Here is a 72,089-nt window from a genome sequence, read left to right on the forward strand (position 1 = left end):
GCACCCCCCCCCCCCCCCACCCAACGCCCACCTCTCACCCCTCCCCCCCGACCATGCTTGTACCTGAGGACAAGGAAATATGGCGGGAAGGGCACCCACTGCCTTGGCAACATGGGAGGAGCCACTCTCTACATCGTCTCCCACACACAATTCCTCCCCCAAACCAATCATGTGAATTGAAACACATTCCTCCACACGTGACACGCACATACATGGACGCAAGCAATAAGTTGGCTCACTCAGAATGGTTGGGGTACAGTGAATCCCTACAGTGCAGATGGAGGCCATTTGGCCCATCGGGCCTGCACCGACCACAATCCCATCAAGGCCCTATCTCCCTAACCCCACGCATTTACCCCAGGTCAATTTAGCAATGGCCAACCCACCCACCTCTTGTGGGAGAGGAAACCGGAGCACCCAGCGGAAACCCACGCAGACACAAGGAGAATGTGCAGACACCCGCACTTGCAGTGACCCGAGCCGGGAACCGAACCCCCTCCCCCACCACCAACCCCCACCCTGGTCCCTGGCGCTGCGAGGCAACAGCGCCAACTGCTATGCCACCCCCAGCTGGTGCCCGAGCACCTGGGACAAAGATTGAAGGGGTCAGAGACATCCCCGTCACCAAGGCTTTGGAACCATTTAGATCGGTTCGCAAACCCCAAGGTAGGGATCCAAAACAGGTGGGGGAGAGGGGGTGCCTGCCCCAAACTGATTGTCCTTCTCTCATTTGGCACTTCCACTGGGTATTGTTTCACGGCACGAGGCAGGAAACGCCAACACTAGGGGGGTGGGGTGGGGGGCATCTCCCGTAGCTGCCGTCCCTTTCCAAGAACCCCCCACCCCCGTCTCCCACCCCCGCTCCCCCTCACTGAAAAGCTGAGGCTTGACGGACAAAAGAAAACCCAATTTTTATGAACTGCTGTGTACTAGAATTAAAGAGAAAAAAAGAACGGTTGGATCGATCTTTTTTAATTCAGCCGGTGTTATATTTGAAAAGAAGGAACAGGGAAGAGAAAAATCCACAACCAGTGATTCTTTGCGCAATCTTTATAGTCACATTTTTAGTATATTTTTTTGTCACTTAAAAGTATATTTATTGGTGCTACTGTCTCTCTGTTCATAATTGTTAAAAAATATTAACGATATTATTTTGTGTAGTTAATTATTCTGTAGCATCACGTATTTATTTTTAAACTAAAATATGTTAAGTGTTTTTTTTATTAAAAAAATGTTAATTGCAATCCTCTGTCCCGCTTTCTTCAAATCAGATAAACTGGAAGGCGGTTGGGTGGGAGGGGGGGTTGCGGAGAGATGGCGGCTGCGGGGGAGGGGGGCTATGGGGGACAGGAGCTGCAGAGGGAGGGGGCTGCGGAGCGACGGGGGCTATGGGGGAGGGGGCTATGGGGGACGGGAGCTGTGGGGGGAGGGGGGCTGAGGAGGGAGGGGGCTGCGGGGGAGGGCGCTGTGGGGGGGGCTGCGGGGGGGGGTTTGCGGGGGAGGGGGGGCTGCGGGGGAGGGGGGGGCTGCGGGGGAGGGGGGTTGTCGGGGAGGGAGGGCTGCGGGGGAGGGAGGGCTGCGGGGGGGGGTTGTGGGAGGGGGGGGTTTGCGGGGGAGGGGGGGGCTGCGGGGGAGGGGGGTTGTGGGGGAGGGGGAGCTGCGGGGGAGGGGCCTGCGGGAGAGGGGGTGTCGAGAGGGGCTGCAGGGGAGGCGGGCTGCGGGGGAGGGTGTGCTGCAGGGGAGGGGGGCTGCAGGAGGGGGGACTGCAGGGAAGAGGTCTGCGGGGGCGGGGGTTGGGGAGGGGTGGGGTAAATGGGATAGGGTGGGGTGGGGAGGGGTGTGGTGGATAGGGGAGAGGGTGATGGTAAAATTAAAGAAGGGTGTGGATTAATATGGAACTGCATCTACCATTGTGATATTTGAGCTGGCCTTGATCATTTCCAAAAATTCAAATGACATATTGCAGTGGGCTATTGTTGTCTTGACGGATCAGTGGGTTCATGACAAGATCACTTACATAAAATATGTGACTGACGTTGGCACCATGCGGCTTCATGTCTCATGATACAATCATTGGAACGAGGATGAGGAGCTTCCAGAGCTGTGCACACCACTGGGCCTAGATAGAAATGTGAGGTAGAGGCCTGAAAGTGGTGCTGCATCACTTGACATTCACGATGCTGCCATCTTGGATGGGGTCCTGAGCATGGTGACCAGAGGGCTTGCTGCTACTGTCGTTGACCAGAGTGTTTGCCTTTTTTTTGGATCCTGCGACAGATGTAGTGATCTTATTGCTACAGTTGCTGACGTATTGCTCACGTTGTAGCAGGCAGCGAGTGGCCTAACCAATTATCCTCCAGACAACCTGCTCTCAAAATGTCTATTTTATTCATTTGTGGGACATGGGCATTACCGGCTGTTCGGTATTTATTGCCCATCCCCAGTTGCCTGAGGGCAGTTGAGGGTCAATCACGTTGCTATGGCTCTTTTGATTTGATTTTTTATTGTCACATGTATTAACATACAGTGAAAGGTGTTATTTCTTGTGCGCTATAGGGACAGAGCATACCGTTCATAGAGAAGGAAAGGAGTGGGTGCAGAATGTAATGTTACAGTGATGTGGAGAAAGATCAACTTAGTGCAAGATAGGACCCATTCACAAGTCTGATGGTAGCAGGGGAGAAAATATTCTTGATTTGGATGATATGTGACTTTTGTATCTTTTTCCCAATGGAAGAAGGTGGAAGAGGGAATGTCCGGGGTGCGTGGGGTCCTTAATTATGCTGGCTGCTTTGCCGAGGCAGCGGGAAGTGTAGACAGAGTCAATGGATGGGAGGTTGGTTTGCGTGATGGATTAGGCTACATTTCACCACATTTTGTAGTTTCTTGTGATCTTGGGCAGAGTAGGAGCCATACCAAGCTGTGATACAACCAGAAAGAAGGTCGACCAGATCGGGTAAGGACAGCAGATTTCCTTCCCTGAAGGAAATTAGTGAACCAGATGAGTTTTTCCATTAATAGTCATCATTAGATTCTTAATTCCGGACTTTTATTTTTAATTGAATTCAAATTCTACCATCTGCTATGGCGGATTTTGAACCCAGGTCCCTAGCATATTAGCTGACTTTCTGGATTAATAGACTAACGATAGGTTTCCTCCGGGTGCTCCAGTTTCCTCCTACAGTCCAAAGAAGTGCTGTTTAGGTTGATTTGCTATGCTAAAATTGTCCCTTAGTGTCCTAAGATGCTTAGGTTAGAGGGACTAGTGGGTAAAATATGGAGGGATATGGGGATAGGGCCTGGGTGGGATTGTGGTTGGTGTAGACTCGATGGGCCGAAGGGCCTCTTTCTGCACTGTAGGGTTCTACGACGACTCTATGATAATACCTCTGGTCCATTGCCCCCCCTGTCTTGGAAACCCTCCATTTTGATTTTGGCTGGGTCCATGGAGGATTTCATTCCCCCCATCCCACTTTCCTCCAGTTCAGGATTGTCACCTTCTATGGGAACCGATCCATCTCACATGGTGCCCGCGACAGGTTTGTAACTGGTTTGAGTTATAAGAGGAGGCTGGATAGACTGGAACTTCTTTCCCTGAAGCACAGGAAGCTGAGGAAAGACCTTATAGAGGCCTATAAAATGATGAGGGACACAGATCAGCTAGACAGTCAATATTTTTTCCCAACAGTAGTGGAGTCTAAAACTAGAGGGCATAGGTTTAAGGTGAGAGGGGAGAGATACAAAAGGGTCCAGAGGGGCAGTATTTTCACACAGAGGGTGGTGAGTGTCTGGAACAAGCTGCCAGAGGTGGTAGTAGAGGCGGGTACAATATTGTCTTTTAAAACGCATTTAGACAATTACATGGGTACAATGGATGTAGAACATAGAACATAGAAAACTACAGCACTAACAGACCCTTTGGCCCACAAGTTGCACCAATCATATCCCTACCTACCAGGCCTATCTATAACCCTCAATCCCATTAAATCCCATGTACTCATCCAGAAGTTTTTTAAAAGACCCCAGCGAGTTCGCCTCTACCACCACCAACGGCAGCCGATTCCACTCACTCGCCACCCTCTGAGTGAAAAACTTACCCCTGACATCTCCAAGGAGATGGAGGGATATGGGCCAAACATGGGCAATTGGAACTAGCTTAGCGCTTAAAAAACTGGGCAGCATGGACAAATTGGGCCGAAGGGCCTGTTTCCATGCTGTAAACCTCTACGAACCTACGACTGACTAAAGCTGAAGTTGAGACCCTAGCCTCAAAGTAACTCAGATCCCACACTGCCATGGATTGCAGCAATTCAAGAAGGCAGCTCACTGCCACTTCCTCAAGGATGATGAGGGATGGGCAATAAATGCTGGCCTAGCCAGCGAAGCCCATGTCCCATGAATGAATAGAAAAAGAGGAACAGACAGGCAGCAGGCACACACATGTGGCAACCTAGCCCAGCCATTCCCCACCCTTTTCTTTTAATCCACAGGAGGTTCAGTCCACCTTGTTGTCCAACAAGGGGTATACACGCGGTGGGTCGTGTGAGGGCTGCTCTTGGATGTTGCTTCGAGAGTTGCCTAGTGCTTCACGTTGTTAGTGTACCAACTGACAGGCAACACGACAGCTCAGCGACTATCACTGTTTGCTGTGCAGAGACATGGATTTGGGCGAGTGTCTGTGGGAGTTTGCACATTCTCCCCGTGCCTGCGTGGGTTTTCTCTGGGTGCTCCAGTTTCCTCCCACAGCCCAGAGGTGTGCTCTTAGGCTGATTGGTGTAACAAATTGTCCCTAAATTAGTCTCCCCTCAACGTGGAATGCCATAAGCATAGACAAGGGTCATGGGTAGAGGGGGGACTCACAATGTTAAAATGGCGGCGCGGGCTCATTGGGCCGAAGGGCCTGTTTCCCGTGCTGTGTTGTTCTTTGTTCACCCAGTTATCCAAGTCATCCCTAATGAACGGTACATGGGTCTCAAATGGTTAAATACTGAAGAGTGCAGCGCGGGCAGAGACTGTTTTAGATTCAGACAGCATGTCAGAATCAACGTGTTTCAGACAACAATGAAAACATTCCAGTGGTTTTTTTTTTTCGCCTGCGCTGCTGCTGTTAACAGCTCTGTTCACTTCAGCTTGGCAGGAGTCGTTGCCAAGTCTGGCTTCTGCATCATGCAGAAAGTTTGACTAAAAACTGACGACACTGCGGAAAAGACAGGAGAAGACTGAAGTTTCAGATTCCTAGCGGCTAGCTGTCATACTGGAAGTACGGTCGCTTTGGACCAAGACAGTCCACTCACCTCGAACGCTGTGGTAAGTTCATTACTAATGTATGGGGAATGAAGTGCACTGGTGTGTTTAGTTCACTCAGGGAGTCCGATTTGCTATGGCAACGTACACTTTTACATGCATGTTGTAGCCTGGAGCGGTGGATAGAGTTGGTAAAGCTTCCAACTTTCTTTCCATGACATGGCTAACCTGGAAAGCCTTTTATCCCCTGCCATAGGCATGTGTTGGAAGGATTTGTAGGTTAATAATCAACTTGGTTGGCCGCATTCTGAGCCCATCTTCGATAACCGTCATGTCCTGGAGCGGGACTCAAACCCGGAGTCTCCGACTCTGAGGCACGGCAGTTACCCACTGCAATGAAATGGGACAGAATGGATGAGGTATCTTCAAAGGCCTGGCTCCCCAGACCTGGGCACGACTGCCTCATTAGTGCCAGGAACCTGGGTTCGATTCCTAGCCTGGGCCTCTGTCTGTGTGGGATCTGCATGTTCTCCCCGTGTCTGCATTGTTTTCCTCCGTGTACCCTGCTTTCGTCTCTCAGTTCATAAAATATAGGAGCAGAATAAGGCCATTCGGCCCATCGGGTCTGCTCCACCATTTGATCATGGCTGATATGCTCCTCATTCCCATTTTCCTGCCTTCTCCCCATAACCCTTCAACCCATTCCCAATTAAAAATCTAACTCTTCCTTAAATGTACTCACTGTCTCAGCATCCACCGCATTTTGGGATAGCGAATTCCACCCCTTTGGGAGAAGTAGTTTCTCCTCAACTCTGTTTTAAATTTCTCCCCCTTATCCAAAGACTGTGAAGCCCTTGTCCTAGAATGTCCCACAAGAGCAGTCTGAAAAATGTGCTGGTTAGGGGCATTGGACATGCTAAGTTCTCCCTCAGTGTATCCTAAAAGGCTCCAGAGTGTGACGACTGGGGGGATTTTCACAGTAACTTCATTGCAGTGTTAAGGTAAGCCTACTTGTGACACTAATAAATAAAGGTGAATACAATTCGCATTTGGTCCGATGTCACCAAGTGAAATTTTCCTCCGTCTGCTGTGTACTAATTGAAAGGATTAACAAACAGCTCTGTCATTTCATATGCGACTGGCAGGGAGGTTAAGAGGCCAACTAAATGGCACTTCCTCATCCAACAATTCCCATGTTCGGAAGTATTTTCCCAGTCCAACTTTGGAAAGGTGAGACCGTGTCATGCTTGGGCATGCAAGAAAGACATATATATCTCAACTCTCAAGATTTGATTTTGATTTGATTTGATTTATTATTGTCACATCAATTAGCAGACAGTGAAATGGATTATTCCTGCGTGCTATACAGACAAAGCATATTTCATAGAGAAGGAAAGGAGAGAGTCCAGAATGTAGTGTTACAAAGAACAACCCAGCACCGGAAACAGGCCCTTCGGCCCAACAAGCCCGCGCCGCCATCTTAACAAAGCATTTTCCTACCACCTACCTTTACCCGTGTGTATGCGTATTGTACCCCCATTGGAAACCAGATTCAGGGGAGAATAGCTTAGGGACAATTTGTCCTACAATCATAGTTAGGATGTAGAGAAAGATCAACTTAATGCAAGGTATGTCCATTCAAAAATCTGATGGTAGCAGAGAAGAAGCTGTTCTTGAGTCAGTTGGTGCATGACCTCAGACTTTTGTATCTTTTTCCCAGTGGAAGAATGAGGAAGAGAGAATGTCCAGGTTGTGTGGGGTCCTTGATTATGCTGGCTGCTTTTCCGAGGCAGTAGGAAGTGTAGACAGAGTTAATGGATGGGAGGCTGGTTTGAGTGGTGGATTGGGCTACATTCCCAACCCTTTGTAGTTTCTTGCAGTCTTGGGCAGAGCAGGAGCCATACCAAGCTGTGATACAACCAGAAAGAATGCTTTCTATGGTGCATCTGTAAAAGTTGGTGAGAGCCATAGCTGACATGCCAAATTTCCTTAGTCTTCTGAGAAAGTAGAGGGTGGTGGACTTTCTTAACTATAGTGTTGGCATGGGGGGAAGAGAGCAGGTTGTTGGTGATTTGGACACCTAAAAACTTGAAGCTTTCGACCATTTCTACTTCATCCCTGTTGATGTAGACAGGGACATGGTCTCCACTACGCTTCCTGAAGTCAATGACTATCTCCTTCATTTTGTTGACATTGAGGGAGAGATTATTATGGTCACACCAAAGAGTCCTCCTGTTACACGACTGGTGCTGTTAAGACCCAGGACAGAAACTCCATGGTGTTTTGTGAAGTTAGCCTGGACCCTAAGTTTTACATTTGATTTTTGCATTGGTGAGCATGAGGGTGTTTCACTCTGGGTATGATTCAAGTGACCCACTGGGGAACTTTTATCAAGCAAAGTTTATTTAAGAACACAGTTAGAATATAACAGAAAGAATTAGCATAATTTTTTACCAATTATAAAAATTAAACACAGCACAGTATAGCTCCTAACAGCTAGCTATCTATGTTGTTCCAAGTTAAACACCATCCTATAGATACCCACCCTTCTTCAATCTTGGTACAAAAACAAGTATACTCACGTGATGCCGGATTTTGCAGCTTTTAAATGTAAATTTGTTCTTCGGACATTTCTTTAATCTCTGAGCCTCCCCACTCTTGGAACTTTCCGGAAGCCTCTTGAAAGACTGAAACAGAGAGAGACACTGCCTTCTTCTACCAGCTTCTAACAGCAACAAAAATACAAAATTAAAAACTTGGAATGCTGTGTAAAAAAATAGTTGTCACCTGACAAAAAGACATGGAGGCTTTGGAGAGGGTACAGAAAAGGTTTACCATGACATTGCCTTCTATGGAGGACATTAGCTATGAGGAGAGGTTGGAGACACTGGGACTGTTCTCCCTCGAAAGATGAATGCTGAGGGGCGATCCGATAGAAGTTTATAAAATTATGAGATGCATAGATAAGATGAACAGTTGGAAGCTTTTTCCCAGGGCAGAAATGACAATTACAAGGGGGCACAAGTTCAACATAAGGGGGGGGGAAGCTTCAGTGGAGATGTGCGGGGGAAGGTTTTCACACAGAGGGTGGTGGGAGCCTGGAATGCACTGCCAAGTGAGGTGGTTGAGGCAAATAGGTTAGCCACATTTAAGACTTATGTGGATAGACAGATGAACAGACGGGGAATAGAGGGATACAGGCAGTTGGTCTAGGTAGGACAATGTGATCGGCGCAGGTTTAGTGAGCCAAAGAGCCTGTTTCTGTGCTGTACTGTTCTTTGTTGTTCATATCATCTGACCTGTTAATTATCCCCAAACCAACCTCCTCTCAGCAGACCCTAAAAGACCACAGGACCCTGCATTAGTTCAGATTAAAATCAGCATGATGTTCACTAAATTGCTTCACTAACAATTGGAGGACACCAGCTGCAGACCACACAGCGCCGACAAAATCCTGCAAAGAAACATGATTAAGAGGCATTTCTTAAAGGCATGGTGCCATCACAGTGCACACTATTGTGGCAATGGATATTGGGTATCACCGGTTAGCTCTGGGCATGGGTTTCACTCACTTTAACCAGCCAGCGATTTCCATGATTTCCGAATGCGTACATTGGTTAACAATTCATCCTGTTACCTGTGTCAAGTCAGATAACTTTCTCTCATTTGGCTTCTCTAAATGAATTTGCAGAATTAGAGTAACTTCCCTTTTTTGAACATTCACCCACTCGGGGTGACAGGCTAGAGATTTTACTGTGCGATAGGCGCTAAACCGAAACAAAATGTGGAGGCTTTGGAGAGGGAACAGAAAAGATTTACCAGGATGTTGCCTGGTATGGAGGGCATTAGCTACGAGGAGAGGTTGGAGAAACTTGGTTTGTTCTCACTGGACCGACGGAGGTTGAGGAATGACCTGATAGAAGTCTACAAGATTATGAGAGATGTGGACAGTCAGAAGCTTTTTTCCAGGGTGGAAGAATCAATTATTAGAGGGCACGGGTTTAAGGTGTGAGGGACAAGGTTTAAAGGAGATGTACAAAGCAGATTTTTTACACAGAGGGTGGTGGGTGCCTGGAACTCGTTGCCAGGGGAGGTAGTGGAAGCGGATACGATAGTGAATGCTAAGGGGCATCTTGGCAAATATATGAATAGGACGGGAATGGAGGGTATGGTCCCCGGAAGGGTAGGGGGTTTTAGTTTAGTTGGGCAGCATGAACAGTACAGGCTTGGAGGGCCGAAGGGCCTGTTCCTGTGCTGTAATTTTCTTTGTCCTTCAAAACAGTGGGCAATGAATTTCAAAGGAAGTGATGACCCATTTGAAATAGATATTCAACATCTCCATGCAAGCAGGAGGACAAATCATGCTCGATATCAGCATCTCAAACCTATGTTCACATCACTACTTTTTTCAATCGTTCATGGGTAGGGCTGGCAACTCTCCAGGATCAGCCTGGAGTCCCCAGGGATTGATGACCAGTCTCCAGCACACTGTTGCATGCAGAGGAGAAATATCATCAGGACGTGAAAATCAGGTTCACAGAATCCCACGGTGCAGAAGAGGCCCTTCAGCCCATCGACTCTGCACCGATGTTTGAAAGGCCCTGACCTGCCCACCTAATCCCACTTGCCAGCACTTGGCCCGTGGCCCTGAATGTTATGACGTGCCAAGTGCTCATCCAGGATGGGAGGCAAACCCCCCCTCCCAAGCAGCGCATTCCAGACTGTCAGCAGCCTCTGAGGTTGCCTTTTTTTGGTCATTTTCCACAAACATTTCTCTTTATTAGATATAAAAATATTGAAAATGGGGGGGAAGTTCGTAAATTGATAGGTTGATTGATTTATTAGTGTCACATGTATTGGGATACAGTGAAAAATATTGTTTATTGCACGCGCTACAGATAAAGCGTACCATTCATAGAGAAGGAAAGGATAGAGTGCAGAATGTAGTATTGCAGTCATTGCTAGGGTGTAGAGAAAGATCAGCTTAATGCGAGGTAGGTCCATTCAAATGTCTGATGGCAGCAGGGCAGAGACTGTTGGTACGTGACCTCAGACTTTTGTATCTTTTTCCCGACAGAAGAAGGTGGAAGAGGTGTGGGGGGCCCTTAATTATGCTGGCTGCTTTTCCGAGCCAGCGAGAAGTGTAGACAGAGTCAATGGATGGGAGGCTGGTTTGAGCGATGGACTGCTACCATCCAACTGAATCATGAGTCTTTTTGATTTTCAATTATTGTCGGAAGGCAGTGCGTCGCAGGAATGGATGTGATGGCCAACTAATGGCCACTCAAGGCAGTGAACAGAGTTAGGCCTTCCAGCCTAACTGGCAGCAGCCTCCACACTCAACCCTGGGATAGCAGGCCTGACTTCCAATCCAGCTCAACCCCCCCATCCTCCCCAGAATAAAAATCCCAGTTTCCTTGCCTCATTCTCCCACACGTTGTCCATGGGAATATCCCTCTCTGTGCTCTCAGACCGATAACCTGGCCCTAAATCCACATTGCCTACTGTTTAGAAGAATGAGAAGTGATCTCACTGAAGTTATATATCAAGTAGTTAAAGGGTTTGACAGGGTAGTGTTACAACACAGAGAGGTTAATCCTCTTTACCTCGCTTTATAATCTGTTTAAAGGTTTGGGAAGGTGTTAACTATTCCACAACAACGTTTAAACGTTCATTAATATAAAGACCTGACACTCGCTTTAAGTGAATAATTAACAAATTGTTTATTTAACCAACCAGGAACTTTAACTAAACAAGTAATATATCAATTAAAGTAAGGTTTGACTGGAACGCTGTTCAAATAAAAACAAGGACCATTTATTACCAAAAAATTAATAATATTAACTTAGTTACTCTGAAAAAAATAAACAAGTTTTGTGGCTTTGGAATGAACTTTTAAAATTCTTTTGTTGATGCCACTATCTATAAACACTTCCCGATTTGGTAACCTTCTGCTCAATAGATGGAGAACTCTCTTAAGAGATATTTTAAGCTGTTAGAGAGCCTCTCTTGCCCTCTCCTCATGTTGAGAAGTGACAGCTTTTCAGTTCCACTTCACTAAACTAAATTAAACTGAACTGAAGGCAGGCAGTTGGATTCCTATTTTTATATCTCCAGTGATCTATCCATTTTCCTACACCAGGATTGGTCTGTCAACAAAGGCAAATTCAAATTTGATAGGTTCTTGATAGCTGAGTGTCTTCTTTAAACCGATAGGTTATCAAAATGCAAAAGCCTGCAAAGCCTGTTACCAAGGCAACCCTGATGCTTGGTCCTTGTTGCAATCTGTGTACCCTGTATGTATTTTAAACATTCAAGCACTGAACACAAAACCATTTTTTTTAAAGGGAGCAAGCAATGTTTTCCTTCCCTCTAGCAGTTTTTACAATTCCTTTACATCTTTTATCAACATTCTTTACATCTTTACAAACTCAACTTCACCACAGTAGATACTGGGAAATGTTCCCTGGTTCGGGAATCTGAAGTCAATATCAAAATAAGGGGTCAGCTGTTTGGGACTGAGGTGAGATAAGAGCAAATCTCTTCCCTTGAAATGTTGTGAACCTTTCCCACAGAGGCAACTGGCATTCAATCACTGAGTGCATCCAGGGCAAAGATTGATAGATTGTGGATGTGACAGGAATTAAGGGATAACCCAATAGAGTAAGATAATCTGTCTTCGTTTTACTGAATAGGCAGAGCCCAGGCACAAAGAGTCAAGTGGTCTACTGGTACTCCTGTGTGGACAAGTTAACATCGAAAAAAAGAGCAGAAGGCCATTTGGCCCTTCGAGCCTGCCCCAACATTCAATCACAACCATCCAACTCAATAACTTGTTCCAGCTTTCCCTCCCATGTCCTCTTCCTCTCCGTCCTAAATGGTTCAGCCCATATCCTGCAATCCCTAGTTCTGGGCTCCCTTATTTTGTATATCTACAAAAGAAAACTGTACCTTTTCTTACTGTAACTCTTATTGTCAAGGAGTCCCCTCCCTACCAGCACTGTAGGTGTACCTACACCACACGAGCTGCAGCGGTTCAAGGAGGCAGCTCACCACCACCTTCTCAAGAGCAATTAGGGATGGGCAATAAATGCTGGCCTGATCAACGCAGCCCGAATCCCTTGAATTAACAGGATAAAAAGTTTTTGTGGAAAAAATTGCCAAAGATTCTGACAGTTTATTATGTAATAGTTTATTCCTCCTAGTATCATCAGAAAGTTTACCTGCCGTGGGTTGGGTGTTGCACTAATTTATCTTCCAGTGCTGTCTGTTTAATCCCAATTTCAGCATGGTGACACAGTGGTTAACACCGCTGCCTCACAGTGCCAGGAACCCCAGTTCAATTCCCGGCCTTGATCACCGTCAGTGCAGAGTCTGCACATTCTCCACATGTCTGCGTGGGTTTCCTCCAGGCACTCCGGTTTCCTCCCACAGTCCAAAAGACGTGCTGGTTAGGTGCCATGCTAAATTCTCCCTCAGTGTACCCAAACAGGCACTGGAGTGTGGCGACTAGGGGATTTTCACAGTAACCTCATGTAAGCTTACTTGTGACTGATAAATAAACTTTGCGCTGTCTCAATAATTTTACTTCCCAAAGGGGTAGCACAGTGATCAGCACTGTTGCCTCACAGTGCCAGGGACCCGGGTTCGATTCCTGACTTGGGTGTGGAGTTTGCACATTCTCCCCATGTCTGCGTGGGTTTCCCTCCGTGTACTCCAGTTTCCTCCCACCATCCAAAGATTGGGTTAGGTGCATTGCCCATGATAAGTAGGTTAGAGGGATTAGTGAGGTAAACATGTGGGTTGCGAGGATAGGGCCTGGGATTATTGTCGGTGCAGACTCGATGAGCTGAATGACTTCCTCCTGCACTGTAAGATTCTAAGATGTGTTATCCCACTTCTTTAAGTGGGTGCTAAACAGCTCAAACTGACTTCAGCTCTGACTGGGAACTTCCTGTATTTTTAGCTCGCATCTGCTGGCAATTTGCACCCAATTTGCCTCCATCAACATCCACCATATTATAAGCTGCGATTACAAAACCTCTTCCTTCCATTCCCAGAGAGAACAAGCTTCAGCCTGACTCCCTTCCTTCAGCTCAAATTCCCCACACCTGGAGTCATTTTCGTTAATCACCTCTGCACAGTCCCAAGGACAGCACAAGGCCGCTCGTGACTCCGAGTTGCACACACGCTTTACGCCTGATAAATAATTACGATCGCAAACTGCAGGGTTCAGAAGATAAGCTCAACGAGACACTGTTCAAAGCCACGTGCGGCTCACTTAACTTGCTCACGCGAGCCCTTGTCTCTTCCCCCGGTCCCTTCCGTGCCACTTCCCCCCACCCCCTCCACGAGCCATCGGTTTCCCATCTGTGTAAACAAACCTCAAGAGTTCAGCCCCCCCAGGTTCTGGCTCCATCCATGTTTACACCAGGGCTGTCCGGGGGGTGGGGTGGAGGGTGGAGGGTTAAAGGTCACATGATGGATGCATCCATCAAATGTTAAGCCCCCCCAGCAACCCCCGATCGTGGCAGCTACAGTATAAACAGCAAGCACAAACCTGACAAGTGCTAACTTTGGCCGATTAGTCCTCAGCTACTGGTCATATCCAGGCGTGATGAGTGAAGCCGTGGGGGTGGGGTGGGAGCGCAGGGTGGGAGGTGGGGGATGGGGCAAGTTATCCACAGAAATCAGGAGTCCATTGAATGAAAGAGTGTCAATGATAAGATCAATTTTGGAGCCAACTAAAAGGTCAACGCAAAATAGGATCGCATCTCAAGAAAGAACAGATATTCAAGCCTCCTTTTAAAGAGGGTCTCTTGCCATTAAAACCCACATTCTGTTGTTGCATACAAATTCTGAATCATTGACTAAGGTGCCTTTCACATCCAGAGGACAACTGGAAGTGTTTGGCAGACACCGGAGGGGTTTCAAAGCACACTAATGTAGACAAACCTAGCAGGCAATTTACACACAAGAGTCCACCAAAATATAATTTGATTTATTACTTTCGCATGTATTAACATACAGTGAAAAGTGTTGTTTCTTGCGCGCTATGCAGACAAAGCATACCATTCATAGAGTACATAGGGGAGAAGGAGAGCGCACACAATGTAACGTTACAGTCATAAGTAGGGTGTAGAGAAAAATCAACTTAATATAAGTTAGGTACATTCAAAAGTCTGGTGGCAATAGGGAAGAAGCTGTTCTTGAGTCGACTGGTACGCAATCTCAGACTTTTATATCTTTTTCCCTCTGGAAGAAGGTGGGAGAGATGATGTCCGGGGTGCATGGGGTCCTTGATTATGCTGGAGGCAGCAGAAAGTGTAGACAGAGTTAAGGGGTGAGAGGCTGGTTTGCGTGATGGACTGGGCTTCATTTATGACCCTTTATAGGGCAGCACAGTGGTTCACACCGCACCAGAGACCCGCATTCGATTCCCAGCTTGGATCACTGCCTGTGTGGAGTTTGTACATTCTCCCCATGTTTGTGTGAGTTTCCTCCAGGCACTCCAGTTTCCTCCCTGGTTAGGTGCATTGGCCTAAACAAATGCTGGAGTGTGGTGTCTAGGGAAATTTCACAGTAACTTCATTGCCGTGTTAACGTAAGCCTTACCTGGGATTAATAAATAAACTTTTTATTTTAGTTTCTTGTGGCCTTGGTCAGAGCAGGAGCTATACTAAGCTGGGGTACAATCAGAAAGAATGCTTTCTATGGTGTATCTGTAGAAGCTGGTGAGAATCGTAGCGGGCATGCCAAATTTCCTTAGCCTCTTGAGAAAGTAGGGGCGTTGATGAGCTTTCTTAACTATAACATCAGCTTGGAGCCCAAGGAAGTGGGAAGTATAGACAGTGTCAATGGATGGGAAGCTGGTTTCAGCAGTCGACTGGACTACATTCACAACACTTTGTAGTTCCTTGCAGTCTTGGGCAGAGCAGGAGTCATACCAAGCTGTGATATATTCAGAAAGGATGCTTTCTATGATGTATCTGTGAATATTGGTGAGAGTCGGTCCAAATTCCCTTAGCCTCCAGAGAAAAATGTGATAAGTGAAAAAATTGTCATCCTCTGGTGAGGCTGAGGTTTGAATGTTTTTCAGAGTACCAGGAGAATGCCATACATCTGACACTGCTGTCTCTGGCTCTTTACTCCACCAACAATCAGCAATCTCAACCAAATTTATTGCCTCACTCAAAAGTCCAAACTTCAGGACGTCAGTTCCCATCAGTTAAACACTGAAGGTCAAACTCTGGATTAGTGAAACACAGCACTATGTTACGATGCAGAAGTTAATCCCCTTTACCTCACTTCATAATCTGCTAAAAGTGTTTGGGAAGGTGGTAACTGTTCTACATTAACCTTTAGAGGTTCGTTAATATAAAGACCTGACACTTTAAGTGAATAATTAACAAACTATTTTGTTTTTAACCAAACAGGGACTTTAACTAAACCAGTAACATTTTAATTAAAGGAAAGTTTGACTGAAATGTTGTTCAAATAAACACAAGGAATATTTATTACTAGAGCATTAATAACTGAATTTTAGTCAATCTCAAAGAACTAGGTCTGATAGCGTTTGGAAGTTTTAGAGCTCTTCAGTAGTTGTCCGCTGTCTGTAAGAGCTGTCCGATTTGGTACTTTTCGCTGGTTAGAGGTGTTTTATCTTAAGTCTGAAGCTGGCAAAATTAAGAACAAACTGCTCCAGTTGTGGGTTGATGGAACTGAACTGAAGGCAGTGGAGTTCCTCTTTTATATTCCTGATGACCTTTGCATCCTCTGCATCAGGATTGGTTTAGTGCTGACGGCAACAGCAAATTCAAATCTGATAGGTTCCCTTTAGCTGAGTGTATTCTTTAAACTCATAGGCTAATAAAATACAAAAACCTGCAGAGCCTGTTACCAAGGCAACCCTGTTGTCTGGGCCTCGAAATAAATGTTGCAGCTTAAAGTCTGTGTGTACTCTGCATTTTAAACATCTCAGCATTAAACAAAACCAGCTTTTAAAGGGACTGACACAAACTGTAGGTGTTTAACAACCTACATGAATCTGTTACCTGTGTGTTAGAGACTTGATTCAGGATACCCAAGTTCACAGTCCTTTTTTTTCATTCAGTCCTGGGACCTGGGTGTCGTAGGCTGGCCAGCATTTATTGTCCATCCCTGGTTGTCCGAGGGCAGTTGAGAGTCAACCTCATTGCTGTGGCTCTGGAGTCACATGAAGGCAAAACCAGGTAAGGACGGCAGATTTCCTTCCCTAAAAGACATTAGTGAATGAGATGGGTTTTTGGAATAATTGACAATTGTTTCATGGTCATCAGTAGATTCTTAGTTCCAGATATTTTTTATTGAATTCAAATTCCACCCTCTGCCGTGGTGGGATTCATAGAATCATAGAAACCCTACAGTACAGAAAGAGGCCATTCAGCTCATCGAGTCTGCACTGACCACAATCCTACCCAGGCCCTACCCCCATATATTTTACCCACTAATTCTCCAACCTACGCATCTCAAGACACTAAGGGGCAATTTTTAGCATGGCCAATCAATCTAACCCACACATCTTTGGGCTGTGGGAGGAAACCGGAGCACCCGGAGGAAACCCATGCACTCACGAGGCGAATGTGCAAACTCCACACAGACAGTGACCCAAGCCAGGAATTGAATCCAAGTCCCTGGAGCTGTGAAGCAGCAGTGCTAACCATTGTGCTACTGTGCCGCCCCGGGTTCTGGGAACCTGGGTCCCCAGGACATTAGTTGAGTTTCTGGATTAATAGTCTAGCGATAATACCACTGGGCCTTTGCATCCCTGAGGCAATTTGTGTCCCCGTTACCAATTCTCCATTGCTATCATTGTCCACATGACCTTGACAGGTTGGAGGTCAGATTTTGATGCCATTTCTTAGGAACATAGGAAATGAGAGCGGGAGAAGGCCATTCAGCCCCTTAAGCCTGCTGTGCCATTCAATTAGATCATGGCTGGTCTTCAATCTCAATGCCATTTTCCTGCAGTACCCCCTATCCCTTTACACCTTTAATATCTAGAAATCTATTCATCTCTTTCCTGAATTTGCTCAATGATTTAGCCTTCACAACTCTCTGGGATAGGAGATTCCAAAGGTTCACCACCTTCTGAGTGAAGAAATTCCCCCTCATCTCAGTCCTATGGAGAGGGTGGATAGGCTGGGACTTTTTTCCCCTGAAGAATAGGAGGCTTAAGGGTCAACTTGTAGAGGTCGATAAAATAATGAGGGGCATAGATCAGCTAGACAGTCAACATCTTTTCCCAAAGGTCGGGGAGTCTAAAACTAGAGGACATAGGTTTAAGGTGAGAGGGGAGAGATACAAAAGGGTCCAGAGGGGCAATTTTTTCACACAGAGGGTGGTGAGTGTCTGGAACAAGCTGCCAGAGGTAGAAGTAGAGGCGGGTACAATGTTGTCTTTTAAAAAGCATTTAGACAGTTACATGGGTGTAGAGGGATATGGGCCAAACACGCCAACTGGGACAAGTTGGGCCAGAGGATCTATTTCCATGCTGTAAACCTCTATGAGCTGCCTCTGATTCTGTGATTATGTTCCCTAGTTCTAGACCACCCCAAACCCGCACCCTACCTCCATAGAACTATAGAACCATAGAACCCTACAGTGCAGAAAGAGGCCCTTCGATCCATCGAGTCTGCACCGAACACAATCCCACCCAGGCCCTACCCCCATATCCCTACATATTATACCCACTAATCCCTCTAACCTACGCACCCCTGGACACTAAGGGGCAATTTCTTAGCACAGCCAATCAACCTAACCCACACATCTTTGGACCATGGGAGGAAACCAGAATACCTGGAGGAAACCCATGCAGACACAAGGAGAATGTGCAAACTCGACAGACCTCCAACAGGCAAACTCCACCAACCGTCCCCAGCCAAGGGAAACTTTTACCCTGTTGACTCGGTTAAGGATATTTTACACTTCAATGGGATCACCTCTCAATCCTCTAAACTCCAGAGCATACAGGCCCAATCACTTCATTCTCTCCTCATTACTCAATCCCACCATCTCAAGATCCACCCCAGCAAACCTTTTTTCTATTCATTTGTGGGACATGGCCAGCATTTATTGCCCAACCCTAGTTTCTGAGGACAATTGAGAGTCAACCACATTGCTGTGGCTCTGGAGTCACATGTAGGCCAGACCAGGTAAGGACAACAGATTTCCTTCCCTAACGGACATTAACGAACCAATTGGGTTTTTCCCATAATCGACAATGGTCATCAGTAATATAAAAAAAGGTGCAGGAGTAGGCCATTTGGCCCTTTGAGCCTGTACCAACATGATCATGGCTGCTCATGTCCTTTCACTCCCATTTTCACTAGGCCCAGTCAAGGACAGTAGTGGGAAGCTGTACGTGGAGTCCGAAGAGATAGGAGAGGCGCTAAATGAATATTTTTTGTCACTATACACACAGGAAAAAAACAATGTTGTCGAGGAGAATACTGAGATACAGGCTATTAGACAAGACAGGATTGAGGTTCACCAGGAAGTGGTGTTAGCAATTCTGGAAAGTGTGAAAATAGATAAGTCCCCTGAGCCGGATGGGATTTATCCTAGGATTCTCTGGGAGGCTAGGGAGGAGATTTCGCAGATGTATGGGATTGTGGGTAATCTAGGAAGTTGGATCAGGAATTGGCTATCAGATAGGAGACAGAGGGTGGTGGTGGATGGTAAATATTCATCATGGAGTACAGTTACGAGTGGTGTGCCTCAGGGATCTGTTTTGGGGCCACTGTTGTTTGTAATTTTTATTAATGATCTGGATGAGGGTATAGTTGGGTGGATTAGTAAATTTGCTGATGACACCAAAGTTGGAGGTGTGGTAGATTGTGAGGAAGGGTGTCATAGTCTGCAGGGAGACTTAGATAGGTTGCAGAGCTGGGCCGAGAGGTGGCGGATGGAATTTAATGCGGAGAAGTGTGAGGTAATTCACTTTGGTAGGAGCAACAGATGTGTCGAGTATAGGGCTAACGGGAGGACTTTGAATAGTGTGGATGAACAGAGGGATCTAGGTGTGTGTGTACATAGATCCCTGAAAGTTGGGAATCAAGTAGATAAGGTTGTTAAGAAGGCGTACGGTGTCTTGGCGTTTATTGGTAGGGGGATTGAATTTAGGAGTCGCAGTGTAATGTTGCAACTGTACACTACTCTAGTGCGGCCGCACTTGGAGTACTGTGTGCAGTTCTGGTCCCCGCATTACAAGAAGGATGTGGAGGCGTTGGAGAGGGTGCAGAGGAGGTTTACTAGGATGTTGCCTGGTATGGTGGGGAGGTCCTATGAGGAGAGACTGAGGGATTTAGGGTTGTTTTCGTTGGAAAGAAGGCGGCTAAGAGGGGATCTTATTGAAACATATAAGATGATTAGAGGTTTAGATAGGGTGGATAGTGATAGCCTTTTTCCTCGGATGGAGAAAGCTAGCACGAGGGGGCATGGCTTTAAATTAAGGGGGGGTAGCTACAGGACGGATGTCAGGGGTAGGTTCTTTACCCAGCGGGTGGTGAGGGATTGGAATGCCCTGCCTGCTGCAGTTGTAAATGCGTCTAGTTTGGGGGTGTTTAAGAGATCTCTGGATAGGTTTATGGACGAAAAGGGATTGGTATAGGCTAGTGGGTCATTGTTTTTGTAACTGGTCGGCGCAACATCGTGGGCCGAAGGGCCTGTTCTGCGCTGTAATGTTCTATGTTCTATGTTTTGGCTTTGATCTTTGTTGTCATTGTCTACAGGAATACTGCCAGAAGACTGGAGGATAGCAAATGTTGTCCCCTTGTTCAAGAAGGGGAGTAGAAACAATCCAGGTAATTATAGACCAGTGAGCCTTACTTCTGTTGTGGGCAAAGTTTTGGAAAGAATTATAAGAGTTAGGATTTATCATCATCTAGAAAGGAATAATTTGATTTGGGATAGTCAACATGGTTCTGTGAAGGGTAGGTCGTACCTCACAAACCTTAGAGTTTTTTGAGAAGGTGACCAAAGAGGTGGATGAAGGTAAAGCAGTTGATGTGGTGTATATGGATTCCATAAAGCTGGTTCCCCACGGTAAGCTATTACAAAAGATATGGAGGCATGGGATTGAGGGTGATTTAGAGGTTAAGATCAGAAATTGGCTAGCTGTAAGAAGACAGAGGGTGGTGGTTGATGGGAAATGTTCATCCTGGAGTTCAGTTACTAGTGGTGTACCGCAAGGATCTGTTTTGGGGCCACTGCTGTTTGTCGTTGTTATAAAAGGACTGGATGAGGCTGTAGAAGGATGACATTAAAGTCAGTGGAGTTGTGGACAGTGTGGAAGGATGTTTCAGGTTACAGAGGGACATAGATAATCTGCAGAGCTGGGCTGAGAGGTGGCAAATGGAGTTTAATGCGGAAAAGTGTGAAGTGATTCACTTTGGGTGTAGTAACAGGAATACAGAGTACTGAGCGAATGGTAAGTTACTTAGTAGTGTGGATGAGCAGAGAGATCTGTGTCCATGTGCATAGATCCCTGAAAGTTGGCACCCAGGTTGGTAGGGTTGTTAAGAAAGTGTACGGTGTGTTGGCTTTTATTGGCAGAGGGATAGAGTTTCGGAGCCGTGAGATCATGTTACAACTGTACAAAACTCTGGTGCAGCCGCGCTTGGAGTATTGCGTACAGTTCTGGTCACCGCATTATAGAAAGATGCGGAGGCATTGGAAAGGGTGCAGAGGATATTTACTAGGATGTTGCCTGGTATGGTGGGAAGGTCTTATGAGGAAAGGCTGAGAGACTTGAGGCTGTTTTCGTTAGAGAGAAGAAGGTTAAGAGGTGACTTAATAGAGGCATACAAGATGATCAAAGGATTAGATAGGGTGGACAGTGAGAGCCTTTTTCCTTGGATGGTGATGGTTAGTGCGAGGGGACGTAGGTTTAAGTTGAGGGGTGATAGATATAGGACAGATGTCAGAAGTGGGTTATTTACTTAGAGAGTAGTAAGAGTGTGGAATGCCCTGCCTGCAACGGTAATGGACTCGCCAATATTAAGGGCATTTAAATGGTCATTGGATAAATATATGGATGATATTGGAATAGTGTAGGTTAGATGGGCTTTAGACTGGTTTCACAGGTCGGTGCAGCATCGAGGGCCAGAGGGCCTGTACTGTTTTCTCTCCATACACTTGATCCCTTTAGCCACAAAGGCCACATTCAACTCCCTTCTTGAACATATCTAACAAACTGGCCCCAACACCTTTCTGTGGTAGAGAATGCCACAGGTTCACAACTTTATTTTCCAACAATCGGCAATGGTTTTATGGTCATCAGTAATTCCAGATATTTTTTATTGAATTCAAATTCCACCATGTGTCCTGGCAGGATTTGAACCCGGGTCCGCTGAACATGAGCTGAGCTTTTGGATTAACAGTCTAACGATAATACCACTAGGCCATTGCCTCCCCAACCTTTGATGCACTCCTTCTATGGCAAGTATATCCTTCCTTTGATAAGGAAATGAAAACTGCAGACAATACCCCAGTTCAAGGTTCTATACAATTAAACCAAGACTGCTTCACTCCTACAGTCAAATCTCTTGTAATAAAAGTCAATACACCGCTTGCTTCTTAACTGCTTGCTGCACCCTATGTCTTAATTCCCAGTGACTCATGATCAATTACACACAGGACTTCAACACTTCCCAATCTCTCACCGTCGCATTTCTGTTTTTGTTCTATCGAAGGGGATAACTTCACTTTTTTTTCCCCACATTCTATTCCATCTCCCATGTTTTTGCCCACTCACTGAGCCTGTCTAAACCTAAATCCCTTCAGAGCCTCTGGGAGGGATTTCCACACTCGCCCACGGTCGGAAAATCCCACCCGAGGATGGCACTGTGGCATGGTGGTTAGCATTGCTGCCTCTCAGCACCAGGGACCCGGGTTCAATTCTGGCCTCGGGTGACTGTTCTTGTGGAGCTTGCACATCCTCGCTGTTGTCTGTGTGGATTTCGCTCCGGTTTCCTCCCACACTCCAAAGATGTGCAGGTTAGGTTGATTGGCTATGCTAAATTGAATTTTAGTGTCCGGGGGACTGGCAGGGTAAATACATGGGGTTACAGGATAGGGCCTGGGTGGGATTGTGGTCGGTGCAGACTCGATGGGCCAAATGGCCTCCTTCTGTACTGTAGGGATTCCACAATTCTAAGGCCCATGCTCCACTCACTCTGATTCCTGTAGCAGGCTGGATGGGAAAATCCTGCCCTCTGTCAAAATTACAAGGTTACTAATTTAAGGTAATTAAAAATGGACCAAAAGATAACATGAGGAGAGAATGCTTTTATGCATGAAACATTCAGATCTGGAATGCACTGTCCGAATGCTGTGGGTGCACATTGAACCACGCTTTCTAAAAGGAGTTGGATAAACAGCCAAAGAGGACATTTTCAGGGCTTTAGACAAAAGGTTCTAGGGGTGACGGTCATGGAGGGAGGAGGAACTGGGCTAACTGACTTGCTCTTGCAGAAAGTTGACACAAACACAATAGGCAGAGGGCTCTCATTAAGCACTATAATGGACCCTATTTTACCATTTTGGTTCTAAGTGCTGGGCAGATTTGAAACTGGGAGTGTTTCAGATCCGACTTTCAAACCCGTTCTCAGGTGCCCCCATACACACTCTGCCTGAAAATAATATCAGCGATTCCGAATCGTGCTGCGGAAGCCTATAGGCAGGGCTTAACGCACCCAAAATCCTGCAGCTCCGATCGGTTCCTCCAACTGCGCACGCACAGGAAAAAAAATGATAGAATAACACTCCCCTGCCACATCTCTCCAAGGCTGGATAATGCCTTTTCCCTGGCCCCCACAGACATTACCCCACCCCCACAACATTACTGACCCCCTTATCCCTCCATCACCCAGAGGGATCATGGGCCTCTCCCTCCCCCTTCACCTCCACAGATCTCAAGCAAAGTGGCAGCGAACGCCTTCCCTTTCCCCCTCACTGACCTCGAGCAGAGTGGCAGCGAACCCCCCCTTTCCCCTCACTGACATCAGGCAGAGTGGCAGCGAACCCCTTTTCCCCACACTGATCTCGAACAGAGTGGCAGCGAACCCCCCTTTTCCCCACACTGATCTCTGGCAGAGTGGCAGCGAACCCCCCTTTTCCCCACACTGATCTCGAACAGAGTGGCAGCGAACCCCCCCTTTCCCCTCACTGACATCAGGCAGAGTGGCAGCAAACCCCCCTTTTCCCCACACTGATCTCGAGCAGAGTGGCAGCGAACCCCCCTTTTCCCCTCACTGATCTCGAGCAGAGTGGCAGCGAACCCCCCTTTTCCCCACACTGATCTCGAACAGAGTGGCAGCGAACCCCCCCTTTCCCCTCACTGATCTCAAACAGAGTGGCAGCGAACCCCCCCCTTTCCCCTCACTGATCTCGAACAGAGTGGCAGCGAACCCCCCCTTTCCCCTCACTGATCTCGAACAGAGTGGCAGCGAACCCCCCTTTCCCCTCACTGATCTCGAACAGAGTGGCAGCAAACCCCCCTTTCCCCTCACTGATCTCGAACAGAGTGGCAGCGAACCCCCCTTTTCCCCTCACTGATCTTGAACAGAGTGGCAGCGAACCCCCCTTTCCCCTCACTGACCTTGAGCAGAGTGGCAGTGAACCCCCCTTTTCCCCTCACTGATCTCTGGCAGAGTGGCAGTGAACCCCCCTTTTCCCCTCACTGATCTCGAGCAGAGTGGCAGCAAACCCCCCCTTTCCCCTCACTGACCTGGAGCAGAGTGGCAGCGAACCCCCCCTTTCCCCTCACTGACCTGGAGCAGAGTGGCAGCGAACCCCCCTTTCCCCACACTGATCTCGAGCAGAGTGGCAGCGAACCCCCCTTTTCCCCTCACTGATCTCTGGCAGAGTGGCAGTGAACCCCCCTTTTCCCCTTACTGATCTCGAACAGAGTGGCAGCGAACCCCCCCTTTCCCCTCACTGATCTCGAACAGAGTGGCAGCGAACCCCCCTTTCCCCTCACTGATCTCGAACAGAGTGGCAGCGAACCCCCCTTTCCCCTCACTGATCTCGAACAGAGTGGCAGCGAACCCCCCTTTCCCCTCACTGATCTCGAACAGAGTGGCAGCGAACCCCCCTTTCCCCTCACTGATCTCGAACAGAGTGGCAGCGAACCCCCCTTTCCCCTCACTGATCTCGAACAGAGTGGCAGCGAACCCCCCTTTCCCCTCACTGACATCAGGCAGAGTGGCAGCGAACCCCCTTTCCCCTCACTGACCTTGAGCAGAGTGGCAGCGAACCCCCCTTTCCCCTCACTGATCGAGCAGAGTGGCAGCAAACCCCCCCTTTCCCCTCACTGATCTCGAACAGAGTGGCAGCGAACCCCCCTTTCCCCACACTGATCTCTGGCAGAGTGGCAGCGAACCCCCTTTCCCCTCACTGATCTCTGGCAGAGTGGCAGCGAACCCCCCTTTTCCCCACACTGATCTCTGGCAGAGTGGCAGCGAACCCCCCTTTCCCCTCACTGATCTCAGACAGAGACAGCAGACCCCCGTTCCTCCCCCCACCGATCAAATAGAGAGCCTGATGCGAGGCACTTACCTCCTCACTAACCCCCGCTGATGGAACGCCCGGATCAGACTTGTATGGAGCATGTACGTTTTGCACTGATTCTGGATGGGTGATCGTGGTGGTAAAAGAGGGGGGAAGTGTCGGTAAAGTTGGGCATGCAGCCTATTAAGTCAATTTAAATGCATGCATGATTGTGGCCGTTTCTGGGCCTTGGTAAAGGAGGAACTGGCGCAGAGTGGGTGCAGATCACGCTCACCACCTCACGCCCAACTTTACCAAGTTTTCACGCCCAAAAATGGGTGCAACATGATGGTAAAATCTGATCCTATGACCTTGATGTCGGTACAGTGAAAATATCAAGAATCCCACTATCCAAGCAGTGGCACGGAGACACAGTGTTAGCTCTGTTGCCTCACAGGGACCCAGGTTTGATCCCAGCCTTGGGTGCCTGTGTGTAGTTTGCACATTCTCCCCATGTCTGTGTGGGTTTCCTCCAGGCGCTCTGATTTCCTCCCACAATCTGATAGAAACAGAAAAACTACAGCACAATACAGGCCCTTCAGCCCACAAAGTTGTGCTGAACATGTCCCTACCTTAGAGATTACTAGGCTTACTATAACCCTCTATCTTACTAAGTTTCATGTACTCATCCAAAAGTCTGTTAAAAGCGTCCATCAAATCCATCTCCACCACCATTGCTGGCAGCCGATTCCATGCACCCACACTCTGAGTGAAAAACTTACCCCTGACATCTCCTCTGTACCTACTCCCCAGCACCCTAAACCTGTATCCTCTTGTGGTAACCATTTTAACCCTGGGAAAAAAACCTGAGAATCCATCCCATCTATACCTCTCATCATCTTACACACCTCCATCAGGTCACCCCTCATCCTTCGTCTCTCCAAGGAGAAAAGGCCGAGCTCACTCAACCTAAGGCATGCCACCCAATCCAGGCAACAATCTGATGTGCAGGTTAGTTGGATTGGCCATGCTAAAATTGCCCATTAGTATCGAAAGATGTGAAGGTTAGGTGGATTGGCCACACTAAATTGCCCATTAATGTCCAAAGATGTGAAGATTAGGTGGATTGGCTGCGTTAAATTGCCTCTTAGTGTCTAAAAATACAAAGGTTAAGTGGATTGGCCATGCTAAATTTCCCATTATTGACTCAAGGTGTTTAAGCTTGGGGGGTGGGGGGGGAAGGATAGTGGGGTAAATACGTGGGGTTACAGGAATAGGGTTTGGGGGGGTGGGGGGGATGCTCTGTTCGAGAGTCGGTGCAGACTTGATGGACTGAATGGCCTCCTTCTGTGCTGTAGGGATTCTATGATCCCATGAATTAAGAACAAGAGGAAATAATCTTAAAATTAGCACTCGGCCAGTGAAAGCAAGAGCTTTAACACAAAAGGCAGTGGATATTTGGTAACTCTCCCTCTTTGAAATGGCACTGAGCCAACTGGAACATTCAGGACTGCAATGGTTAGACTTTCCTCGGGTAAAAGTATCTAAAGTGCGAGAGCCGGAAAATTGAATCGACGTGCGGGTTAGAAGTGGTCTCATGAACAGAGAAGAGGGTCTGGATTCACAAGAGGCCAGCTACAAAGGCGAGCAAACCTGAGGCTCAGAAAAGAGCACCGTGAAATTCGAATATTTCCTCACCTCTCTTCACATGGTCGTTTTGCCTCCCTGAAGAGTACGTGGTTTCTGGTGTGTGGGGCACGGCAGCCGGGGAACAGGACTCGATATTTTTATACATGAGTGCGGCAGGTAATCATTCAGTCAGTTCCAAGCACTCTGACGCAATCCAGAGCTTAAGCTTGCTGGTGTAACTCTTTTCACTATGTGTTATGGAGATCCCTGACTATTCATTGCATGTGACTCTGCAGTGAATGGAAGCAAAGTCTTGGGAATGGTAAAAGCTTGAATTTGGATGGAGTCCAGGTGTGAACTCAGAACCCCTTCCACACCAGCAACTCTTAATCCATGAGACAAGAATGTCACTTCACTTTTCAAATTTAAAGCAAAAACCCCCAAAAGCAGAGTTAAAAAAACCTCCCTTTTCTGGAAATAAACCTGGTGTCACAAAGTGATGAGTCACCCTGTCAGACTGAATTACAAGGCGCGATGGATGTTTCGCATAGTTGTCTACTCTCGGTGGGCCAGATCTCTCGGTGGGGGATATGAGTTCAGCCCAGTCAAAACACACTGGAGTAAAATAGCCACTGCTACAACAAATAACACATCCCTATTCTCCCACATCTATTAAAGCTGAATGAAGCCTGCAACCCAAACTCTGGATTAAAAGAAAAAAAAGAGAGGATTACTTAAAACAATCCTGGTTGTCAAAACAATGCCTCCCCTTGATATCTTTAATGCCATATTGACGTAGTGAGGTGTTCTTTCAATCCCGCGTTAAGAAATACCATCTGAGCGCTGCCCAACCCTTTGTTCATTGGGCCATTGAATCGATCACGAGCTTGACTTGTCATTGATAAGGTATATTTATCACTATCAATCTATCCATAGTCTTAAACAGCCTATTATTCTCTTCACTTCTGCTGTAGTAAAGTAGAAACTACAGGGTTCAGTCCCACAATAATTGCTAACAATTGGAGCGGTTCAACTGCTTAGGCCTTAAGTTGGGAGTTCCCTCCCTAATTCTGTCTTTTTTTCTTTCTCTTCCTTTAAGATGCTCAGAATCACAGAATACTACAATGGAGAAGAGGCCCTTCAGCCCATCGAGTCTGCATTGACAAATGAAAGACCCTGACCTGTCCACCTAATCCCACTTACCAGCATTTGGCCCATAGCCCTGAATGTTATGATGTGCCAAGTGCTCATCCAGATACTTTTTAAAGGATGTGAGGCATCCCGCCTCCACCACCCTCCCAGCTAGCACATTCCAGACCGACATCACCCTCTGGGTAAAATTGCTATTTCTCAAATCCCCCTAAAGCTCCCACCCTCATTTTTAACTTGTGTCCTCTTGTAACTGACCCTTCAACTAAGGGGATTAGTGCTCCCTATCCACCCTGTCCATACCCCTCAATCTTGAGCACCTCAATCAGGTCATGTCTCAGTCTTCTCTGCTGCAGAGAAAACAACCCAAGTCTATCCAACCTCTCTTCATAATTTAAATGTTCCATCCCAGGCAGCATCCTGGTGAATCTCCTCTGCATTCCCTCCAGTGCGATCACATCCTTCCTATAATGTGGTGACCACAGTATTCCAGCTGTGGCCTCACCAAAGTCCTACACAACTCCATCATGACCTCTCTGCTTTTGTAATCTTACCCCAATAGATAAAGGTGAGTGTGCCACATGCCTTTCTCACCAGCCTGTTTACCTGCCTTTTCATCGCCAGAGATCTATGGACAAACACACCAAGGTCCCTTTGAAACTTCCCAGTGTCAGACCTGTCATAGTATACTTCCTTGTCAAATTACTCCTTCCAAAGTTTATTATCTCACATTTTTCAGGGTTAAATTCCATCTGCCACTTATCCACCCGTTTGACCATCTCGTCTATATCTCCCTGTAACCCAAGACACTCAACCTCACCGTTAACCACCCAGCCAGTCTGTGGGTCATCGGTAAACTTACTGATCCTACATCGAAATCTACATCATTTATATAAATGGCAAACAATAAGGGGCCCAGCAGTGATAACATAATAAGAACATAAGATTCCTGTGATATACCACTGGTCACTGGCCTCCTGTCACTAAAACAGCCATTTGTCACCATCCTCTGCTTCCTACTGCTAAGCCAATTATGAATCCACCTTGTCAGATTACTCTGTATCCCATGTATATTTGCCTTCTTAATAAGCCTGCAATGTGGGATTTTGTCAAAGGCTTTGCTGAACCCCATATAAACTACATCAAACACACTACTCTCATCCTGGATTCGATTCCCGGCTCAGGTCATTGTCTGTGTGGAGTTTGCACATTCTCCTCATGTCTGCGTGGGTTTCCTCCAGGTGCTCCAGTTTCCTCCCACAGTCCAAAGATGTGCAGGTTAGGTTGATGGGCAATTTCTTAGCATGACCACTTAGTGTCCAGGGATGTGTAGGTTAGAGGGATTAGTGGGTATAAATATGTAGGGATATGGGGGTAGGGCCTAGGTGGGATTGCGTTCAGTGCAGACTCATAGAACATAGAACACTACAACACAAACAGGCCCTTCGGCCCACGAGTTGCGCCGATCACATCAACACCTATCAATCTATAGACCTATCTATAACCCCCAATCCCATTAAACCCCATATACTCATCCAGAAGTCTTTTAAAAGACCCCAGCGAGTTCACCTCCACCACCACTGACGGCAGCCGATTCCATTCACTCACCACCCTCTGAGTGAAAAACTTACCCCTAACATCACTTCTGTACTTGCCTCCCCACACCTTAAATCTGTGTCCTCTCGTAGCGACCATTTCAACCCGGGGAAATAGCCTCTGAGAATCCACCCTATCTATTCCTCTCAACATTTTATAAACTTTATCAGGTCACCTCTCAACCTTTGTCTCTCCAGGGAAAAGAGTCCCAGCTCCCTCAACCTAACTTCATAAGGCATGCCTCCCAGTCCAGGCAACATCCTTGTAAATCTCCTCTGTACCCTCTCAATAGCTTCTACGTCCTTCCTATAGTGAGGCGACCAGAACTGCGCACAGTACTCCAAATGAGGCCTGACAAGGGTCTTAAAGTTGCAGCATTACCTCCCGACTCCTAAACTCAATCCCTCAGTAAATGAAGGCCAGTACACCATACGCCTTCTTGACCACCTCCTCCACCTGCGAGGCCGATTTAAGAGTCCTGTGGACCCGGACCCCAAGATCCTTCTGCTCTTCAACACTACCAAGACTCCTGCCCTTGATAGTGTACTCGTTCATCCCATTGGTTCTGCCAAATTGGACGACTACACATTTATCCGCGTTGAAGTCCATCTGCCACTTCTCCACCCAGTCCTGCATCCTATTTATGTCCTGCTGCAACTTTTGACATCCTTCCAGACCATCCACAACACCACCGACCTTCGTGTCATCAGCAAACTTACTTACCCATCCCTCCACTTCCTCATCCAGGTCATTTATGAAAATGACAAACAGCAAGGGTCCTAGAACAGACCCCTGGGGCACTCCACTGGTGACTGACCTCCATTCAGAAAAAGACCCATCCACAACCACTCTGCCTTCTCAATGGATCAAAGGGCCTCTTTCTGCACTGTAGGGTTCTATGATCTATGATCACACCCTTGGTTATATGCTCAAAAAATTCCATCAAATTTGTTAGGCATGACTTCCCTCTGACAAAACCATGCTGACTATCCCTGATCAACCTTGCCTCTCCAAATGGAGATAGATTGTCTCCTTCAGAATCTTTTCCAACCACAGACATGAGGTTCACATCTTGAAATCTACCTGAAATAACTCCACAGAGGTCAGTGTCCCTTCACCAGGGTCACAAACTTATTTCCATTGCTAAGAGGATTTCAGGTACAAAGTCAGACTCCAGAGTCTCAGGATATCTGACACTCCTTAATATATATAAGGCAAGATTCTCTGATTGGACAGACAATCATTATCTCAATCAAGTAGCTCATACTCCAAGAGGGCAACCTCATGCATCTCGTTGAGGTCATTGCCCTGCCAAACAAATATGATAAGAGGGATGTGAAAGGTGTATGATACAGCAGATGTATGAAGCAGATAAGATCCAACAGGGTCTTAAAAGGGAGATTTATTTTATAAGTATATTTATTAGTGTCACAAGTAAGGCTTACATTAACACTGCAATGAAGTTACTGTGAAAATCCCATAGCCTCCACATTCCGGCGCCTGTTTGGGTCACTGCAACTAACCAGCATGTCTTTCGGACAGTGGGAGGAAACCGGAGCATCTGGGGGAAACCCACACGGACACGGGGAGAATGTGCAAACTAGACAGGTTGCAGAGCTGGGCCGAGAGGTGGCGGATGGAGTTTAATGCGGAGAAGTGTGAGGTAATTCACTTTGGTAGGAATAACAGATGTGTCGAGTATAGGGCTAACGGGAGGACTTTGAATAGTGTGGATGAGCAGAGGGATCTAGGTGTATGTGTACATAGATCCCTGAAAGTTGGGAGTCAAGTAGATAAGGTTGTTAAGAAGGCATACGGTGTCTTGGCGTTTATTGGTAGGGGGATTGAATTTAGGAGTCGCAGCGTTATGTTGCAACTGTACACAACTCTGGTGCGGCCGCACTTGGAGTACTGTGTGCAGTTCTGGTCCCCACATTATAGGAAGGATGTGGAGGCTTTGGAGAGGGTGCAGAGGAGGTTTACCAGGATGTTGCCTGGTATGGAGGGGAGGTCCTATGAGGAGAGGCTGAGGGATTTGGGGTTGTTTTCGCTGGAAAGAAGGCGGCTAAGAGGGGATCTTATTGAAACATATAAGATGATTAGAGGTTTAGATAGGGTGGATAGTAATAGCCTTTTTCCTCTGATGGAGAAATCTAGCACGAGGGGGCATGGCTTTAAATTAAGGGGGGGTAGTTATAGGACGGATGTCAGGGGTAGGTTCTTTACCCAGAGGGTGGTGAGGGATTGGAATGCCCTGCCTGCTGCAGTTGTAAATGCGCCTAGTTTGGGGGCGTTTAAGAGATCCGTGGATAGGTTTATGGACGAGAAGGGATTGGTTTAGGTTAGTGGGTCATTGTTTTGTAACTGGTCGGCGCAACATCGTGGGCCGAAGGGCCTGTTCTGCGCTGTAATGTTCTATGTTCTATGTTCTATGTTCCACACAGACAGTGACCCAAGCCAGGAATCGAACCCGGGTCTCTGGCGCTGTGAGGCAGCAGTGCTAACCACCATGTCTAAACAGAGTTGAATGTCAGGTTCTGTTACTATACTGTGTTTTACTGGGTCAGTTTATTGTTCTGCTATCGTTACTAGTTCTAGAGAAGTTACACTTCCTTGTCGCTCTGAAGTGTGTGTGTGAGCATAGAGTGTGTCAGCAATTTCACTTACTTCCCCTCAGCCTTGAGATCAGAGTTTGGGGAGTCAGCATTTTGTTCTGCACTTATAGGCCATTGGCGGAACTTCTTTTATTAATTCATTCTTAGAATGTGGCCGTCACTGGCTAGGCTAGCATTTATTTCCGACCCCTAATTACCCTTGAGAAGGTGGTGGTGTGCTGCCTTCTTGAACCATTGCGGTTTCTGTGTTGAAGATGCATGCAGGAGCAGTTTGGGAGGAAGTTCCAGGATTTTTGCCCCAGTGAAGGAACAGCAATATATTTCCAAGTCAGGATGATGAATGACTTGGACGACAACTTGCAGTTGATGGTGTCCCTATGCATCTGCTGCTCTTGTCCATCTAGATGGCAGCGGTTGTGAGTTTGGAAGGTGCTGTCTCAGGAGCCTTGGTGATTTCCTGCAGTGCATCTTGTAGATGGTACACACGGCTGTTACTGTGTGTCTGTGGTGGAGGCGGTGAATGTTTGTGGATGAGATGTCAATCACATGGGCTATTTTGTCCTAGGTCAAGCTCCTTGAGTGTTCTTGGAGCTGCGCTCACTCAGGAAAGTAGAGAGTATTCCATCACACTCCTGACTTGTGCCTTGTAGATGGTGGACAGGCTTTGGGAAGTCTGGAGATAAATTATTTATCGCAGAAATCCTGATCTGCTCTTGTTGCCAGGGTGTTGGTAGTGAGGGATTCAGCAATGGTAATGCCATTGAATATCAAAGATGATGGTTGGATCCTCTCTAGTTGGAGATGGTCATTGTGTGGTACAAATGTTATTTGCCATTTGTCAGCCCAAGTCTGGCTATTGTCCAGGTCTTGCTGCGTTTGGACACGGACGGCTTCAGTATCTGAGGAGTCACAAATGGTGCTGAATATTGTGCAATCACCAGTGAACATACCCACTTCTGATGTTATGATGGAGGGAAGATTATTGATGAAGCAGTTGAAGAATGTTGGACCCTGAGGGGCTCCTGCAGTGATGTCATGGAACTGGGATGACTGACATTCACCACAACCATCTTCCTATCTGCTTGGAGGGATTTCCCCAGCCCCGAATTTACCCAGCACTCTTTGATGCCTCACTTTCTCCAATGCTGCTTTGATGTCAGTGTAATGATCCAGGCCCGAAACGCCAAGGTGTTTCATGAAGTCAGCCTAGGTCGTAGATTTTGCATTTTGAATTTGGTAGGTTGGTGACGATGACGTTGAGTAGGTTTTTCCCTCCTATTGATTCCCTCACCATCTGCCACAGACCCAGTCCAGCAGCTATGCCCATTAAGACTTGACCAATTCACCCTTGATATTGACATTGAAGTCCCCCACCCAGAGGACATTTTTCACCCTTAATACTCCTCCAAGTGGTGGCACGATGGCACAGTGGTTAAAACTGCAGCCTCACAACGCCAGGGATCCAGGTTCAATTCCCAATTTGGGTCACTGTCTATTAGGAGTCTGCGCATTCTCCCCGTGTTTGCGTGGGTTTCCTTCAGGTGCTCTGGTTTCCTCCCACAGTCTGAAAGACCTGCTGGGTAAGTGCATTGGGCATGCTAAATTCTCCCTCAGTGTACCGCAACAGGCGCCAGAGTGTGATGACTGGGGAATTTTCACAGAAGCTTCATTGCAGTGTTAATGTAAGCCTACTTGTGACACTAATAAATAGACATAAACTTTAAAAACTTTAAGTGGCGTTCAACATGGAAGAGTACTGATTCGTGCACAGAGTGGGGTAGAGGGGTGGTGGTTGGGGTGGGGGTAAGGGCGTGGGGGGTTGGTTGCAGAGGTATGTGGTAGGCTGCATTAGATTTCCTTGCCCATGTACCACCTGATGCCACGTGTCTTCACGGAGTCTGGAATCAATAAGCGCAACTCCCTCTCCACTAGTTACCACGGTGCTACCCTGTCATCACTACTGGGTGTGGTCTGCCTGCAGAGCTGGACATTTCCAGGAATGGTGATTGTGGTGTCTGGGGCACTGTCTGTAAGGTATGATTCTCTGAGTATGATTGCTTCAGGCTGTTACTTGACCAGCCTATGAAGAACAAAGAACAGTACAGTAGAGGAACAGGCCCTTTGCCCTCCAAGCCTGTGCCAAGCCTGCCAAAACTAAAACCGTATGCGCTTACAGAGCCCATTTCCTTTCATTCCCATCCTATTCATGTATTTGTCCAGTTGCCTCTTAAACGTTGCTATCGTACCTGCCCCCTGGGCAACACGTTTCAGACATTCACCACCCTCTGTGTAAAATACTTGCCTCACAAATCTCCTCTAAACTTTTCCCCACGCACCTTAAACTGATGTCCCCCAGTACTTGACTTTTCTACCCTCGGAAAATGCATCTGATTATCCATTCTGTCCGTGCCAGTCATAATCTTGCAAATCTCTATCAGTTCTCCCCTCAATCTCCATCGTTCCAGTGAGAACAAACCAAGTTTCTCCAACCTCTCCTCAGTGCTAATAAACTCCAGGCCAGGCGATATCCTGGTAAACCTCTTCTGTACCCTCTCTAAAGCATCCACATCCTTCTGATAGTGTGGAGACCAGAATTGAACAGTACATTCCAAATGAGACCGAACTAAGGCTCTGTACAGCTGCAACATGACTTGTCAATTTTTAACCTCAGTGCCCTGACCGATAAAGGCAAGCATGCTTTCTTGACTACCCTATCCACCTGCGTTGCCACTTTTCAGTGATCAGTGGACACGTACACCCAGATTTCTCTACCTATCAATACTCCTAAGGGTTCTACTATTGACTGTATAATTCCTACATGGATTGGACCTTCCAAAATGCATTACCTCACACTTGTCCGGTGTCAAATCTCCCAAATTTGGCAGAAGCCCCCCGATGTTAGTGAAGGTTGAGTACTTTGCAGGGTAGCTGGGCTGGGTATCCCTTCCTCATTTCCAGTGTGTCGGTCGATGCCCCGCTGTCCGTCCAGTTTCATTCTTGTTTAACATTTCTGTTGCAGTTTGATCCAATTTGGTCGGCTGAGCGGTTTCCAGGGCGATTAACAACCAGCCAGGTTGTGGTTCTGGATTGACAGGTAGGCCAGATTAAGATGCAGACAATAAACAGTGAACCTGATGGATTGTTATTGACAAAACAGTCATTCCATGATTATCTTTTCTGAGACTCTCTTATTATTAAGTTTTAGCTTAATTCGACAATTTAATTTACTGATTTAATTTACTAATCGAATTCAAATTCGTCTGACAGCCCGTGGGAACCTTTGAATCTCTGGTTCAGCTGTCTTGATCTGGTAACATAACCATTGGACATGTTACGATCCCCCGTAGCACATTTTAAGGACCAGTTAAGTCTTTTCAACAACCTGACAACTTTCACAGCCACTCCTTTCCCCAGTCCCAGCTCACACGTGCCAGGTCAGGATATGAGAACATGAGAAATAGGAGCAGGATTGGTCTAAACGTTAAGTTAAAGTTAAAGTTTATTTGTCACAAGCGGGCTTATATTAACACTGCAATGAAGTTACTGTGAAAATCCTCTAGTCGCCACACTTGTTTGGGCGCGCTGAGGGAGAATTTAAGTATGGCCAGTGCACCGAACCAGATATCTTCTGAACTGTGGGAGGAAACCAGAGCATCCGGAGGAATCCCACAGGGAGAACTCCACACAGGCAGTGACCCAAGCCGGGAATCGAACCCAGCGCTGTGAGGCAGCAGTGCTAATCACTGTGCCACTGTGCTGCCCGTATATGCCTGATTCCACCATTCAGTATAATCAGGGCTAATATTTGTTACTTTCCCACCCGCTCCCCCTATCCCTCGGTTCCCTGAGAGGTCAAACTTCCATCTATCTGAGTCGTAAACGTACTCGATGATGGAGCATTCACAACCCTCCAGAATAGAGAATCCCAAAGATTCACAACTCTTTGAGTGAAGAAATTTCTCCTCATCTCAGTCCTACGTTATTGACCCCCGAGCCTGAAAATGTGGCCCCTTGTCCAAGCCAGAACAAAGAATAGTACAGCGCAGGAACAGGCCCTTTGGCCCTCCAAGCCTGTGCCAATCATGATGCCTGCCTAAACTAAAAGAAAACTGCCCTTACTGGCCCAGTATCCCTCTATTCCCTCCCTATTCCTGTACCTTTCCAGGTGCCTCTTAAATATTGCCAATGTCCCTGCTGCCACCACTTCCTCTGGCGCACGTTCAGTCTTCTTATGGAATTATCGAATCCCTACACTGCAGAGGAGGCCATTTGGCCCATTGAATCTGCACTGACACTCTGACAGAGCATCTCACCCAAGCCCTATCCCCTTAACCCCACGTATTACCCACTAACCTACACATCATGGGACACTAAGGGGCAATTTAGCATGGCCAATTCACCTCAGCTGCACAACTTTGGACTGTGGGAGGAAAGCAGAGCACCCAGAGGAAACCCATGCAGATACGGGGAGAATGTGCAAATTCCACACTGGCAGTCACCCAAGCTGGGAATTGAACCCGGGTCCCTGGCACTATGAGGCAGCAGTGCTAACCACTGTGCCACCGTGCCATCCTTCTCTTCTTGAAAGACTTTAACCCAAGAATTCTTGAGTACTCCTCATGGCAAGGCAGCACAGTGGCGCATAATATATAATAAATATACTTTATTTTTACTTTGAAGTATTTCCCTCATGCCTTCCATTTCCATGGTAACACTTCTTTGCATTCTCTCTATAAGCTGTATATCTCTCTGAAAGTGTGGATTCCGAACTGTGAATGCAAACTCCAGATGTGAGCCTACCAGCTGCTTATAGAATTTATTCATTTATTTGTGTCACAAGTAAGCTTACATTAACACTGCAATGAAGTTACTGTGAACATCCCCACACTCTGGCGCCTGTTCGGGTACACTGAGGGAGAATTTAGCACAGCCTACGCACCTAACCAGCACGTCTTTCAGACTGTGGGAGGAAATCGGAGCACCCGGAGGAAACCCACACAGACACAGGGAGACAGTGACCCAAGCCGGGAATCGAACCCGGGTTCCTGGCACTGTGAGGCAGTAGTTCTAACCACTGTGCCACCCCTGAGTTGGGACGTCAGCATTTAAGACAAATGCTACAGCACTTGTCAGCATTTGAGATAAATGCTGACATCCTGATTCAAAAAGGATGCAATTCAGCGCTCGTAAAACATTTGCATGCCTGAATGTCTGTGTCAACCTAATGTCAACCTGGTGTTGTGAGACTTCCTACTGTACTGCCTGAACCACCTGATTTGTAAACTTCAGGTTAGTTGTAACCGTCACACCCAAATCCTCCTCAATAGTTGAATGCACTGAAGGCTGGCCATTGATTATGATTTTGTGATTCGGATTATTGTGGTTGAAATGGAGAACTGAACTCTTAGCCACATTAAAAGGTAAGTTGCCCACTCCTTGGACCACTGCACCATAGCACAGAGTTCATCCTGGAGAAGTGCGGGATTATTTTTCTTAACTTCCAAATAAATTTTAATTCCATCCACTTATTTCGAAACTGTACTATGCTGAATCTGGCCATCTATGTTGTTAATATTAGCCACAAATAAAAGAGGCCAAAGACACTTCCTTGTGAGATGGGGGCTTGGTGGTTAGCACTGCTGCCTCATGGCGCCAGGGACCCCCATTCAAATCCCAGCTTGGGTCACTGACTGTGTGGAGTTTGCACGTTCTCCCCATGTCTGGATGGGTTTCCTCTGGGTGCTCAGGTTTCATAGAATGCTACAGTATAGAAGGAGGCCATTCAACACATCAAATTTTCACCAACCACAATCCCAGTCTGCTTCTATCCTCATAACCCCATACATTTACCCTAGCTCGTCTCCCTGACACTAAGAGGGCAATTTAGCATGGGCAAGCCACCTAACCTGCATATCTTTTGGACGGTGGGAGGAAACTGGAGCACCCGGGGGAAACCCACTCAGACATGGGGAGAATGTGCAAACTCCACACAATGACGCAAGCAGGGAATCGAACCCCGGCACCTGGCGCTGTGAGGGAGCAGTGTTAACCACTGTGCCACCATGCTGTCCATCCTCTCACAGCCCAAAGATAGGCGGATTGGCCATGCTAAATTGTCAGGAGGGTTAGCAGGGTAAATATGTCAGGTTATAGCAATAGGGCCTGGCTGGGATTGTTATTGGTGCAGACTTGATGGGCCGAATGGCCCTCTTTCTGTAGGGATTCGATGATTCTATGACTCCAGAAATCAATAATGTTGGATTTGATAAGTGCCTGTCAAATGTGACCATACCCTGTAGCAGCTGGAAGTGTCCATTTGAAAGGCTGTATTATATCTTACCATACAGGTACTATAAACTTAGTGTTTCAAATTTCTTTGTTGGTGCACTGTGTACGTGAAGAATGGCTGTGGGCTTTTATTTTTAAAAGAATTCTTTGCTGTGCAGGAGTATGGCTCTGTCCTGTACTGCACAGTGCCTGTGTTTGAGAAACCTGTTGTGAATTTGGTGTTTTAAAGATGCCTTGACATAGAACATAGAACACTACAGCACAAACAGGCCCTTCGGCCCACAGGTTGCACTGATCATATCCATACCTACCAGGCCTATCTATAACTCCCAATCCCATTAAATCCCATGTACTCATCCAGAAGTCTCTTAAAAGACCCCAGCGAGTTCGCCTCTACCACCACCGACGGCAGCCGATGCCACTCACTCTCCACCCTCTGAGTGAAAAACTTACCCCTAACATCTCCTCTGTACCTGCTCCCCTTACAGGCCTTTGCAGGAAGCAGCCTGTAAGCAAGGCAGCAATTTTAAAGGCACTTCCTATAATTTGAAGTACAGAATTTCAGGCTGTATGTATAGTGTTTTGATTATTCCATTGATCTTTCCAGGCAAGACTTTTCTTAGGAATCTAATTCTGTTTTTAACATTGATTCCAATGGGAAAACATTGAGTTTAGTTTATTGTCACAAGTAGGCTTACAAAAACACTGCAATGAAATTACTGTGAAAATCCCCCAGTCGCCACACTCTGGTACCTGTTCGGATACACTGAGGGAGAATTTAGTATTGCCAATGCACCTAACCAACACATCTTTTGTACTGTGGGAGGAAACCAGAGCACCCAGGGCAAAGCCATAGAGACACGGGGAGGACATGTCGACTCCGCACAGACTGTGGGCCAAGCTGGGAATCGAACCCAGGTCCCTGGCACTATGAACCTGCAGTGCAAACCACTGTGCCACCGTTCAGGAATGCAACTACCACTTTAAGTGAGTGTTTCCTGTAACACTGACCATGAAACCATTGTTGCTTGTTGTAAAAACCCATCTGGTTCCTCTTCGAGGAGAGAACTCCGCCGTTCTTACCTAGTCCGGCCTACTTAAGAGTTCATGTTAAACTGGCCTATTAAACATTGCCCAGCTTGGGGCGATATTTTTTAATGGGGACCATTAGTTCTGGGGCAGCATAGACAGGGCTCCCGCACAATCTGTTCAACAACTCTTTTCCAAGGGTGTTACTCAATCCGAAATCTACATTCAAGAAGAAACAGAACATGGAATCAATCCCAAGAAAAGTCCAATAGGTGCACAGGTGTGAATTTTATACTTTACTCTTTTTGTGACTTTCTGAAATCTTTCTGCAGTTTGAAGAAAATGAGACTCAACCAATCGCTTGGCATTGAAATAGGCCCCCTGAAACAACAATGACACAACCAGGTGCAGTCAACCCTGTAAAGTCCTCCCTCCTAACATCACCGTAGATGGTGCAACAGTGGTTAGCACTGCTGCTTAACAGCGCCAGGGAGCTGGGTTCAATTCCAGCCTCAGGTCACTGCCTGTGTGGAGTTTGCACATTCTCTGCAGGTCCGTGCGGGTCCCCTTCTGGGTGCTCTGGTTTCCTCCCATGCTCCAAAAGTGTGCGGTGGATTGGCCGTGCTAAATTGCCCCTTAGCATCAGGAGAATTAGTAGGGTAAATGACAAAGGTCATGGGTAGAGGAGGGCAGTCATAATGTTAAAATGGCGGCGTGGGCTCGTTGGGCCGAAGGGCCTGTTTCCCGGGCTGTGTTGTTCTTTGTTCTTTGTAAATGTGTAGGGTGGAGATGATATGGCCTGGGTGGGAGTCAGTGCAGTCTCGATGGACCGAATAGCCTCCTTCTGCACTGTAGGGATTCTCTGATCTGGCTTGTGCCGATGTTGGGAGAGTTGTTCCATATGTTTGAAGCCTTTTCTCAATGGGTCAATGCTTTTGAAATTGTTAAACTGATTTTAAACCTGACATGTGACAACTCATGGAGCAATAAATACAGAAACAGGCCCTTCAGCCTGACCAGTCCGTACCGACCATGGTGCCTTCCCAGCTCGTCCCAATTGCCCCTGTTTGGCCTATATCCCTCTAATCCTTTCCCATCCATGTACTTATCCAAATGCTTTTTAAATATTTTTATTGTACCTGCCTCAGCCACTGTCTCTGGCAGCTCATTCCACAGCGACACCATCCTCTGAGTGAAGAAGGTGCCCCTCAGGTCCCTTTGAAATCTTTCCCCTCTCACTTTAAACCTACGCTCTCTAGTTTTCAGTTCCACTTTCCTGGGAAAAAGACTATGTGCTTTCAACCTATCTGTGTCCCTCATGATTTTATGCACCTCAATAAAGGTCACCCCTCATTCTCCTACATTCCCAGGAACAAAGTCCTAACCTGGCCAACCTCTCCCTATAACTCAAGCTCACCAGTCTTGGCAACATCCTCATAAATCTTCTCTGTATTCTTTCCAGGTTGTCAATATCTTTCTTATAACCGGGTGACTATAGTCACATGCACAGAATCGCTGGGTTTGTGATTTGCATGGAGGTATGTGCTCAAGAAGGAGTTGTGCTGGGATTAACATTCAGAAGCTCCCCTCCAAAAGCCTGGCTAAATTGCCCCTTAGTGTCCAAAGCTGTGTAGTTTGGTGGGGATTATTGGTGTATATATGTGGGCTTACGGGGATAGGGCCAGGGTAACATGCTCTGTCGGAGGGTCGGCAGACTCGATGGGCCAAATGGCCTCAGTCTGCAACAGTAGAGCTTCTATGAAATCACACTACCCCAACATGGAACAATATTGCCATTCTTTCATTGCAGCTGGGTCAAACAGTGAAACTCCTGTCTGAACAAATGTCCCTTCACTACATGGCCGGCAGCAGTTCACAAAGTGAGACCACCAACACCTTCTCAAAGGCAATTAGGAGCAGGCAATAAATGCTGGCCCAGCCAACACAACCACACCCCAGGAAAGATTAAAGAAACATTGACTGCCTCCATGCTGTTGGACTGCACATCCACTATTGAGCATGAAGTGAGTATTAGCTGCCAAACCTCAAATTGGGACAATTATTGATATTTAAAAGGTGCCCACAAAGCTCTCCATTATACTGTGTATAAACCATCAGAATGCCTCCATTAGATTCCAGTCTGTAACCATTCCCAGGTATCCATTATTCTATATATAAGCCATCTGAACCCCTCGATTAGATTCCAGTCTGTAATCACTCCCAGGTATCCATTATTCTATATATAAACCATCTGAACCCCTGGATTAGATTCCAGTCTGTAATCACTCCCAGGTATCCATTATTCTATATATAAACCATCTGAATCCCTGGATTAGATTCCAGTCTGTAATCACTCCCAGGTATCCATTATTCTATATATAAACCATCTGAACCCCTGGATTAGATTCCAGTCTGTAATCACTCCCAGGTATCCATTATTCTATATATAAACCATCTGAATCCCTCCATTAGATCCCAGTCTGTAATCACTCCCAGGTATCCATTATTCTATATATAAACCATCTGAACCCCTCCATTAGATCCCAGTCTGTAATCACTCCCAGGTATCCATTATTCTATATATAAACCATCTGAACCCCTGGATTAGATTCCAGTCTGTAATCACTCCCAGGTATCCATTATTCTATATATAAACCATCTGAACCCCTCGATTAGATTCCAGTTTGTAATCACTCCCAGGTATCCATTATTCTATATATAAACCATCTGAATCCCTGGATTAGATTCCAGTCTGTAATCACTCCCAGGTATCCATTATTCTATATATAAACCATCTGAATCCCTGGATTAGATTCCAGTCTGTAATCACTCCCAGGGATCCATTATTCTATATATAAACCATCTGAACCCCTCGATTAGATTCCAGTCCGTAATCACTCCCAGGGATCCATTATTCTATATATAAACCATCTGAACCCCTCGATTAGATTCCAGTCCGTAATCACTCCCAGGGATCCATTATTCTATATATAAACCATCTGATCCCCTGGATTAGATTGCAGTCTGTAATCACTCCCAGGTATCCATTATTCTATATATAAACCATCTGAATCCCTGGATTAGATTCCAGTCTGTAATCACTCCCAGGTATCCATTATTCTATATATAAACCATCTGAACCCCTGGATTAGATTCCAGTCTGTAATCACTCCCAGGTATCCATTATTTTGTGTATACACCATCTGAACCCCTCGATTAGATTCCAGTCTGTAATCACTCCCAGGTATCCATTATTTTGTGTATACACCATCTGAACCCCTCAATTAGATTCTCGTCGGTAATCGATACATAAATCATTTGAGCCCCTTGTTAAAATTTAAAAGTTTATTTAGTAGTGACACAGACAGGCTTACATTAACACTGCAACGTAGTTACTGTGAAAGTCCCCTAGTCGCCATACTCCGGCACCTGTTCGGGTACACTGCGGGAGATTTTAGTATGGCCAACGCACCTAACCAGCCGGTTTTTTGGACTGTGGGAGGAAACTGAATCATCTGAAGGAAACTGATGCAGACAATGGGAGAGTGTGCAGACTCTGCGCAGAGTCTGGGAACCCAAGCCCGGAATGCAACCTGGGTGCTGTGAGGCTGCCCCAGCTGAACCATTCTCTGAAGAGTTTTAATCCCACACGGAACGCTTTAATTGAGAATACGGCTTCAATCAGTTTTCAGCAGGCATGAAGAAAAGGCTCTCAGGCCTTTTTTCTGGTCAAAGGTGCTGATTTTATTCCGAGAAGAAATGGTGAAAATTCTGCTCAGTCTCTGGTGTACAATCGCCCTGTAGTCTGGCAGGATTAGTTTGCTACTTTCTGCAATACTTCCTGGTTTTAAAAATAAGCTTAACTCGCCTTTTCAATCTCTGGCCTACGTTACAAGGAATTAACTTACATTTAATTAATTTCCAGTTAATTCACTGACAGTGAGGTGAATTTTAAAGTGCAGTTGCTGTTGTGATGCCTGACATATAGCAACAAGCTCCAATGCAGAGCAGCCAGCTCATTTATTATCATGATGTTAGTTTTGGAATACAAATTGACCAGGACTCCAGAGAGAGGACTCCCCGCACCATTTCTTTTACAAAAAGTGCCGTGTGCTTCTTTGGACGGCGCGGTGGCACAGTGGTTAGCTCTACTGCCTCACCAGGGGCAGGGACCCAGGTTCGATTCCCGGCTTGGGTCATTGTCTGTGCGGAGTTTGCACATTCTCCCCGTGTCTGAGTGGGTTTCCTCCAGGTGCTCTGGTTTCCACCCACAGTCCAAAGACATGCTGGCTAGGTGCATTGGCTGTGCTAAATTCTCCCTTTGTGCACCTGAATAGGTGTCAGAGTGTGGTGACTAGGGGGGATATTCACAGTAACTTCATTGCAGTGTTAATGTAAGCCTTAACCTGTGACTGATAAACAATCTTTAACTTTACATCTCACTGCAAGGGCAAACAAGGTCTCAGCTACACCTAAAGGACACAGAATACTGAAAGGCCTGGATAGAGTGGATGTAGGGAAGATGTTTCCATTACAAAGAACAAGACAGCACGGGAAACAGGCCCTTTGGCCCAATGAGCCCGCGCCGCCATTCTAACATTATGAGTGCCCTCCTCTACCTATGACCTTTGTCTACGCCTATTGGGGAAGATTGAGGGAAGACTAATTTAGGGACAATTTGTTAACACCAATCAGCCTAATAGCACGCTTTTGGGATGCGGGAGGAAACCAGAGCACCCGGAGAAAACCCACGCAGGCATGGGGAGAATGTGCAAACTCCCACAGACACTGGCCCAAATCCATGTATCTGCACAGCAAACAGTGATGGTCACTGAGCTGTCATGTTGCCCGTCAGTTGGTCCAGTTTAAGCGTACACTAACGACGTGAATCACTAGGCAACACTCGAAGCAACATCCAAGAGCAGCCCTCGCACGACCCACCGCGTGTATGTCCCTTGTTGGACAACAAGGCGGATGAATCTCCTGTGGATTAAGAACATAAGAACATAAGAAATAGGAGCAGGAGTAGGCCATCCAGCCCTTCGAGCCTGCCCCGCCATTCAATAAGATCATGGCTGATCTGAAGTGGATCAGTTCCACTTTCCCGCCCTCTCCCCATAACCCTTAGTTCCCTTGTCTATCAGGAATCTATCTACCTGAGACTTAAATAATGAGGTAGCCTCCACCACTTCAATGGGCAGAGAATTCCAGAGATTCACCACCCTTTGAGTGAAGAAGTTCCTCCTCAACTCCGTTCTAAACTGCCGCCCCCCCTTATCTTGAGGCTGTGACCTCTAGTCCTGCTGTCCTTTCTGAGCGGGAAGAATCTCTCTACCTCTACCCCTATCCATCCCCTTCATTATCTTATACATCTCTATAAGATCCCCCCTCATCCTTCTAAACTCCAACGAATACAGACCCAGTCAGTAAAAAAAAAGACATCAATCAACAGGCACAACTTCTACAGACTACATTAGTGGGAGAGGCAAGGATTCAAGGGCACGGCCTCAGTGTAAAGGGCGACACTTTAGAACAGAAATGAGGGTGGCACGTTGGCACAGTGGTTGGCACTGCTACCTCACAGCGACAGGGTTCCATTCCTGCGTGGGGTCATTGTGCAGAGTCTGCGTATTCTATCCATGACAGCGTGGGTTTGCTCTGGGTGTTCCGATTTCCTTCCATGGTCCAAAGATGTATGTGCAGATTATGTTGATTGGCCATGTTAAGTTGTCCCTTAGTGTCAGGAGGACTAGCTAGGGTAAATATGTAGAGTTAATGGGATAGCGTCTGGGTAGGATCATTGTCAGTGTAGGTTCGATGACCCAAATGACCCCCTTCTGCACTGAAGGGATTCCACATTCTTCTCTGAATTTTTTCGACCAGAGGGTGGTGAATGTATGGAATTCATTGCCACAGAGGACGGTGAAGGCCAGATCATTGGGTGACAGAGATAGATAGGTTTCTGACTGGTAAGGGAATCAAAGGTTATGGGGATGGGATCGAGAAACCTCTCAGCCATGGTGGACCAGACTCAAAGAGTCCCTGCAATGCAGAAGGAAGCCATTTGGTACATTGAGTCTGCACTGACCCCAATCCCATCCAGGTCCTATCCCCTGAACCCCATCTATTTACTCTGCTAGTCCCCCTGACACTCACGGGTAATTTAGCACCTAAATCAACCTAACCCTCATATAGAAACATAGAAAAAGCTATAGCACAAACAGGCCCTTCGGCCCACAAGTTGCGCCGAACATGTCCCTACCTACTAGGCTTACCTATAACCTTCTATCTTACTAGGTCCCATGTCCTCATCCAGAAGCCTCTTAAAAGACCCTAACGCATCTGCCTCTGGATTCAGCCGGCAGCCGATTCCACACACCCACCACTCTCTGAGTGAAAAACTTACCCCTGACATCTCCTCTATACCTACTCCCCAGCACCTTAAACCTGTGTCCTCTTGTGGCAGCCATTTCAGCCCTGGGAAATAGCCTCTGAGAATCCACTCGATCAATACCTCTCAACATCTTATACACCTCTATCAGGTCACCTCTCATCCTTTGTTTCTCTAAGGAGAGAAGTCTGAGCTCTCTCAACCTATCCTTATAAGGCATGCCACTCAATCCAGGCAACATCCATGTAAATCTCCTCTGCACCCTTTCTATGGCTTCCACATCCTTTCTTGTAATGAGGCGACCAGAACTGCGCACAGTACTCCAAGTCGGGTCTGACCAGGGTCTTATAAAGCTGCAGCATTATCTCCCGACTCCTAAACTCAATCCCTCAATTGATAAATGCCAGTACACCATACACCTTCCTAACCACCTCCTCTACTTGCGTGTCCTATAAACCCATCTTTGGAATGTGGGAGGAAATCGGAGCATCTGGAGGAAACCCATGCAGACATGGGGGGAACGTGCAGACTCCGCACAGACGGTGAGCCAAGCCGGGAATCGAATCCAAGCCCCTGGCACTGTGAGGCAGTAGTGACACCATGCTGGCCATCTGACTCGATGGGCCAAATGGCCTAATTCTGTTCCTGTATCTTGTGGCCTTATGGAAAGCATCTCCAACAGTGCAGCATGGCCTCAGTACTGCACTGGAATGTCTCCTTGATTCTGTATTCAAGTGCTCTGTAGTTAGACTTGAACCCACAACCACGGACCCAGAGAACAAGCATTCATTTATGACTGGAGCTGAATTTCCACTCTCTCAACTGGCCTGAAGGTTTGATGGGGGTTATAGTAAGTAGTTAATGATTTTCTTATTTGTTTGTGGACGTTGGAACACTGACATGTTTATGGTCCACGGTTGTACTTTAATTAACCTGATTAGCTGCCTGAAGTGATTGCTTTTTTGCATCAAAACAACTTTTTGCCACCTCATGCACCTCGGAGTTAACCAATCACAGAGAGTGGAATCTCCATGCCCCACAGAGTTGGACACCCTTAGACAATCTTCCCTGAGGGGGGCCACCTCTCTGGAGGCTATCACGTAGATAGGGACTAGTAACCAATCTGCAAAGTTCACTGCCCATTAGTAGGTTGATTGAGTGTGCCACCAGATCAAGTCCCACTCCCCAAAAGCTTGGCAGTGCCATGAGCAGCTGGCCTGTTAGGCCTGTAATACCTCCAATGCCAAAACCCTACCCTCTGCCCACACCCCCATCGGAGCCACATTGTGGGTGTCAGTCCCCCTCTTGCACTCTCTTTCCAACAGTGACCTCAGTCAAGGCTCCATGTTTAAGGAAGGATGTACTGGCCTTGGAAAGGGTCCAGAGGAGGTTCACAAGAATGATCCCTGGAATGAAGAGCTTGTTATGAGGAAGGGTTGAGGATCCTGCGTCTGTAGTCATTGGAGTTTAGAAGGATGAGGAGGAATCTTAATGAAACTTACAGGAATTCGGCGAGGCCTGGAGAGAGTGGATGTGGAGAGGATGTTTCCACTAATAGGAAAAACTAAGACCAGAGGGCACAACCTCAGCTAAAGAGACAATCCTTTAAAACGGAGATGAGGAGGAATTTCTTCAGCCAGAGAGTGGTGAATCTGTGGAACTCTTTGCTGCAGGAGGTGGTGGAGGCCAGGTTACTGAGTGTCTTTAAGACAGAGATAGATAGGTTCTTGATTAATAAGGGGATCAGGGTTTATGGGGAAAAAAAAGAAGGTTGGGGATGGTTGATTGATTGGATGGCGAAGTAGACTCGATGGGCCAAGTGGCTTAATTCTGCTCCTATGTCTTAAAGTCTATGGTTGCAGACCTGGTCACCGTCATTAATTGGCTGCCTCTGGAATTAGCTTTGGTTTTCTTGATACGTTTTTTTATGGGCGGTCTATTGGCATAGTGGTTAGCACTGCTGCCTCACAGTGCCAGGGACCCAGGTTCAATTCCAGCTTCGGGTCACTGTCTGTGTGGAGTTTGCACATTCTCCCCATGTCTGCGTGGGTTTCCTCTGGAGCCTCTGGTTTTCTCCCACGGTTCAAAGGTGTGCGGGTTAGGTTGATTGGCCATGCTAAATTGCTCCTTAGTGTCAGGGGGATTAAAAGGGTAAACATGTGGGATTGTGAAGATAGGGCCTGGGTACGATTGTTGTTGGTGTCAATGGGCTGAATGCCCTCCTTCTGCACTGTAAGGTTTCTATAATTGCCTGAGTTCTAGGCAGGCACTCTGACAGCAGAGCAAGGGTGTGTCATAATACTATGCCTTTTAAAAATATATTTTTATCACGTTTCTCTGCAGGATGTTTCAAGCAGTCCCTGGCATTTTATTCAAGCTGTTTTGTCTACAACCAGGATCCTCTATTGTTCCTGAAGCAGTATAAGTGATACTATGTTTGTTTTAATCTGAACTAATGCAGTGTTCTGTCATTTTAGTGTTTCCTAGGATTGCAGAGCAGAAATTGATTGGGATGATTGACAGGTTGGGTCATATGACTGGGGGCGCGAGGCTTTCACAGAGAATTCCAAGGTAGGTAACTCACCCGATGAAGGAGCAGTGCTCTGAAAGCTTGTGATTCCAAATAAATCAGTTGGATTTTAACCTGGTGTTTTGAGACTTCTTACTATACTTTAACACTGCAATGAAACTACTGTGAAAATCCCTGAGTCACTAACTCTGGCACCTGTTCGGGTACATTGAGGGCGAATTTAGCATGGCCAATGCATCTAACCAGCACTTCTTTCAGAGTGTGGGAAACTGAAACACCCAGAGGAAATCTACGCAGACATAGGGAGAACAGACTCCACACAGACAGTGACCCAAGCTGAGAATCGAATCTGAGTTCCTGGCACTGTGAGGCAGCAATGTTAACCATGTGCCACCCTACCATGCTGTGTTAAAAGTTGGAAAACTATTATCACGTGAACATACTTCTTTTAGTGCTGACTATTCTGAAGATGGTTGCTTCTCTATGAGTGTTTCTTTGAATTGGAATAACAGAGATAGCTAGCTGTTAAGCATTATAATGTATATTGTATATCTTATAATTGGTAAAAGTTATGCTAATTCTTTTTGTTATATTCTAACTGTGTTTTTAAATAAACTTTTGTTTAATTAAAGTTCCCTAGTGGGTCACTTGAATCATACTGGAGTGAAACACCTTCTGTTCACCAATGCCAACATCAAGTGTAAAACTTAAAGTCTAGGCAAACCTGACAAAACACCTCATGAATTACCGGCCTGTGTCTTAACAGGTGGAATCCAGGAATGGTCCTGACTTGCGCTGCCAGTTTAAGCGCAGAACTTTTCACACCCAATTTGGGACAGGAATGACGTGTTGGCCAAATTAGTTAGGAGTGGCACCGAAAGAGAAAATGCGTGAAAATCTCAGCGAGTCTGGCAGCATCTGTAAGGAGAGAAAAGAGCTGATGTTTGGAGTCAGAGAATCGCAGAAGAGGCCCTTCGGCCCATTGAGTCAGCATCAATGACCTGCCCACCTAATCCCACTTGCCAGCACTGGGCCCGTTGCCTTGAATGTAATGACATGCCAAAACTCTTCCAGGTACTTTTTAAAGGATGTGAGGCGTCCCGCCTCCACCACCTTTCCAGACAACACATTCCAGACCATCACCACCTTCTGAGTAAAAAGTTTCTCCTCAAATCCCTGCTGAACTTCCTACCCCTCACTTTTAATTTGTTTCCCCTCGCAACTGACCCTTCAACTAAGGGGAACAGCTGCTTCCTATCCACCCTGTCCATGTCCCTCATAACACCTCGATCAGGTCGCCCCTCAGTCTTCTCTGCCCCAGAGAAAACAACCCAAGCCTACCCAACCTCTCTTCATAAGTTAAATCTTCCATCCCAGGCGGCATCCTGGTGAATCTCCCCTGCACCCCCTCCAGCGCGATCACATCCTTCCTATAATGTGGTGATCAGAACTGCACACAGTGCTCCAGCTATGGCCTCACCAGAGTTCTACACAACTCCATCATGAAGTCTCTCCTTTTTTAAAGGCAAGGATAGATAAATTGTTGAACAGTAAAGGAATTAAGGGTTATGGTGAGCGGGTGGGTAAGTGGAGCTGAGTCCACAAAAAGATCAGCCATGATCTTATTGAATGGGGGAGCAGGCTCGAGGGGCCAGATGGCCTACTCCTGCTCCTAGTTCTTATGTTCTTAACCTATGCCTCAATTAATAAAGGTGAGTGTGCCATATACCTTTTACACCATTCTAATAACCTGCCTTTCCACATTCAGAGAACTATGAAGTTCTCTGAATGTGGAAGTTCTATGAAGTTCAAAGAAGGCGGCTAAGAGGGGACCTTATTGAAACATATAAGATGATTAGAGGTTTAGACGGGGTAGATAGTGATAGCCTTTTTCCTAGGATGGAGAAAGCTAGCACAAGGGGGCACGACTTTAAATTAAGCGGGGGTAGTGATAGGACGGATGTCAGGGGTAGGTAGGTTCTTTACCCAGAGGGTGGTGAGGGACTGGAATGCCCTGCCTGCTGCAGTTGTAAATGCGCCTAGTTTGGGGGCGTTTAAGAGATCTGTGGATAGGTTTATGGACGAAATGGGATTGGTTTAGATTAGTGGGTTAGTGTTGTTTTTTTTTAAAAGCTGGTCGGCGCAACATCGTGGGCCGAAGGGCCTGTTCTGCGCTGTAATGTTCTATGTTCTATGAGCAAACACAATAAGGTCTCTTTGTTCAGATGACCTTCTGTCAAAGCTCAAACTCGAGACGTCAGCTTTTTTCTCTCCTTACAGATGCTGCCAGACCTGTTGAGATTTTCTCATTTAGTTCCAGATTCCAGCATCTGCGGTAATTTATTATTATTTTAGTCGGGCGGAGGAGGGGGGAGATGGGTGGCAGGTTCGTTTTACTGAAACACAATGGTTGAGCTTGTTATTTTGTTCTGCGGTCAGTTGTTTTCCTCCCAGTCAAGTACCGGATTTATTGAGTTCAATTTCACAACTTGCCTGTGGCGAGAGCTGAACTCATGACCTCTGGGTCGGATACCACAGCCGCTGCACCAGCGTAAACCATACTGCGCCACTCACTCTCGGTGGCCCATTTCTGGAAAGTGTCATCAGGCTGCACAACAAGTAGACGCTCCAGTGGGGGGTGGAGGGGGGGGGAGCACCAAAGTGTAACGAGCGTATAGAGCAACATTGCTTATGAATACAGTCATTCCTGGATGTCTGGGAGAAAGTGCGAACACTCCTGAGTCGTGTGAATGCAAGGCAGGGATTCCTGATGCGTCACAGCTCGCCAGGAGCAGAGGGGTTGGTGTGACCGCCTGGCCGTGTTGTATGATCCTGAATTTCCTCGTTTGTGGAGGTTAGCCACTGACGAGCTTCTTCGCTCTAACTGCCTGTTCAAACTGAGGTTTGTAATGAGCACAGGAGCCATGACGTTTTAAAAAAAGCTCAGAAATTGCCAGTTACCTAAGCTGCTGTATATTATAATAATTATAATTATATAAATAAGCAGTTGTGCCACGGAATTCCACAATCATCCGCCTGCCTCATAAATGCTCGCAATTTTTCAATATAATTTGCTCCGTAATCTCAATCGGGGCAAGCAAGCTTTTGACATGTTTAAAAATGCTTTGGGGCAGCACGGTGGCACAGTGGTTGGCACTGCTGCCTCACAGTGCCACGGATCTGGGTTTGATTCCCTGGGTTTAGGTCACTTTCTATGAAGTTTGCATATTTTCCTCGTGTCTGCGTGGGTTTCCTCAGGATGCTCCGGTTTCCTCCCACACTCCAAAGACGTGCTGGTTAAGTGCATTGGCCGTGCTAAATTCCCTCTCAGTGTACCCAAACAGGTGCCGGAGTGTGGCAACTGGGGGATTTTCACAGTAACTCCATTGCAGTGTTAATGTAAGCCGACTTGTGACACTAATAAGTAAACTTTACTTTTACTTTGCTGCCTCACAGCGCCAGGGACCCGGATTTGAGTCCCAGCTTGAGTCACTGTCTGTGTGGAGTCTGCACATTCTCCCCATGTCTGCGTGGGTTTCCTCCGGGTGCTCTGGTTTCCTTCCACAGTCTGAAAGGTGTGCTGGTCAGGTACATCGGCTGTGCTAAATTCTCCCTCAGTGTACCCGAACAGGAGCTGGAGTGTGGCGATTAAGGGATTTTCAGAGTAACTTTATTGCAGTGTTAATGCAAGCCTACTTGTGACACTAATAAGTAAACTTTAAAACTTTGAATATTGAATATATTCAAGAGGTGACTAGATATAGTACTTGGGGTGAACAGGATCAATGGTTATGAAGAGGTAGCAGGATTAGGCTATTGAGTTGGATGAATGGCAGAGCAGGTTCGAAGGGCCAAATGGCCTCCTCCTGCTCCTATCTTCTATGTTTCAATGTTTCTATGCAAGATAAGAAGATCAATGCCCCAGCCTTAAGGCAACCCAACCAAGGAGAGGAATTCCAACTGCAGATCCCAATTGATTTAGGCAATTTTCACTTGCCCAATTTAATTCCAGAATAGTGGGTCATATAAACTCAGCAACAGGTCTGTGCTCAGACCATTGAGTCTGAGCATCATTGTCTCCAGGACAACCTGAATGAAAACAATGTTGAAATACGTGACTTCCAGAACAAACACAGGCGGCCTTCGTTGCCTGGCAGAACAACTCAACGTTGAAAGTCAAGAAATCAGCATTGCAACAGCTAAAGACTGATACAAAAAGAAAATCCGGAAGATAGAAATTATAGACTCTCTACAGCTCAGGAGGAAACCATTCAGCCCGTTGAATCTGCACCAACTCTCCAACAGAACATGTTATCCAGGCCCACCACTTGTCTTATGTCAACAACCCCATGCATTCACCCTGCTAATGCCCCTAGCCTTAACATCTTTATATGCTAAAGGGGAGGTGATGGCCCAGTGGTATTATCGCTAGACTATTATTTCAGAAATTCAGCTAATGTTCTGGGACCCGGGTTCGAATCCCACCGTGGCAGATGTTAAAATTTGAATGCAATAAAAAAAATCTGGAATTAAGAATCTACTGATGACCATGAAACCCTTGTTAGAAAATCCCATCTGGTTCACTGGTGTCCTTTAGGGGAAGAATCCTTATGTGGAATGGCCTACCTATGACTCCAGAGCTATAGCAGTGTGGTTGATTCTCAACTGCCCTCCAAGGGCAACCAGGAATGGGCAATAAATATTGACCAGCCAGCAATGCCTATGTCCCACAACAAATTAATTGGGGTGATACAGTGGCACAGTGGTTAGCACTGCTGCCTTACAGCGCTAGGGACCCGGGTTTGATTCCCAGCTTGGGTGACTGTGTACTTGGAGTCTGCACATTCTCCCCGTGTCGGCGTGGGTTTCCAGTGCTCCAGTTTCCTCCCACAAACTGAAAGACGTGCTGGTTAGGTGCATTGACTGTGCTAAATTCACCCTCAGTGTATCTTGAGTGCGGTGACTAGGGGATCTTCACAGTAACTTCATTGCACTGTTAACATAAACCAACTTGTGACACTAATGAATTAACATTAATAAATAAATACGGCCAATCAACCTAACCCGCACACCTTTGGAGTATGGGAGGAAACCGGAGCTCCCGGAGGAAACCCACCCAGGAATGGGGTGAACGCGTAAACTTCACACAGTCAGCAGGATTGAACCCAGCTCCCTGGCATTGCGAGGCAGCAGTGCTAACCACTGTGCTGAAAGGGAATGAGTGACTGGTAGGCAGTCCATGAGAACAGTACAGGCAGAATGACCTGTTCAGCCACAGCTCGGACACTGGATAGACCTCCCCCCGGAACGGAGGGGCAGACAGCCATTGATGGCCAATGAAGAGACAGTTGATTGAGTTGTTAAGGTGGCCCAGTGCCCTCCAAGCTGGGTATTTCATTCAGCAACTGTGATTGGAACCATTCTTATGTGCTGGCTAAATGCCAGTAATTATTCATTTATAGCTGATACAGGCAAGTGACTGTGATCGTTTCCCCATGGACTGCAAATAGGTCAAATTGGGGCAGCATGGCAGCACAGTGCTGCCTCACAGCTCCAGGAACCCGGGTTCGATTCCCGGCTTGGGCCTGTGTGGAGTTTGCACATTCTCCCCATGTCTGCGTGGGTTTCCTCCAGGTGCTCCGGCTTCCTCCCACAGTCCGAAAGACGTGCTGGTTAGGTGCGTTGGCCGTGTTAAATTCTCCCTCAGTGTACCTGGACAGAGTGCGGCGCCTCGGGTATTTTCACAGTAACGTCATTGCAGCGTTAACGTAAGCCTACCCCTGACACTAATAAATAGTGGTGAGAAATCTCACGCCACCAGGTTAAAGCCCAACAGGTTGATTTGGTGTCACGAGCTTGCGGGGTGCTAATGAAGGGGCTCCGAAAGATCGTGAGACCAAATGGACCTGTTGGACTTTAACCTGGCGTTGTGAGACTTCTTACTGTGCCCACCCCAGCTGGCATCCCACGCCATGACTGAGAAAATGAATAAATGAAATAAATCAAAGTGTGTGAAGCACTGTGGTTGAATAGCTCGGTGTACCGTACGTTCCAAACAGCACGCACCTTGCACCTTGCAACACACGATTATAAATTAATTAAACTCTTGCTTCATACCTAGAAACCCAGAGTGGAAGGGCCAAGATTCCCTCCCTCCTTCCCTAACCTGGTGACTCATTGATAACCAGGAATAAAACTCTTGCTGGATGATGTGGACGAGAGGTATAAAAGCTTCTATTTCCCCCACTCTCCAGTGGCAGACGTGCTGGATCGCAGGTATTTACTTTGCCTGCACTGCCAATGATCGCACGTCAAGTAACTGGAGCTTTGGCTAGACAGCAGCAGCAATCCCAGAAAAGGAAGGTGTATTATACTGAGTCGGAGAGCAGTGTTTATTTCTCCCCCCCCCCCCCACCCCCCCTCTGCTAAATGTTTCCATTGAGGCATTCGCTATATTTGGGAGTGCAGGCTGGGGCTGGCTCCTCTACCTTCCCCCACCCCCCCACCGCTCCCCCACCCCCCCCCCCCCCCCCCCGCCCCCGGCTGTGCCATCCTCCTCTCTCTCCCTCTGAGACTGTAAATGAAACCTCTTCTCAAATTGCCCAGACACGTGGAGATCACACACATGACTCATCACATGAAACTCACAACCCAGACAGAAATTGATCTACGTGAGAATGGAAGTTTCACTGGAAGCAGCGCACCACACTCGCAGCAGCCTTTTAATTTTTCACTTGCTTTACAGGACGCTTTTTGCTTGCCTTTTCTGGCTGACATGTGCACCCAGTGTGTCACTTTGCATTCTGTTTACTTTTTCACTTTACGCTCTCAGTATGAGACTGATGCAGATAAAATGTAATTTCTTTTTAACCTCTTTCTTGCCCACCCCTGGAACTGAATGGCTTGCTAGGCCATTTCAGAGAGCGGTTAAAAGTCACCCCTCACTACAGGAAGGATGTGGAAGCTATTGAGAGGGTGCAAGGATGTTGCCTGGATTGGGAGGCATGCCTTATGAGGATAGGTTGAGGGAGCTAGGTCTCTTCTCCCTGGAGAGACGAAGGTTGAGAGGCCACCTGATAGAGGTTTATAAAATGTTTAGAGGAATAGATAGGGTGGATTCTCGGAGGCTATTTCCCAGAGCTGAAATGGTCGTTACGAGAGGACACAGGTTTAAGGTGCTGGGGAGCAAGTACAGAGGAGATGTTAGGGGTAAGTTTTTCACTCAGAGGGTGGTGAGTGAGTGGAATCGGCTGCCGTCGGTGGTGGTAGAGGTGAACTCGCTGGGGTCTTTTAAAAGACTTCTGGATGAGTATATGGAATTTAATGGGATTGAGAGTTACAGATAGTTCTACGGCCTGGTAGATATGGATGTGATTGGCGCAACTTGTGGGCCAAAGGGCCTGTTTGTGCTGTAGTGTTCTGTGTTCTAATTGTGTGTCTGGAGTCACATGTAGACCAGACCAGTTCCTGGGGCAGGGAGTGGGGGGGCAGTATCCTGTTCCTTGGAAGGTTGTGCTGTTCTGTTCTTGGTATCTTTTTGATTTGATTTGATTTATTATTGCCACACGCATTAGTACACAGTGAAAAGTATTGATTCTTGCACACTGCACATCCTTCCTCAGAAAAGGCGGCCAAAACTGCACACAATACTCTGGGAGTGGCCTCACCAAGGCCCTGTATAATTGCAACACATCCCTGCTCCTGTACTTTGTGTGAATGTTTGCTGGCCTTTTCTGTACATTTATTTGGAGTAATGGTTACTCTGTACTCTATTAGATGCTTGGGATTTTTTTTTTGCAATGAAAATCAGGCAATAAAGCCATTCTTAAAATAAAAACATTGTGTTTGTAACCCTCTTGAGTGGGACTGCTTTTGAAACTTCCCTTGGCAACCCTATATTCAAATGACAGTGGTCTTTTATTCAAACACATGATTGCAGCCTGAATTGTGCTGAAAAATTTGTATAGATTAAGTTAAAAATGTTCAAGTGTGCCACAATGTTGTAACAAAAATAGAGAAATAAATCCGGCAGCTAATAAGTAAGCAGTGGACGGCTGCTGCTGATATACTGATGAAAGCAGAAATCTGGAGGAAACCAGTCTCCCCTGAACTTAGATTTATTCACAACACAGAGACTTGCTGTTCCTTAATAATGCGCAAACCATTTCCCAGTTAGTAAGAGGTGCTCTCACTTACAGCAAGAGCATGTATTCCATTGTGGCTGAATTGTAACGTTAACAGACAAGGTGTTAAAGGGCAATGTCAGAACAAAGAAAAGTACACCACAGGCCCTCCAAACTCATGATGTGGAGATGCCGGCGTTGGACTGGGGTAAACGCAGTAAGAAGTCTGACGTGCCTCCAAACCCATACCAATCATGATGCCTAAGCAAAACTAAAAAAAAATCCTTCTGTTCCTACATGCTCCATATCCCTCTATTCCCTCCCTATTCATGCACTCATCCAGATGCCTCTTAAACGTTGCTGATGTGCCTGCTTCCACCACCCCCTCTGGCAATGCACCAACCATGTTCTGTGCGAGAAACGTTCCCCCTGCACACGTCCCTTAAACTTTCCCCGTCTCGTCTCGAACCTGTGCGCCCCTTGTAATTGACACTTCCACCCTGGGAAAAAGCTTCTGACTATCCACCCTGTTTATGCCTCTCGTAATTTTGTCGCCCTCCCCTCAGCCTCCATTTTTCCAGTGAAAAGGATCCCAGTTTACGTTGAATTAAGAACATAGAACATAAGAACATAAGAAATAGGAGCAGGAGTAGGCCATCCAGCCCTTCGAGCCTGCCCCGCCATTCAATAAGATCATGGCTGATCTGTCGTGTCTCAGTTCCACTTTCCCGCCCTCTCCCCATAACCCTTAATCCCCTCTCTTATCAAAAACCCATCAACCCGCTTCTTAAAAATATTTAGCGAGGCAGCCTCCACCACTTCAATGGGCAGAGAATTCCAGAGATTCACCACCCTTTGAGTGAAGAAGTTCCTCCTCAACTCCGTTCTAAACCGCCTCCCCTTTATCTTGAGGCTGTGCCCCCTAGTCCTACTGTCCTTTCTGAGCAGGAAGAGTCTCTCCACCTCTATCCTATCCATCCCATTCATCATCTTATACGTCTCAATGAGATCTCCCCTCATTCTTCTAAACTCTAACGAGTACAAGCCTAGTTTATTCAGCCTCTCCTCATAGCTCAACCCCCTCAACTCCGGTATCAGCCTAGTAAACCTCCTCTGCACTCCCTCCAAGGCCAAAATATCTTTGCGCAGGTGCGGCGCCCAAAACTGCACACAGTACTCCAGCTGCGGCCTCACCAATGCCCTATACAGCTGCAGCAAGACCTCCCTACTTTTATATTCAATCCCCCTCGCTATGAAGAATTAAACTTGCATTAAAACCTACACACCATTCTGCAAACACATGGATTGGGAAGGGCTGCGTCATGGCATATTCTGAGGGATCCCAATTCATAGAAAGTCGTTGCCAAGGCCCCCCCTGCCCCTGAACTTACCGCACATGGGTCAGGAAATATTGATACACTCCTAAGAACTGCCTGCAAAAATTGTTTCATTTCCCACTCTCCGGGAGGGTACCTGACCAACACTGCAACTCCATTCACCCACCTTTTGGTCTATAGCCCTTGATGCTCTCACCCAATGATACCTGAGGTAAATTTATTTATTCGTAGGCTCACATTAACACTGCAATGAAGTCACTGTGAAAATCCCCGAGTCGCCACGCTCCGTTCGGGTACACTGAGGGAGAATTTAGCACGGCCAATGCACCTAACGTCTTTTGGACTGTGGGAGGAAACTGGAGCACCCGGAGGAAACCCACGCAGACACGGGGAGAACGTACAGGCTCCACAAAGATGGTGACCCAAGCGGAGAATTGAACCCGGCTCCCTGGCACTGTTTGTCAGCAGTGATAATCACTGTGCTAGTGGCGCCCATGTCCACGAATGAGTAAAAATGTGTAGCTTAGGGGGCTAAATGTGTGAGATTATGGGTGAGATGCTCTGTCAGAGGTTGAGTGCAGACGTGATGGGCCAAATAGCCTCCTTCTACCCTATGGGGATTCTATGATAATTTGCCAATCATCTTAAATCGCTGTCCTTTCTTTCTGACTGTCCGGGGAACAGTTTCTCTTGATTTACTCTGTCAAAACCCTTGTGATTTTGGACATGTCGATCAAATCTGTTTTGGTAGATTTTGTTCAGAATATTGGGACGCAGCCTTTGTGTAATTTGAGGCATGATGTGTGGAACAGGTGACTTCCCTGTGGCCCCTCAAGTCTTGTGGGCTTTCCTCACCATGTGTCTGGGTGTGTTGTAGAATAACCAACAGAGATTAGCTGTAATCATTAGTCGATTCCAGCGTTATTGAAGACCAGGATGGTGGAAGGCGAACTGATGGACTTTGGTCATTCTAACAGTTCCTTTACAGCTTTGTTAACAAGGTTAGTGCATTATGTGACATTAAAAAGACAACATGATTGGTGTTATGCACAACTGCACTGGTATAGCGTGCTATCAAATGTTAGGGGCACTAACTACATGCAGAAAATTGTGCATCTAATTCATGAATATTATACATTATAAACACCAATTCTACATGGTATTTGCACCTCTCTTTTTAAATATTTCAGATGTTCCTTGCTAAACTGGGAAATTGCAGAGTTTGGGGATGTTTGCTTTTGCCTGTGGTGAGTGCTTAATTACTGAAGGAAGGGAGATGTTTGTTCTGTGGAGATATATATGTGAAGTTATCTGACCTGTGTTGTTTGAAAGTACATAAGGTGTTTCCTATTGAAATCCGTGTACCTCTGGCAAGTCAACAAGTTGTGTTAGGGGAGAGGTGATGGCCAAGTGGTATTATCGCTAAGCTATTAATCCAGAACCTCAGCTAATGCTCTGAGGACCCGGGTTCGAATCCTGCCATGGCAGTTTGTGGAATTCGAATTCAATAAAAATATCTGGAATTAAGAGTCTACTGATAACCATGAAACCATTGTCGGAAAAATCCCTCTGGTTCACTAATGATCTTTAGGGAAGGAAATCTTACCTGGTTTGGCCTATATGTGGCTTCAGAGCCAAAACAATGTGGTTGACTCTCAACTGCCCTCCAAGGGCAACTAGGGATGGGCAATAAATGCTGGCCAACCATCAATGCCCATGTCCCACAAATGAATAAAAAAAGTTTGGTAGAATGTAACCTTCTTAAAACATAGAACAGCACAGGCCCTTCAGCCCTCAATATTGTGCCGAGCTTTGTCCGAACCCAAGATCAAGCTATCCCACTTCCTATCATTCTCGTGTGCTCCATGTGCCTATCCAATAACTGCTTGAAAGTTCCTAAAGTGTCTGACCCCACTATCACAGCAGGCTGTCTATTCCATACCCCAATCACTGAGTAAAGAATCCATCTCGGACATCCCTCCTATATCTCTCACCGTAAACCTTATACTTATGCCCCCTAGTAACAACTATATCCATCTGAGGAAATAGTCTCTGTACATCCACTCTATCTATCCCCTCATCATCTTATAAACCTCTATAAAGTCGCCTCTCATCCTCCTCCACTCTAAAGAGAAAAGCCCCAGCTCCCTCAATCTTTCCTCATAAGACCTACCCTCCAAACCAGGCAGCATCCTGGTAAATCTCCTCTGCACTCTCTCCAATGCTTCCACATCCTTCTTATGGCGAGATGACCAGAACTGAACACAATATTCCAAATGTGGTCTCACCAATGTCCTGTATAGTTGCAGCATAACTCCACAGCTCTTAAACTCAAACCCCCTGTTAATAAACACTAACACACTATAACCCTTCTTCACGGTCCTATCCGCTTGAGTGGCAACCTTCAGAGATCTGTGGATATGAACCCCAAGATCTCTCTGTTCCTCTACATTCCTCAGAAACCTGCAATCCGCATTCAAGTTTGTCCTACCAAAATGAATCATTGGTCAGAAGATTGGGCCCTCGAGCTATACGCTGGGAACTGTGTAGTGCTATCAGAGGTGGAATTCATTGCCAGAGAAGGCTGTGGAGGTCACGTCATTGAGTATATTTAAGACAGAGGTTCTTCATTGCTAAGGGGATCAAAGGTTACAGGGAAAAGGCAGGAGAATGGGGTTGAGAAACTTATCAGCCATTGAGTGGAAAAGCAAATTGCGTGGAAGGCACGGAAAGTCTGCAGAGGGATCTGGATAGGCTGAGTGAGTGGGCGAGGACCTGGCAGATGGAGTATAACGTTAGCAAGTGTGAGGTTATCCACTTTGGTAGAAATAATAGTAGGAGGGATTATTATTTAAAGGGCGAAAAGCTGCAGCATGCGACGGTGCAGAGGGACCTGGGGGTCCTTGTGCATGAGTTGCAAAAACCCAGTCTGCAGGCGCAGCAGGTGATCAAGAAGGTGAATGGAATGTTGGCCTTTATAGCGAGGGGGATAGAATATAAAAGCAGGGAGGTCTTGCTGCAACTGTACAGGGCACTGGTGAGGCCGCAACTGGAGTACTGTGTGCAGTTTTGGTCGCTGCATTTGTGAAAGGATATATTGGCCTTGGAGGGAGTGCAGAGAAGGTTCACCAGGCTGATACCGGAGATGAGGGGGTTGGACTATGAAGAGAGACTGAATAGACTGGGTCTGTACTCATTAGAGTTTAGAAGACTGAGGGAGGATCTTATAGAGACTCAAGATAATGAAGGGGCTAGATAGGGTGGAGGTAGAGAGATTCTTCCCACTCAGAAAGGATAGCAGAACTAGAGGGCACAGCCTCAAAATAAGGGGGGGGGGGGGCGGGGTTGCAGTTTAGATTGAAGTTGAGGAGGAACTTCTTCACTCATAGGGTGGTGAGTCTCTGGAATTCTCTGCCCGTTGAAGTGGTGGAGGCTGCCTCGCTGAATATATTTAAGTCACAGGTAGATAGGTTTTTGATAGACAAGGGAATTAAGTGTTATGGGGAGAAAGCGGGAAAGTGGAACTGATCCACTTCAGATCAGCCATGATCTTATTGAATGGCGGGGCAGGCTCAAAGAGCTAGATGGCCTACCCCTGCTCCTATTTCTTATGTTCTCGAAGGTGGAGCAGACTTAATGGGCCAAATGGCCTAAATCTGTTACTATATCCAATGGTCCGATCCTTCAAATTAGATATGAAACTGAGATCCAGGTTTCAAGGCACCATTTGAAGAAAGACAGAGTCATAACCAACACTCATCCCTCAACAACACTTACCTGAACGAAATTAAACTCCTCATTGATCTCATTGTTGGCGCGTGTGCAAAATGGCAGCTCCATATGCCCTCATGTAATAGTTTGTGAAGTGATTTCTATTGCTACGCAAGTTCAAACCTTTCTTCCTCTAATGAAGGCAGTGCTGGACATGTAGAGAAGGTAGGATTGAACAGGTGGATAGAACTTAAAACCAGCAAAGAATGACTAAAATCATCATAGAGGGATAAATCTGAATGAGAGAGCTAGCTCATCTTAGCTTATCCCTCTATTATGATTTTAGTCATTCTTTGCTGGTTTTAAGTTCCATCCATATAAATCAGATTGTTTGAGCTATTCCTGTCAAATAGTAAAAGACACTTGACTTATTATGGCTGCCAGAGGTCAGTTGACATGTCTTCATCTGTAAGTTGAACAAAATTCCAGTGAATTACAAATAGGACATGCCCAGATTGTTTAATCCTCTTCGTTGCAGTTCAGTGAAGGAGACAAGTTTTGATTCTTCATAAGCTAACTTCATTATTGTCACATGTGTTAACATACAGTGAAAATTATTGTTTGTTGCACGCTATACAGACAAAACATACCGTTCATAGAGAAGGAAAAGAGAGAGTGCAGAATGTAGTGTTACGGTCATAACTAGGGTGTAGAGAAAGATCAACTTAATGTGAGGTAGGTCCATTCAACAGTCTGACAGTAGCAAGGAAGAAACTGTTCGAGTCAGCTGGTATGTGACCTCAGATTTTTGTGTCTTTTTCCCCAAAGGAAGGTGGTGGAAGAGAGAATGTCCGGAGTGCGTGGGGTCCTTAATTATGCTGGCTGCTTTGCCAAGGCAGTGGGAAGCATAGACAGAGTCAACGGATGGCTATTTCTTTGATCCAACTCCAAACAGAATTCCCTTCCAAGAAACAATGCCACCTGTGGCCCCTTTATATATCAGTGATTTCTATTGGATCATTGACATCAAATTAGAACTTAATTGAAATGTTTGTTAATCCATTTCTAACAGTCTCTCCTTCCTTGAGGGGACAAATATTTTGATGAATATAATTCCCACAGAAAACACACTATTTTCCCTTCCTCTTTTTAAATATACATTTCTTGAAGGGGAAAAAAAAATACATTCATAGAAAGATACGCCCTTCCTTAATAATGTCAAAAAGTTTCTCCAAACTAGCGCCTCTGAGTAAAACAATCAGATAACTGAGAGCTACTATCAACATATTTAATTTTTGATATTTCCCCTTTATCCAGCGTCTGCTTTAAGCTGGCTATGTGAGTCTCCAATCTTCTCATTTACCCTTCTTGCAGACAGCATGTTTTTCCCGCAGGTATTTATTGTCAAAGTGACACTCAATGGGTATTTTGCCCAAACCTCCAACCCCCAAATTTCTGTTAATATCTGCAATATATAAAAGGCCATATCCACTGCCTCAACAAGGCTCAACATCTCAAAGGCTAATGTGCTTTTTCATAGAATCATAGAGTCCTACAGTACAGAAAGAGGCCATTCAGCCCATCAAGTCTGCACCAATCACAATCCCACCCAAGCCCTATCCCCATACCCCAACATATTTACCCACTAATCCCTCTAACCTATGCATCTCAGGGCACTAAGGGTAATTTTTGGCATGGCCAATCAACCTAACCCACACATCTTTGGACTGTGGGAGGAAAGCAGAGCACCCGGAGGAAACCTACGCAGACACGAGGAGAATGTGCAAACTCCACACAGACAGTGGACCCAAACCAGGAACCGAACCCAGGTCCCTGGAGCTGTGAAGCAGCAGTGCTAACCAGTGTGCTACCGTGCTGCCACTCTTTTTAATCACTCTTATTTTCTTTGTTTCCCCACACAGGGGGGCAACATTTTCCATTTTCCCCCCCCGAAAGGAAAGATTAAAACTTCCTGCTTTTAAAAATCCATTGCACAAATTGGCACAGGATGTGTCACAAGAGGCTATAAGTTTCAGGTGCCCAAGATCACCCCAAAAATGGGAACCTCAAAACGCACCCCTGCAATTTTAGTCTGGCCAACATTTAGTTTGTTCTCATTATGTCTCCCACCATAGGATCATTTATTTTTGTACTCAACTCTAGGACATCAAAATTAACACCCGGGTCTGGTCTGTCTATCTAGATAATTCAGTTGCCCAATCAAACTTCAGAGTTCCTCTTTATCTGTCTTAGAAACCATCTCATCCTCTGTGGAGCCCTACCGCGATTTACTGCAATTAAGATGATATTTTCCAACTAAGTTTGCTGGCGTAAAGTGACAGCTGACTCGGTCTGTCCAATTTCCAGCCCAATATAAGATAACATATAAGATGATTAGAGGTTTAGATAGGGTGGACAGTGATAGCCTTTTTCCTCGGATGGAGAAAGCTAGCACGAGGGGGCATGGCTTTAAATTAAGGGGGGGTAGTTATAGGACGGATGTCAGGGGTAGGTTCTTTACCCAGAGGGTGGTGAGGGATTGGAATGCCCTGCCTGCTGCGGTTGTAAATGCGCCTAGTTTGGGGGCGTTTAGGAGATGCGTGGATAGGTTTATGGACGAAAAGGGATTGGTTTAGGTTAGTGGGTCATTGTTTTTTAACTGGTCGGCGCAACATCGTGGGCCGAAGGGCCTGTTCTGCGCTGTAATGTTCTATGTTCTATGTTCTATGTTCTATTAATATATTTGAAAGTGCCTGAAGCCTGACTTCCTTCCCCAACCCAGAGATTACAATATCAAAATCACTACTACCGCCCCATAGAAAAACCATCAATATGTATCATAGAGATACCACAAAGATTTCCTTCGTACTGCCAGTAAAACATCACAGGATCTGCTTTCAAGTGGCAACAGCCTAACTTTAAACAGAACTGACCTTAACAAAAAGTACCAAACTGTAGACATATCATTTAGCCCACATACACATTTACGTAGCTTCCAGAGCCCCCCTTCTGTGTTAAGTGCCTCTTTAGGAGGACGGAGAAAAATATCTGAGCTGATGCCCTGCAGAAAGACAGCTTTAATATCTATAGATTTGCATTCCCTCACATTTATAACCAAAAACCAAGAAGATGCAAGCGTTAGGTGGATTGGCTATGCTAAATTGCCTCTTAGCGTCCCAAGATATATTGGTTCAGGGGGTTAGCAGGGTAAATACTTGAGGTTACAGAGAATAAGTCTGGGTCGGATTGCTTCTTAGTGCCAGGGATTACATAGTGCTCCGGGGCCGGGTGCTGGGTGGGATTGTTGTTGGTGCAGATTTGACGGGCTGAATGGCCTCCTTCTGCACTGTCAAAATGAATATATTGTTTGCTTTATCCCAGATCTTAAAGTCCATGGCCACAATGTCATCAAAATCTCTGGCCAAGGGTAACAGTCTGATTGCCGTGTTGCCAATAACCTTCCCTGGGCCTTTCCATTCACTAAAATTGTCTCTCTTATGCCACCCCACTGAAAAATGGTATTTGAAGGTGTACAAGACATTGGTAAGGCCACACTTGGAATACTGTGTACAGTTCTGGTCACCCTATTATAGAGATAATATTATTAAACTAGAAAGAGTGCAGAAAAGATTTACTAGGATGCTACCGGGATTTGATGGTTTGAGTTAAGGAGAGGCTGGATAGACTGGGACTTTTTTCTCTGGAGCGTAGGAGGCTGAGGGGTGACCTTATAAAAGTCTATAAAATAATGAGGGGCACAGATCAGCCAGATAGGTAATATTCTTTCCCAAAGGTAGGGGAGTCTAAAACTAGAGGCCATAGGTTTAAGGTGAGAGGGGAGAGATACAGAAGTGTCCAGAGGGGCAATTTTTTCACACAGATGGGGGGTGAGTGTCTGGAACAAGATGCCAGAGGCAGTAGTAGAGGTGGGTACAACTTTGTCTTTTAAAAAGCATTTAGACAGTTACATGGGTAAGATGGGTGCAGAGGGATATGGTCCAAATGCGGGCAATTGGGATTAGCTTCACAGTTTAAAAAAAAAGGTGGCATGGACAAGTTGGGCCGAAGGGCCTGTTTACATGCTGTAAACCCCTATGACGCTATGGTCGTACCTTGTGCCATAAAGCTCTGCAAATTCTTTGAGACTTCTGCTTCCAAAAATGCTTTACTTGTATGCAATGCATTTAGATGCTCAGCAGAGGCAGGGAGAATTGTCATCCCTTCCCAAGCTGGAGGTTGGTCATTCAAAATGGGCAGAATTTTAGGATTTCTACCTAATACTAGTTGAAAGGGACCATAGCCCCCCACAATCTGCAGTGTATTCTTTGCATGTCCTGCCAAAATTCTCCAAAGCATGTCATCTATCAGCACATGGTTTCTCTCACACCCCACTACTAAATGGGCTTTCCGCAGTTGTATTCATGACTATGATATTCATGTTTTCATACATACCCCTAAACTCATTGTTAGCAAATTCTCCTTCTCCTCTTCCTCCGTTTTTCCATGATCTGATTCAGGATTACTCTCTTTTCTTTACTACATACGACGGTTGATTGTAGATTTAGTAACCGGATTTAGTCAAAATGAATATATTGTTTGCTTTATCCCAGATCTATAAGTCCATGGCCACAATGTCATCAAAATCTCTGGCCAAGGGTAGAGTTACTATTGGAAGTGATGATGTCCTTCTGTATTTCCCACAAACCTCACACAGATCACTGACCTGTTCTGTAAGCATAGTATAACATTCATCTCTTACCTCTGCATCCTTTAATAAATTCTTTTTACTCTTCGAGGAGACGGATGCACAAATTGCCGATGCAGCTTCTGCACAATGAGCTTTTTATCAGCTAAAGTCCCATTTCTGGATGCTAATAACACTTCCTTAACCTCATCACCCAAAAAAATTATTTGTCATTAACAGAATACAATAGCATCCCAACTGTAAATTGTAAGTCTACTATTTGCCCAAAAACTGTTGCCTTATCATTTTCCATATCCAGTTTCACGTGTGCTTTCTTCATCGACAGTCTACTCAGAAGAAAAGGTGTCTCACGTGACACAAGATATGCGTTAATGAAATGATTCACCCCATCAATATTGTAAGAGATCACCACTCTTCTCAGTGACTTCAGGGTATTATCATCCCCTAACCTGAAATTTGTGAAACTTTCAAATTCTTTAACTTTTGTTCCAGTTTTCAGCATTTAAAGAGTCCAGGTAACATTTTAAACAGTCAATTCCATACACGGTAGATGTGCAGCCACTGTCCAGTACAGCACAATTAAAAGGATCCTGCAACCAAAACTCTCATTACAGGAGTAAAACTCCTTGCTATTAGGAAAATGCCTTCTTTTTGGTCACTATCTCTTTCCTCTTCTGATTCTTCCATGTCATAAGATCAGCCATGATCTTATTGAAGGCCTACTCATGCTCCTAGTTCTTATTTTCTTATGTGTAGCTTCAAACACTATTTGGTCATTCCAGATAGTTGAAAGCAAAATTAAATTTAGAGTCATACTAAAATCACACCCTGAGCATTTCTGGGATTAATTTTTCTGTTACCATTCTCCATATCCTTCCTCCTGTTATAGACATGAAAGGATTCCTGTCCTCAATTCCTGGACCCCAATCTTCTGCCATATTCCCATGGCTGGCTTGTTCCTGTACAGTCTCACCATCCTGTTAATGGTGTATCTGCCACAGTCTGTTTCACCGCTGACTGACCCATTTGTTCCACAAAAAGCCATAGGGTTAGGACATTTGCCTAAAACAGTTTTAAAAGCCTCTGATATTTGATCATATAAAGTATTTTTGTCTGCAAACTTCAACTCCTGTCAAAACCAGGAGCCTACCCATATTTGTAACTTGAGCACAGCCCAGCAACTTAATGCCAACACAAATTGTGGCAGTGTTTTATAAAGTCTAATAAATTCCATTACATACTCTTCAGTAGAATTTTCCTCTGTTTCCAAAAGCTGATCAGGTTTCATATGCACCTAATAAGTCATCCTTTTGATAAGTCTTATCCATAAAGTTTAATAAATTATCTAGACCTTCATTCAAGTTCAAATGTTCCAACTTCAATTCGAAGAATACTTTGCATCTGATTTTACTTCCACGTGGTGAAGAAATAGCCGAGGCCATCCCTTGTTTCCTTTTCCCCAAAGCGATTACTATAGTCCACACGATGGCTTCACTTCTTCACTGGTCATAAGGTACAGTTTCTGAGAATAATGGTCATATCCTGACACTCTTACCCTGGGTTCAGCCACTCTGTTGTCTCCCACTCACTCCTTTGTTGACTAGAATTTGACTGAAGTCTTCTTTTTTTTTTCCAATGAAAAAGGCATAACTTGCAGCCTTTACATGGAACCAACGACTATTACTGTTTGAACTGGTTGGTTGCAGTTCAGTAAAGGAGACACAAGTTCTGCTTCTTCATAAACTGCCTTTTCTCCTGCGATCCAACTCCACATACAAATCTCCACCAGTAACCCCTTTATATATCAGTAACTTCTATTGAATAATTGACATCAAATTAAGACTTCATTGGAAGGTCTGTTAACCCATTCCTAACACAGATAGTTCTTCCATGGAATGAAACACTTGCCAATGTGAATCGTTACTTCAACTAAATCGGGAATGAAACTTAAAATAGCAGCCACCATTTGCATTGCTACAATGCTATATTGTGGATCCAAAGTGGATAACCTCACACTTGCTAACATTATACTCTGCCTGGCCGATGGAGTACAATGTTAGCAAGTGTGAGGTGATCCACTTTGGCAGAAATCATAGTAGGAGGGATTATTATTTAAAGGGCGAAAAACTGCAGCATGCTACGGTGCAGAGGGACCTGGGGGTCCTTGTGTACGAGTCACAAAAGCCCAGTTTGCAGGTGCAGCAGGTGATCAAGAAGGCAAATGGGATGCTGGCCTTTATAGCGAGGGGGATAGAATATAAAAGCAGGGAGGTCTTGCTGCAACTGTACAGGGCACTGGTGAGGCCACAGCTGGAGTACTGTGTGCAGTTTTGGTCGCCACACTTGCACAAGGATATATTGGCCTTGGAGGGAGTGCAGAGGAGGTTCACTAGGCTGATACCGGAGATGAGGGGGTTGGACTATGAAGAGAGATTAAATAGACTGGGTCTGTACACGTTGGAGTTTAGAAGGATGAGGGGGGATCTTATAGAGATGTATAAGATAATGAAGGGGATGGATAGGGTAGAGGTAGAGAGATTCTTCCTGCTCAGAAAGGATAGCAGGACTAGAGGGCACAGCCTCAAGATAAGGGGGGGGTGCAGTTTAGATCGGAGTTGAGGAGGAACTTCTTCACTCAAAGGGCGGTGGGTCTCTGGAATTCTCTGCCCATTGAAGTGGGGGAGGCTACCTCGCTGAATATATTTAAGACACAGGTAGATAGATTTTCGACAGACAAGGGAATTAAGTGTTATGGGGAGAAAGCGGGAAAGTGGAACTGATCCACTTCAGATCAGCCATGATCTTATTGAATGGCGGGGCAGGCTCGAAGGGCTAGATGGCCTACTCCTGCTCCTATTTCTTACGTTCTTATGTTCTTATATTCCATCGGGACAAGAGTCAGCACAGTGACGACCCTGGAGATGTTGATTCTTTCTTCTTAATGAGGAGTAAACAATAAATTCTAGCCTAGCCAGCAATGCACACATCCCATAATTAGCAACAGTTCAGAAGTTAAAGTTCATTTATTAATATCACAAGTAGGCTTACATTAACACTGCAATGAAGTTACTGTGAAAATCCCCTAGTCGCCACACTCTTTTTCCTGTTCGGGTACACTGAGGGAGGATTTAGCATGGCCAACACATCTAACCAGGATGACTTTTGGACTGTGGGAGGAAACCCATGCAGACATGGGGAGAACATGCAGACTCCGCACAGACAGTGACCCAAGCCAGCAATCGAACCATGGTTCCTGGCGCTGTGAGGCAGTATTGCTCACCAATATGATGTCTTGGATACCTGTAAAAAAAGTAATCACCCAAACCATCATAATAGCTAAGGCCTGTCCAGAGATAATCTTTTGCCTTCTGCAGAATATGCGATGGTCATCGGATGAGAGGTCACGTGATCAAAACTGCCTTTCGAATTTCCTTGCTAACAAAAGCTGTTTGCTTTGGGGCAGATTGGAGAAGCAACATCTGGAAACAGAAGAAGGTTGTTTGCCTCTCTTCCTGAGCTGGAGCCTCTGTTGCACTTGTATCGAGACGGTGGGCATCAAACAACAAAATCCCAGAGAAAGCTCCAAATTCCATTGCAGTATTCCCAGGAGGAATAACACGAGGCCTACAGCTTTAAGAACTGTGTCAGCCACAAACAACAGCCAAAGACTTGCAATCATGAATTTCTTTAATTTGGTCAAAAGTTAACTTCCTTCACTTTGTAACTTGTATTTTTGCACTATTAATTCAGGAACTCCACTAATGTTCTGGGGGCCCAGGTTCAAATCCTGCCACAGCAGATGGTGGAATTTAAATTGAATTTTTAAAAAATCTGGAATTAAGAATCTGCTGATGACCACGAAACCATTATCAGGAAAAAACCCATCTGGTTCGTTGATGTCCTTTAGGGAAGGAAATCTACTGTCCTTACCCAGTCTGGCCTACATGTGACTCCAGGGCCACAGCAATGTGGTTGAGTCGAAACTGCCCTCTAAGGGCAACTGGGGATGGGCAATAAAAGCTGGCCCAGGCAGCGATGCCCATGTCCCACAAATGAAATAAAAAAGCGTGTGTGACAGTTTGCTTCTTTTTTCGTATTTTTAGTGTTTTATCTCGATGAATTTTTGACACAATGAAAAACTAACCCCTACTTATGGTCGCTACGAGAGGACACAGGTTTAAGGTGCTGGGGAGTGGGTACAGAGGGGATGTCAGGGGTAAGTTTTTCACTCGGAGGGTGGTGAGTGAGTGGAATCGGCTGCCGTCGGTGGTGGTGGAGGCAAATGCGATAGGGTCTTTGTAGAGACTTCTGGATGAGTACATGGGATTTAATGGGATTGACGGTTATAGGTAAGCCTAGTGGGTAGAGATATGATTGGCACAACTTGTGGGCCGAAGGGCCTGTTTGTGCTGTAGTTTTTCTATGTTCTATGTACTTGCCTATACTTTAAAATGTTTGTCTGACTGAGTTCTTTAAAATCAGCATGAACATACCGAGTACATAATTGAATTGGCATATTTATCATAGAATCCCTACAGTGCAGAAAGAGACCATTCAGCCCATCGAGACTGCACTGACCACAATCCTACCCAGGCCCAACCCCCATACCCCATGCATTCACCCTATCTAATCCCCCTGACACTAAAGGGCAATTTAGCATGGCCAACCAACCTAAGTTGCATGTCTTTGTACCATGGGAGGAAACCGGAGGATACCCACGCAGACATGGGGAGAATGTGCCAACTCCATACTGACAGTACCCAAGCTGGGAATCAAACCCACGTCCCTGTGGTAACCATTGTGCCACCGTGCCTCCCAATTAAAAAAAAACCTGTTTCAATCAACTGAGGGGTGGGTTAAAAAGGGTGGAATTCTTGCAACCTTCTACACCTGGCTGTAACAAGACAGTGAGAGTTTCTACAGCTCAGTGACTATCACTGTCTGCTGTGCAGATACAGGGATTTGGGCCAGTGTCTGCGGGAGTTTGCACATTCTCCCCGTGATTGCGTGGGTTTTCTCCGGGTGCTCCAGTTTCCTCCCACATCCCAAAAACGTGCTCTTAGGCTGATTGGTGTAACAAATTGTCCCTAAATTAGTCTTCCCTCAATCCTCCCCAATAGGCGTAGACAAAGGTCATGGGTAGAGGAGGGCATGATTGTAAAATGGCGGTGCAGGCTCGTTGGGCCGAAGGGCCTGTTTCCCGTGCTGTGTTGTTCTTTGTTCTTTTCCTTTGAGTGTGATTAGCCTAGAGAGTGACTCTGGGGAATGAATAATGGGAAATACGGAAACGGTGGAAGCGTTCAATAGATATTTTTTCCAATTGCCCTCGTCCCAAAACCGGGAAATCCCCCCCAATGTCAACGGACTTTTCCATGGTCCTCCTGCTCTGATTCCTGTGGCAAGCGGGACAGAAAATACTCCCCTTTGGGTCTGCCTTCACTACTGTAAAAGACACACATTATGTGTTATAATCCAGACCAGAAACTCCAAGTTGTTTCATGAAGCCTAGACCATAGGCTTTGGTTAAACGTAAGATGTTTCAAGTGACCCACAAACAAGGTTTATTTAATACAATTGAACTAAGGAAATTTGGCATGTCCGCTACAACTCTCACCAACTTTCACAGATGCACCATAGAAAGCATTCTTTCTGGTTGTATCACAGTTTGGCATGGCTCCTGCTCTGCACCAGACTGCAAGAAACTACAAAGGGATGTGAATGAAGCCCAATCTATCATGCAAACCAGCTTCCCATCCATTGACTCCGTCTACACTTCCCGCTGCCTCAGAAGTGTGCGTGCACATTGGGACTATATGCAAATCCGTATGCATGGACACACGCACTGGAAATGTTCAAATCTCCATTATGGTTTTTTATATGCTTTATACTTGGCTGTGTGGCAAAATTCCTCTTCAACTTGACTTTCAAGTTTGTTGATGATACCACATAGTGGGTCGGATCTCCAACAGTGATGAGATAGAGAACAGGTATGATCTAAAGAATCTGGTGAATTCATGCAATGACAATAATCTCTCCCTCAATGTCAACAAAACAAAAGAGATTGTCATCAACTTCAGGAACCACCAAGGAGAACATGTCCCTGTCTACATATATAGTTAAGAAAGCCCACCAATGCCTCTACTTTCTCAGAAGATGAAGGAAATTGGGCATGTCAGCTACGATTCTCACCAACTTTTACACATGCACCATAG

The 72,089-nt window shown here is 46.1% G+C and overlaps 1 long non-coding RNA gene across 1 annotated transcript; it reads left to right on the forward strand.

Annotated features, from left to right (window-relative positions):
* The first annotated feature begins 5,135 nt into the window (after window positions 1-5,135).
* LOC145345566 (uncharacterized) lies at window positions 5,136-58,700 on the forward strand. Its single transcript, XR_013887083.1, has 4 exons — window positions 5,136-5,307; window positions 34,783-34,857; window positions 47,949-48,042; window positions 58,652-58,700. It is a non-coding gene; the product is annotated as an uncharacterized LOC145345566 (long non-coding RNA).
* Window positions 58,701-72,089: the final 13,389 nt, after the last annotated feature.

The sequence above is a fragment of the Carcharhinus amblyrhynchos genome, chromosome 7, assembly GCF_965287045.1.
Source record: "Carcharhinus amblyrhynchos chromosome 7, sCarAmb.v2.hapA, whole genome shotgun sequence".
In the NCBI taxonomy this organism is placed as follows: domain Eukaryota; kingdom Metazoa; phylum Chordata; class Chondrichthyes; order Carcharhiniformes; family Carcharhinidae; genus Carcharhinus; species Carcharhinus amblyrhynchos.